Here is a 71,298-nt window from a genome sequence, read left to right as displayed (position 1 = left end):
CATGTTCAGCGCCTTGGGCTTCCTGACAGGGTTGCGGAAGGCGCTTTATAAATAAAGCTTTGATTTGATTTGATTGATTTGATCGCAGTTTAAAGCTGGATATTTGTGATCAGAAGGTAAATCGTGCCAAAGACCTAAAGTTACTCCTAACTAACCCCGACTACTAACCCCCCCTTGTGAGGTGACTGGTCAGCAGAAAACATGAAACGGAGTGAGGATTCCTGCTTAAACTCTAAGTTTTATTCTTTACTGTTGATTTTATTTATTGGAGCTCTTTGATCCTCTTCGGGCGTGCTCTAACAGGTCCTCTTGGTCTCCTGAAGGGGAAACGCCTCCACTGAGCTTGATGAGCAGGTAAACTTTCCCTGTTCCTGCTGCTGTTTGTGTGGAAAACAAAGTTCTATTTTCTGATTTGTGGTTATGTTTTGAAGGAGAGAAAACCCCGCGGTGCGTTTAGGATTATAATTACAACCCCTAGCAGCTGTAAAGACCTCAGCCGTGACTTCCTGCTAAAGGCTGCTTTAGGTGTAATAAACTGATCAGGCCTCTCATCCTGCTGCTGTAATGAAAGGGTGAACAGAAAGTGACTCTGCTCATTTCTGGCTGGACGCTGTCATTAATGTTCCTAATTCACAAAGTTTCAGAAGCTCATTAAAGCTCGGTTTATGGAGTTTAGACGTTTCCTGCATGCAGAAAATAAAGTCTGAGGGTCAGCAGATCGACTCGGGTTTTAGAGGTGCTAACTGTTCCAAGATCAAGACTAGAATCTTCTTTCAGTCCTCAAAACAGCTCAATCATTCACAACTATTTATTATTTATTTGATGTACTTGGAATGAATTTCTTGTCGAATAGCTGAGAACCAGACCGTCTGGTTTGATATCGCGTTTAAACGCAGCATGCCGGCTGACCAAAGCGCTGCACAGCCAACAGTCATAAAGAGTTTTTATTTTCTTCTTGCATGAGAAACAAAACAAAGTCGCATGAATCAGGTTTCACTTGACCTCAATCATTATGCAGATTTTAATCTTGTGTTTTTTGTTGAAGGGAAACGAAGTAAATCAAGCCTCTCCTGGATTTAACCAAGCAGACGGGTAGGAGCCTCCTATTGGATAATTACTGCAACAAGTTATTTAACCCAACAATGAGCTGCTTCTCATGTCTTAAACAACCAGGAGGAAAGGCACATCTGGTGGTCAGAGGACCGGTGGGATCTGCGTGTCCCAGGGCAGCTGTGGCTGCGATGTAGCTCATCACCACCAGCGTGAGTGGATGTGTTGTAAACGGGGTTGTAGAACTACTGGAAGGTACCAAATTACATATAGGACATTTACCTTTTGCGTTTATGTTTATGTATTTAGCAGACGCTTTTGTCCAAAGCGACTTACAAGTGATAATCGGCATGTTGCTCTTGAGGCTAACAACAACAATAACAACAACAACTTGACATCAATCATGGAGAGGAGGGAACAAGGAGTGGACAGTAGAGAAGGGGGGGACGGGTGCAGGGAGGGTGCTAGTTAAGAAGATGCTCTCTGAAGAGCAGGGTCTTCAAGAGTTTCTTGAAAATTGAAAAGGAAGCTCCTGTTCTGGTAGTGCTTGGAAGGTCATTCCACATTTGTGGAACGATGCATGAGAAGAGTCTGGATTGTCCTGAGCGTGGTGAAGGCACTGCTAGCCGACGATCCTGTGATGACCGGAGGGCCGGGCCGAGACGTAAGCCTTTGCAAGAGGATTCAGGTAGATGGGAGCCGTACCGTCTCGGACTTTGTATGCTAGTGTTAGCAATTTGAATTTGATGCGTGCAGCTAGCGGTAGCCAGTGGAGCTCAATGACCAGAGGGGTGACATGCTCTTTTTGGCTGATTGAGGACCAGACGCGCCGCTGCGTTCTGGACCATTTGAAGAAGTCTCACAGTACAGCCTGGAAGACCAGTTAGAAGGGCATTGCAGTAATCGAGGCGGGAGATGACAGTAGATTGCACCAGGAGCTGGGTGGCATGTTGTGTTAGGTATGGTCTGATCTTTCGTATGTTATACAGCGCAAAGCGGCATGAACGAGCAACAGAGGCAACATGATCTTTAAAGGTCAGGTGTTCATCAATCACAACACCCAGATTTCAAACTGCTTTTGAAGGAGCCAGAGATAGGAAGTCATATTGGATTGAGATATTGTGCTGTATGGATGGTTTTGCTGGGATGACAAGTAGATCAGGTTTAGAGAGGTTGAGTTGGAGATGGTGGGATTTTATCCATTTTGATATGTCAGAGAGACAGTTTGATATTCGTGCAGAGACAGCGTGGTCGTCCGGTGGAAATGACAGATAGAGCTGGGTGTCGTCTGCATAGCAGTGGTAGGAGAAGCCATGTGATCGAATGATCTCACCCAGTGAGGTGGTGTATATGGCAAAGAGAAGAGGTCCTAGAACAGAGCCCTGGGGAACTCCTGAATGCTCCTTGAATGCTTTTAACCCTTCATTGATTCACAACAAGAGATTGGTCCTGTTAACTTTAATATTTATAGTTTTTACATCCATGTGATGCAAAAAAATGTCTGTGTTGAAGTTTCAGCCTGACTTTTACAGCTCGTTTCTGACCAAACCCTCGTTTTGAACTTTCCAAAAAGTCTTTGAAGTTGATGGGTTTAAACTTCTCTGGGTTCTCCAGGAAACCTATTAGGCACCTTCTGACTCTTGTGATTGCTCTGATTAAATGAGCAATGGTCCCAATACGTCCTCCTGCATGAGGATTTGTGTTTTTCAACACAACAGCAGCTCCCAATTAAAGCAGAAATTAGAATCCGAGCTGCTGCCAAGTGCAGTAAGTCGAATCTGAGCTGCACCAGTAGAGGGAAGTGCAGGAAGCTGCAGATTAAAGCCAGCGGATAATGCATGCAATGCAGGAAAGATAATAAACATTCAAAGTTAGAAGGACATAAAAGATTCCTCCTGCAGCCGACTGATTCAGATGTAAAGCAGACACGATCCAGTGTCGGCCTCTTTAGAGGAAAAAATGAAGTTTTAAACAGTTAACATAAAAAGCTTTTGGGAAGTAAAATAATTCTCAGCTTTGAATGCAAGCTTGTGCCTTTGGACAAACCTTAGCTTTCAGAGCATCATTCAGCCAGTTTAGAGCCTGTTTTTGTGCGCCACTTAATCTCTAGTTTCAGGGCAGTTCACGGGGCTTTAAATAGATAAAACTTTTACACTCGTTAGCTTAGCGTTGATCTGTGGTTTCCCCAGAGGAAGGATTAAAACATTTCTGTAACTTTTAACTGCCTCAACGTTTAGAAGAGCAGAGCCCTTTTAAGCTTTGGTTTTGGCTGAGCTCAGACCAGCTGTTAGCATATCAGTCCTGAAGGATTCTCTGAACGTGTTTACAAGTAAGATGTTTATTATTATTGTTATTATTATATAAAGGCCTTTAAAGAGCAAGTCAACCCCTACCAGAGTCTAACTCCACTCCCACTTCATGTTTGAAAAATGCAACACATGCTGTTGCCTGGCAGACCGAGAGGGCGGAGCTGCTAACAAATACACACACACACAGGCTCAGGACAGCATTGTGACATCATAATGTACCAGATGACATCATAGCATACCTCTTAGCCAATAGCGGTGGCAGATTTAAATTAGAATACAGTGCAGAGTTTTTACCTGACAACGGCACAACTGCCAGTTTTAGGCAGAATATTTAAATTTTAACTAAGATGCACTGAAGTGCAAAATTATTGACGACACGTGTCTGCAGCACGATTAGAAACTCGTTTATTTAGTTTATCAGCAAAAAAAAAGTTTATTTGGGGGTGACTTGCTCTTTAAGGCGGGTTAGTCTCATGAATGCAACCTGAGCTCCATCTGGGTGTTCATTGGGTTTTAATTAAGTTTTACTCTAAAATAGATCATCTTAAAATATTTGGTCATTTTAACGTTCTGCTCTTCACAAGAAAAATAAATGTTATAAGTTTTGTTTCTTTTGTTTCAAATTAGCAAATTGCAAAAGTTAAAATTTGTAAATTTGAACAAGAATAAAACAATTTCCAGCTTTTTGGATCCATTGAAAAACATTTGGTGGCTCTTTTATTCTGTTTTCATGAAGAAACTCCTAGTTAAGTTCTGAATGAAAGTTTTCATGGATTATGTTTTTATTTACCTTACGTAATAAAGATCTGCCCTCTTTAGGACTCCCTCATTTAAAGCTGTTTTTAAATATTAGGCATGTTTCCTGTCAGATATTTAAAAGATAAACTTGTGTTCTTTGATTTATTTGTCTCATAAAAATTTATTCAACCAGGAGGATACCTAAATGAAGACTCAGGACACGCTGGAGGAACTATGTTTCTCAGCTGGCCAGGGAAATAATTGGGTGGGTGGATGGATGGATGGATGGATGGATTGGTGGATGGGTGGGTGGGTGGGTGGGAGAATGGTTGGATGGATGGGTGAATGGATGGATGGGTGATTGGACGGATGGATGGATGGATGGGTGATTGGACGGATGGATGGATGGATGGGTGGGTAGGAGAATGGTTGGATGGATGGGTGAATGGATGGATGGGTGATTGGATGGATGGGTGATTGGACGGATGGATGGATGGATGGATGGATGGATGGATGGATGGATGGATGGGTGAGTGAGTGGGAGAATGGTTGGATGGATGGGTGATTGGATGGATGGATGGATGATTGGATGGAAGAATGGATGGATGGATGGATGGATGGATGGGTGGGTGGGTGGGTGGGAGAATGGTTGGATGGATGGGTGATTGGAAGGATGGGTGATTGGACGGATGGATGGGTGATTGGATGGATGGATGGATCGTTGGGTGGGTGGGAGAATGGTTGTCTGGATGGGTGAATGGATGGATGGATGGATGGGTGATTGGATGGATGGATGGATGGATGGGTGATTGGATGGATGGATGGATGGGTGGGTGGGTGGGAGAATGGTTGGATGGATGGGTGAATGGATGGATGGATGGGTGAATGGATGGATGGATGGATGGATGGGTGAGTGGGAGAATGGTTGGATGGATGGGTGATTGGATGGATGGGTGATTGGACAGATGGATGGATGGATGGATGGGTGAGTGGGAGAATGGTTGGATGGATGGGTGATTGGATGGATGGATGGATGGATGATTGGATGGAAGAATGGATGGATGTATGGATGGATGGGTGAGTGGGTGGGTGGGTGGGAGAATGGTTGGATGGATGGGTGATTGGAAGGATGGGTGATTTGATGGATGGATGGATCGTTGGGTGGGTGGGAGAATGGTTGTCTGGATGGGTGAATGGATGGATGGATGGATGGGTGATTGGATGGATGGATGGATGGGTGATTGGATGGATGGATGGATGGGTGGGTGGGTGGGAGAATGGTTGGATGGATGGGTGAATGGATGGATGGATGGGTGAATGGATGGATGGATGGATGGATGGGTGAGTGGGAGAATGGTTGGATGGATGGGTGATTGGACGGATAGATGGATGGGTGATTGGATGGATGGATGGATGGATGGTTTGTTGGATTGAAATGAATGTGATATGATAAACAATCATTTGTCATATTTTTATTTACGATATGAAACCATGAATATTAGACTTTTAACACCAACAGATGAAGTGTTTTAAAAGTGGGAACAATATTTCATAATTAGTAAAACTGAACAAATCTATTTACAGAGGCTCAGGAATGCTGGAAGTTCCCGGCCTCCATCCGTCCTTGTCCCATTGTTCAGGTGAAATCAAGCCGTGGATCTTTTCATATGAGAAGTTTTTATTGTCTGGTTCTGATTCAGCAGCTGTCGGCCCGTTCTGTGTGGCAGCTTCTTTATCATGTGCTGCGATCATCTTGATTGCGCTCCTGCGATTAGAATCACAAAGCATGAAAAACAAGAACATAAGAGTCTGCGTTCCCGTCAGCTGGGCTGGCGTTGGTCTGTGAGATGAGGGATTATCCTCGCTCTGACTTGAAACACAGACGTTTGTACACAACAGTCAGGTAAACCTGGTGAAGAGACTTGGCCCACGTCTTCATTCTGACAGCACAGACAAATCTTTCATATTTGTTGACAAAAAGTAAGAAGAAATTTAGGCAGTTTTGAACTCTTTAAATGTAAAATATCCTAAATAATTCCAAATAAATGGATTTCATGTCCTTTGGAATTGAAGTGCTAACAGCCGGTTTGAGCACAGCCAAGAAGAGTGTTGTGCAGGTTTTTAAAGGTTAAGTCTCCTAAATTTCCCTTAAAGTTTTTTGGACTGCTTGGTGCAACGTTTTATTAAATTCTAATGTTTATGAAACTAAATTTCACTGTCAGCATAACAGGATGTTGCACGAACATTCAGTGTTGAATTTGAACAGGAATGTGAAATCCTAGACATCTCAAAATGGAAGCAAAATGTCACGACTGCTTTCCTCCTAGCCGTTAGCTCATCAACCCTGTAAGATTTAAAGAGCAAGTCACCCCTTACAAGAAGCGGACTTCACTCCCACTTCATGTTTGAAAAATGCAACAAATGCTGTTGCCTAGCAGATCGAGAGGGTGGAGCCACTAACAAATACACACACTCACGACATTGTGACATCATAATGTACCAGTTTACATCATAGCATACCTCTTAGCCAATAGCGGTGGCAGATTTAAATTCAAATGCAGTGCAGAGTTTTTACCTGACAACGGCACAACACTGACAGTTTCAGGCAGAAAATTTAAATTTTAACTAAAATGCACTAAAGTGCTAAACTATTGACTACACGTGTCTGCAGCACGATTAGACACGCATTTATATAGTTTATCAGAAAAAAATTGTTGATTTGGGGGTGACTTGCTCTTTAAACTCTATTTTTCCAAACAGAGGCTGTTTACTTTTCAATAAAGCCCAAAATTCCCCAAAGTGTGCTACTTCAACAACCCATCCATCCATCCATCCATCCGTTTTCGGCCGCTTATCCGAGGTCGGGTCGCGGGGGCAGCAGCTTAAGCAGGCCGGCCCACATTTCCCTCTCCCCGGCCACCTGGGCCAGATCCTCTGAGGGAATTCCAAGGCGTTCCCTGGCCAGCCGTGAGACATAGTGTCTCCAGCGTGTCCTGGGTCTTCCTTTAGGTCTCCTCTCGGTTGGACGTGCCCGGAAAACCTCACCAGGGAGGCGTCCAGGAAGCATCCTGACCAGATGCCCGAGCCACCTCTACTGGCTCCTCTCGATGTGGAGGAGCAGCGACTCCAACAACCTCACAGACCAAGATCACTGTGTTCTTAATGAGGTTTACTCTGAGTGTGACGGGTAGAAAACTCCTTATTCCTACACGATTTTAGCCTTGCACTGCAAGGTTTTCCAAACGACTCGACACGGGGCGGGGCCACACACAGAGATCTGGCTTTGTCCTGTCTGGTTCTGAAAACTGGTCCGGCTCCACCAGCCTTTGCAAACGGTGTCTAAAAGATGAAACCAAGCGCCGGACTCTCTGCTACGTAAACACACTCGGCCAAACATTTACTTTCAGTCCCTCAAAGTGGACGAGTCTCGGTTTTAGGTTCTCTACTGGAAAACGACTCAAACGGGAACATTTGGAACTGTTTTGGTAAATGAAGATCACATGTTGTGGCTGAATGACTCAGAACGAACCAGGCAAAGAAAAAAGTCAAATCTGTCAAAGGTTAGAAATTAAGGTGTGTGTGTGTGTGTGTGTGTGTGTGTGTGTGTGTGTGTGTGTGTGTGTGTGTGTGTGTGTGTGTGTGTGTGTGTGTGTTATTTACAGAAGTGGATTAAACACTCTTGCTGCTCCAGTGGGAATTCTGTGCAGCTGGAAGGAGAATAATGGCCGGTCGGGTGTCACCAGCGGGAACAAAATGGCTCTTTGAAGAGTTTCACACAGATTTATGATCATTAGGACCAAAGACGAGAGACGAAAGGTAATTTATTCCATCTGCTAATAAAACCAATCTGAACAAAATAATAAAACTTCTTATGATTCATGCCAACAGCTAAAAAGCTTAAACAGATTCTTCTCTTGCCTTGATAAGTTCATGTGAACGTTTTCCAGGCAGATTGTGGTAAAAGAACAGCTAAAACAGCACCCCCACCCCCGGACCGGACCCCTAAAGACGGGGCGCTGCCGTACTGTGATGCTTACTTATGTTGGAGTACCCCCGTTTTAAACCACCACCTCGTCCTGCCTGTTTAGAGTCTGGGCCAAAAGCACCCCGGCTAGGTTGCAGGGGATTTGCATTCTTTATTCCAGATTCAGGAGTCACCAGCCTGTGAATGGCTGAATGACTGATTGTGCTGTGAAGCGCCTTGGGGGGGGGGTGTAGAACCCTAAGAAGGAGCTATACAAATACAGCCTATTTACCATACCATGTTTATTTATATAGCTCATTTAAAAACAGCATGACAGCTGACCAAAGTGCTGTACAGTAAAAAGGACAAACGCCAAGATAAAAACAGATAAAAGTCATATAGGAGGTAAGAGGTAAAATCTGAAAAATTGTAAAACAAACAAACAACAATAAAATACAAAGTCACAATAAAACGTAAAAACACTAAAAACTAGATCATTGAATAAAAGCTAAATGATAGAAGAAGGTCTTCAGTACCAACTTTAGTCAACCCAGTTCTGGGGCCTGTTGAACACTAAGGGGGAGAGCGTTCCTGAGTTTAGGAGCAGCGAACGCAAAGGCCCGCTCTCCACGAGATTTATGCCTCATTTTCGGGATGCACAAAAGCAAATGATCTGCAGATCTCAGGTTTCTGGTTGGAGCATAAAGCTTTATCAGTTCTGAAAGATAAGCCGGGGCTTGACCATTCAGAATGTTGTAGACAAAGGTCAGAACCTTAAATTGGATGCGGTATTTAACAGGCAGCCAGTGCAAGCGTGCAAGGACGGGTGAAATGTGACAGCGTCTCGAGGTGTTTGTCGGGAGCCTAGCTGCCGCATTTTGCACTCTCTGTAGATGCTCGATTGCTGAGGCGCTGACACCAACAAGTAGTGAGTTGGCATAGTCTAAACGTGTAGTTACAAAGGCGTGAACAACAGACTCCAGCTGAGGTCGACTGACTATTGACTTTAAGCGCGAGATGCGACGTAGTTGAAAAAAACAGGACTGGAATGTAGAGTTAATTTGTGAACTCATTAACAGATCAGAGTCAGGTTTCACTCCCAGACTGGATACACAGGATGTAAGATTTAAAAACGGTAGAGAGTAATCACCAGGTGCATGCTTTGGATTTACATGGATAAAAAGAATGGCATCGGTCTTATTTTCGTTAAGGCAAAGGAAGTTCTCCGACAGCCAGCCTTTTACTGCAGTAATACAGTCGACAAGGAGGCGTGTTGAGTCAGGTTGACTTAACGCCAGATAAATCTGGCGATCGTCCGCGTAAAGGTGATAACTTATTCCAAGGTTAGACAGAATCATCCCCGATGGCAATAAGTAAATCGAGAATAGGAGTGGCCCTAGAATCGAACCCTGAGGCACACCCCAGCGAAGTGGAGTAGATGGAGAGGAAAAGCTGTCAATGTGACAAATATGATCTGAACCAATGAAGTGGGATCCCTGTTACCCCCAACCTCATCTCCAACCTCCTAAGTAGTTTGTCATGGTCCACTGTGTCGAAGGCAGCAGAGAGGTCCAGCATTAACAGAAGGACATGAGAACCAGAATCAGTTGCCACCAGGATATCGTTTAATACACGAAGATGTGCAGTTTCTGTGCTGTGGTGAGGTGAGGTCTAAAGCCAGACTGAAAGTGATCGAGGAGGCTATGATCTCCTAAGTAACTGGAAATTTGAGTGTGAACTACTTTCTCAATATTCTTGGATTTACCATTTTACTAACCACTGGGACCGCCTACAGCGGTACGTCTGGCTGAGAGCGTTTCAAACACGTCCACTTAGAAACGTAAAAGTTTTAACTAGGATCCTCGGTCTCCTGGTCTCCAAGTGAATCGTGAAATCTTCCCGTCACACTCATTAAATAGCTTTGCTGTAACTTTACCTGGCAGGGACTGAGGAAAACCCAGTGGGTGTGGGAGTAGACTAATGTCATGCCTGGGGGCATCTGGGACCATCTGTCGATATGAGATGACATTTTTCCCACTCGGTGGGCCACAACTGCTTACGTTTATTTTGCATAAATCCTTGGTTATACGAATCCTCAGGTATCTAACTTCCGCTGAGTCCCGACTGAAGCTGAACCTACTGAATAGATTGATCGTCATATACTTCAGCTCTGAGAAGCTCATTTATTTTGCTTTCAGGATCTCTCTGAAGCCATCCAGTGTTGGTTGGTGTCTCAGGGTGGTCAGTTTACAACATCAATTATCTGGTCATAAAAAAGGTCACAAGTTTGATCTCTGCTACAACTAACATGTCCATCAGCTGGCGTCTGTCCCGAGGTGAACACTGAGCCATTGTGAGTCTGAAGCTGTAGATCTCAGACGTGTGGTACAGATGTTAGAGTCAGATTATCTATCAAACATCTTGTTTGGCTGCTGAGATGCATTAAACTCCATATCTGTCATTTGAAATGAAAGGCAAAGCATTCGCTTCATGTTATCGTCAGAGTTTATCTGAAAAGCGCTGCCTCAGAAATCCTTTTTTCACTCAGGCTGGTCGGGGTCGTGCCAGTCGCACTTCCCAAAACAAAGTCCACATGTGTCCATTAATACAAACCAGACATGTGGATGGAAGCGTCCAGCCTCTTCTAGTTGGCTGCACGGAGAGCTATGAAAACTGGCCCTGGAGGGGGGTTATTAGCGGCTTCGAAGGCCTTAACCCACATTCCCTCGTGTCGGCGTGAACCCGGCTGACCCGTGACAGGCCTCGCCACAACAAAAGAGCTGCAGTGATGGCGGCAGAACGACAGGAGATAAAAACGCAACCAGGAAACGGAGCGGCCACCATTAGAGGGTGTGATGCTTCAGCATCTCCTGTCTTTGAGATTGGGTCATGTTACTGTCCTGGAGTTTCTGTAGGAAATGAAGTCAAACGTGAGTTACAGCAGATCATCAGTGAAAGAGCCAGGGGAAGTCCAGGTGATTGCTGAGAAGCTGTCTATTGTTAAAATATCATTTAAAGAGCAAGTCACCCCCAAATCAACCTTTTTTCTGATAAACTATATAAATGTGTGTCTAATCGTGCTGCAGACACGTGTGGTCAAGTTTAGCACTTTAGTGCATTTTAGCTAAAAATTTAATTTTCTGCCTAAAACCGTCAGTGATGTGCCGTTGTCAGGTAAAAACTGCACTGCATTTGAATTTAAATCTGCCATCGCTATTGGCTAAGAGGTACCCTAGAACGTAAGCTGGTACCATATGATGTCACAGTCACTGTTTTTATAGGACCATCCCGTTTTCTAAACGGGATTTGCCGCGGCTCCCCGGGGAGGGTTTTGGCATTTATAGTAGCAAAGCTGAAGCTAGAATAAACTGCCATCAGGCACCTCTCCAACCAAGACGGGATATAGGGAGGTCGCTGGGTGCACCCCCCTCCCCCGCATGTGACGTACAGGGTCGCGCATTCAGCATCAGATGGAAGACACGTCAGATTGATGAAATGTCTTTTTAAGGACCTTTAGCTTTGATGCAACCTGCTTTTTGTCCCGCTTGACGCCCCGCTCAGCCAGTGTTTTCACCACTCTGTCGAACAGCTGTCTGTCTCTCACCGTCCCCGTAAAAAGGCGACTAATCTGTTCGTCCGCTCGCACGGCCAAAAGCTCCATGGTCTCTGCGTCCGTCCAGCCGACTTTCCTTCCAGCTGGCACCCGGCGCGCAGTACACGTGACTAACGCGACCACCCTCTTTTGCGGGGGGGCCTCCCACAGTCGCTCCAAAAGGATTAGCGGGGCTGACACGCGTTTTGCCGTCAGAGGCGAGGGGCTGATGTGGCAATATTACCACCAAGCGAGGTGGAACGAATGCCGCAATATTTGCGCAACGCCATGCCGGCATGGCGCGTTTATAGACATACCATTGCGGTAATATTACGCCAATATGCCAGCATGGTGTGTCCTATAAAAGCACATGATGCCTTTGTGAACCTGCGTGTGTGTGTTAGCGGTTCCACCCTCTCGGTCTGCTAGGCAACAGCATTTGTTGCATTTTTCAAACAGGAAGTGGGAGTGGAGTAAGAATCTGGTAGGGGGTGACTTGCTCTTTAAATGCTTTTGGACATAATTTATTACTAAAAGCATTAAATACTTTTGAGAGTTTGCCCCCAAATTGAATCATTTTATGGAACGGAAGAACTCTAATTCCTGACGAATCTCTGAAAACTGCAAGTATCTTGCAACTAAACTACGAGTTTCTCACTGTAATTCATCACTAATATCAACACAATCTCTCAGGATTCCCCCGAGGTGGCCCAAGCAGCTGGGGAGAGGGAAGTCTGGCCTCTCGGCTTAGGCTGCTGCCCCAGCGAACCGACAGGGCTGAAAAAGGATGGATGGATGGATGGATGGATGGATATCAACATCCCATTTAAAAATATCCATACTTTCTGAAAAAAATGTTTTATCTCAATTTAGAAAACAATATTGTGTATTTTGTTGTCCATAAATCTGTAATAGTAAATATTTAGGAGGTGTTAGTTTATTCAAACACGTGCAGTCCAAAACAAGAAACCTATAAAATAGCAAATCCATATAAAATAGTGATCAAAAGGAAGTAGGATGATGCAATAGCTTTAGATCCCACACATTCTGTCCAGATCAAAAGTGCAAGTAAACAATTGACCCGTGTGTTTGCAGGTATCCTAACGCAGACAGCACAAGTCCACACAGGTGCAAATAGTTGGCATGAAGGTGCTTTCTCCATTAGTAAATATTTATGAAGAGAAAAAAGCCGTACTGACTCTGAAACAGGTCTAATCTTAGAGTTCTGAGTGATCCAGGCTGGGTTTTAATTCTCTCAGCGTTTCTTTAATGTGCTTTAGAAGGGTTCAGCTTTTATTTATCTGACGCAAGACAACCCCAGACCCTGGTCTGGGTTTTAGCACGAACCCGTCTAATTACTTTGAAACCTGCTTTTGACCAGCATGCTTTTAATGACTCGGATTTTGTGCTCCGTTTCATATCAGATTCCTCGTCACGACACAAAAATCCTCACCAGAACCATCACAAACACTTCCTTTAAACAGTTTTTTTTTCCTTAATGAAGTTTTGATCAAATCTTAATCTTTCTTTTTGTTCCCTTGGTAATATTAACATTAAGGAGAAGGAGGAGTAGAAAATGAAGAAACTGGATTTCTATAGTTAAAGGAGGTTCTTTGTAGAAACACTTTTGTTGCCATTAAAGAATTGGGAATGTGCGCCCTCCACTGGCACTAAACAGAACTGCACTCTGCTCTCCAACAGCGTTTAGAAACGACGGGACGACCTGGAGTTGCTGCCCTCTAGTGTCTAAAATCTGTTGCTACACATTTGTATTTTAGCCATTTAGACGAGAATATTTTAGCCTCCTTATCTTAATGAAGAAAATTGTAATCGTTCTCAGTGGCAGAATTTTTTGGGTGGAGACCGTTTCTCTTGTCGGTGTTTCTGAGCTCTGGGGATTTTGAAGTTAATAATAAAACAAGAAAGCTAAAAAACTGCCTTGTTTCTTGCCATAAAAACACCAAGCTGTACTAGCATACTTGTTTGTTATATGGTTATTTAGGTGTCAGGCAGGAAAAATGCCAACAACTGGTTGGAAACATAAAACTGATCCCTCGGGATCAAGCACTGCTGGTCTTTTGGAGGCATGGGGAAACTGAGTCTGAAGTTAGCTTCAGTCTCCACAGCTTTCTTAGGGTTTCATACCGGGCCATTTTCAACCCGATGGTTTCAACTGGTAAACTAACTTCTCTAATGTCGCATTTACAAAAACTAATTTTTCTGAATTCGAAAATTAAAGACCATCACAGATTGTCTTTACTTTTACCTAAAGCCGCCTTCTTAATAAACCCGCCCACGTATATTTATTTTTCAGGAAACAGACTCTCTATTTTAAATTGGAAAAAGCCAAAAGAAATGTATGTAGAGTAGACGTTGAAAGTTTGGACGTTTCCGGAGCAGTCCAAGAAGGCATCATAACTGTTATTTTGGTTTTCCCAGTTTGTTTCTTTTTCTGCAAATCGCAGTGGAAAGTAACTGGTGAACAAATATCAGCAAAAGTTCTAAAACTCCGAGAAAGCTCGCGACCATGGCAGATCAGCCCGGTTCTACACACAAAGATGAGAAGTCTTTGTATCTGGCACAGATTCAGTATTTAACGGAGCAGTTGGAAAGGTAAAACAGCCTTTTCAGTATTTAACGGAGCAGTTGGAAAGGTAAAACAGCCTTTTCTGTCAAAAACAACTCATAAAAGTATTAGAAGTTCTAGAAAAACAGTACTAGTTTAAATGTATTCAATATGGACGAATTGTTGATTTAAAAAATACTTTTGTGTGTTTTTACCTTTTATATTGTGATGCTAACCAAAGTAGCTTAGCAACTCAATTAGCATCATGGTTAATGTTAGCTGCAAATGGTACATAGATAGTCCCCCACCTTGTATCCTCCTTGCAAAATGTTGGCTACATTATATATATATATATATATATATATATATATATATATATATATATATATATATATATATATATATATATACTTACAGTGGGTACAGAAAGTATTCAGATCCCTGTGAATTTTCCACTCTGTTAAATTGCAGCCATTTGCTAAAACAATTCAATTGAATATTCCTCATTAATGTGCACACACCACGTCATTTTGACAGAAATTTAGAAATTTCTGCAGTTATTAAAAAGACAAACTGAAATGGTCCTAGTATTCAGACCCTTTGATCAGTAGAAGCACCTTGTGAGACAAAACAGCCACGAGTCTTCTTACGCCTGGATTTGGGTTCCTCCACCATTCCTCCTTGCAGATCCTCTCCAGTTCTGTCAGGCTGGATGGTGAACGTTGGTGGAGACATTTTTAGGTCTCCAGAGATGTTTGCTTGGGTTTAAATCAGGGCTCTGTTGTGGAGGTGTCAATAAAGTGTCATTATGAAATAAATCAGCCATGGGAAAAAACACTGTTATGAAATAAAAGCTGTCTTTGTTAAAAAAAAGACGTTATGTAATAAAAACTGAATGAATGAAATAAAAATGACTCAATATTAATTTGGATTATTATGAAAAAATGATTTTTGAAAAAAACGTTATATTAATAAAGGCATTTTAAAAGAAGAATGAAAAATATTTCATAATATTGAGCTTAGATTTTACATAACATTCTGTTATTTCATAATTTCGTTGTCAGATTACACGATTGTCTGGTATTTCTTCATATAGATATTTATTTCATAATGTCTTATTTATTTATTGAATTTTGAATACTTTTGAGTTCCATATCATCAGACCAGAGAATCTTATTTGTCACCACCTCGGGGCCCTTCAGGTGTCTTTTAGCAAACTCCACGCAGGCTTTCATGTGTCTTGCACTGAGGAGAGGCTTCTGATGGGCCACTCTGGCTTTAGCCCTGACTGGTGGAGGAGCTGCAGTGATGGTTGACTTTCCACAACCTTCTCCCATCTCCTGACTGCATCTCTGGAGCTCAGCCACAGTGATTTTGGGTTCTTCTTTACCTCTCACCAAGGTTCTTCTCTCCCGGTAGATCAGTTTGGCTGGATGGCCTGCTCTAGGAAGGGTTATATATATATATATATATATATATATATATATATATATATATATATATATATATATATATATATATTGTTCTGTGTTTTTCTTTCAATATGGGGTGCTGTGTGTACATTAATGAGGAAAAAATGTATTCTTTTAGCAAACGGCTGCAATAAAACATGAAACATTCACAGTGGTCTGAATACTTTCTGTACCCTCTGTGCATATATGCTCGTTAATGCAAATTACTAATCAGCCAATCACATGGTGGCAACTCAATGCTTTTTGGCATGTTTACATGGGCAAGACTATCTGCTGTAGTTCAAACCAAGCTTCAGAATGGGGAAGACAGACGATTTAAGTGACTTTGACCGTGGCGTGGTTGTTGGTGCCAGACGGGCTGAGTATTTCAGAAACTGCTGATCTTCTGGGATCGTCACGCACAACCATCTCTACAGAAAATGGTCCGAAAAAGGGAAAACATCCAGTGAGCGGCAGTTCTGTGGGCGAAAAGGCCTTGTTGATGCCAGAGGTTGGAGGAGAATGGCCAGACTGGTTCGAGCTGACAACTCGTTACAACCAAGGTGTGCAGAAGAGAATCTCTGAACACACAACATGTCAAAATGGCAGATGGGCGACAGCAGCAGAAGACCACACAGTTCACACGGGCTCACCACAAGTGGACAAAAAAAGATTGGAAAAATGTTGCCTGGTCTGATGAGTCTCCATTTCTGCTGCGACATTTGGATGGTAGGGTCAGAATTTGGCGTCAACAACATGAAAGCGTGGATCCATCCTGCCTTGTATCAACGGTTCAGGCTGGTGGTGGTAGTGTGATGGTGCGGGAGACATTTTCTTGGCACACTTTGGGCCCCTTAGTACTAATTGATCATCGCTGCAACACCACAGCCTACCTGAGTATTGTCGCTGACCGTGCCCATCCCATCTGATGGCTTCTGATGGCTACTTCCAGCAGGATAATGCTCCCTGTCATAAAGCTCGAATCATCTCAGACTGGTTTCTTGAACATGACAAAGAGTTCACTGTACTCATCCAACAGAGCACCTTTGGGATGTGGTGGAACGGGAGATTCGCATCATGGATGTGCATCTGACACATCTGCAGCAACTGCAGGATGATATCATGTCAATATGGACCAAAGTCTCTGAAGAAGGTTCCCAGTAGCTTGTTGAATCCATGCCATGAAGGATTAAGGCAGTTGTGAAGGCAAAAAGGGGTCCAGAGAGGCTAAAGCACCTGGTGTGTCTTATGATTGAACAGAACATCAACAGACAGGTGGATGTAATGTTTCAGTCATCACTAATGTTGCATTAGTAAAATTGAAACGTTTGCAGCCCACTTATGATCAGAAACTGACTACAACACACATGCCATGTCTGCTGCAGATTTCAGCTCACATTCGAAGAGCTGGAAGAGGAGAACGCTAGGCTTGTGTCTGAGCGCAACGCTTTTGAGAAAGAAAACAAAGGCAAGGTTGAAGAGCTGAGATGCCAAGTTGATGTAAAACGGGAAAAAGTGTGCCAGATGTTTGAACAGCTGGAGGGTCTGCGGCTCGACCAACTTGCGTCAGAAGAGCGTCGGCAGGAGCTGCATAAGCTGATAGATCAACTCCACTCACAGAAGGTCAAACTGGGTGAGACACTCTTCTTTTAGCTGCCTGGACTTTCATTCCTCATGAACTAGCTTTATATTTCTATTGTTCAGTGCTATTCTTTGACAACTTTAATGGTATTTTTGAGTAAGTTTTCACAAATTCATCTAAATGTAAACTCACGATTGGAGATGCTGGTTGTTAAGAGATGAAAACTAGATAAATGAGAAGCTAAATAGAATGTGAAGAGTCACATTTGTGGGTTTTAAATGTTTCTGTAAGACTTGACAGTTTTGGCACGTTGTAACACCCTCTAGCATCCATTTTAAACTTACAAGCACAGGAGGATGATTGTGAGGTCTGCATCCAGTTTCTGAGCCATCATCATTCAGAAAACTCCCGACCTGGACTCTTGTTTCCTATATTGGTCAGACATTCTTTGGCCCTGTCCACACGTAGCCGGGGATCTGCCAAAACGTAGATATTTTTCTACGTTTTGGCCTGTCATCCACACGAAAACAGAGTTTTTTCACACGAAAACGGATCTTTTTAAAAACTCCGGCCAAAGTGAAGATCTGCGTTTTCTCCGTTTTGGGTGTCTGCGTGTGGACGGACAAAACCGGAGTTTTAAGGTCCGCAACGTCACTTTCCGCGACAAAAAAAAATGCTGACATCAGGTGTGCGACCTGTGTTTACACTAGCCGACAGCATGGATGCCCTCAGAGCTGCACTCGCTTTATCAATTGTCCAAGCGCTTTCTGCTTGTTTGTTTTTGCAAGCGGAATTACTGCTCCTTGCGGAAGACCACAGACGAAGGACGAGGTTAAGAACGGGGGAAGTACTGCCGCCTACAGGTCTGGCATGTCCTTAACAACGTATTTATCCGGGTACGTGTGGACAGAGTTTGTTTTTAAACGAGGTGGAGTGGATGCAAGTTTTTGGAGGGGCGGATATTCGTTTTTGAAAAAACCTGGCTACGTGTGGACTAGGCCTTTATCTCTTTAGCTTCATCAGATGGAGGTTTTCTTTGTTTCTACAGAGGCTCCGACCATGATGAGCACGATACAATAAACACCAACTATCTCATGTTTGTCTGTCCTGAGGGGTAAACATGAATTACCATTAGCGATGTTTCAATCATGGTTTTTTTGCTCCCGATTTGAGTCCATATTTGCCACTACCAAGTTCCGATCCCACTCTTTAGAAACACGCTGAAGTAAGAAAAAAGGGGAACCCACCTGACTTGTCCTTTAATCATTTGTGTTTCTTTCTGCATTTATTTCATATCTTGACTGTTTTTGCATCTGTAGATGATTTCTCTGTGTTTTTATCCAAGTTGCTGCAGTGCTCTGAGTAGGGTTTGTTTTTAAACTGGCGTATTGGAGTCATAGTCCTGAACGCAGCTCTAGCTTTTCCACCACTTTAAATTCCCAGTCTGCACACATTACGAGTGGCTGTTACCCTGCCTTCACTGTCCGCTTAAAAAAATGTCCAAACCAGACATTTTCTTCCTCCTGAGGGCACACATTAGCTCATCTTTAGCCTGCAAGCTAACAGCTACGTGTTATGGTGTTTGAATCACAGACATCCTATACAGAGTTCAAATTACGGGGGAGCAAAGGGGAGCCCGGCTCCCCCGAAACAGTGACAGGCTCCCCTGGAAGCCCTTCACTTACACACCCGGGGGCAACTTGTATACGAGGCTGAAGTTATCTTCCGGGTCCAGCTTCTGATTGGGGATATGGCTAAAGGGCAATTACACCCAATTTTTTCTCTACTCTGACCATCTTTAAAGTGCTCTAGCTCGAAAACTACAACACCCACACTCTTCAAACCGGTACTAGTGTTGCAACCCCAAAAGTATAACAGACTATCGTTTATGTTTGGTTAATATCTTCTAGTGCTTCCTGTGTTTTATTTGTGCCTGATGTGCCCCCCCCCCCCCCCCGACCACACACGGTCCCCGTCTCACTGGGCTCCCCGGAAGCCTCTATGTAATGCATACCCTGATCTGATCCTATTTAGGTGTCAATACCATATAATATCTACGGTCTAAATTCCCTGGCTGCCTTAAATTCTGGGATGTTACGTGTTGTTGTCTGCAGGGTTGTTTGTCAGCCGTTCACTGGCCGTCAGAGCAGGTGGGGTATTGATTGTTCAGTGTCAGAGATTGGAGGTGTGGCGATTTGAGAGCGTGTGAAGATGGTCGGATGTGTGAGAGTTGGCAGCCCTGCGTCTGTGAAAAATTCAATTCAATTCAAGTTCATGTATAAAGCGCCAAATCACGACAAGAGTCGTCTCAAGGCACTTCACATAATAAACATTCCAATTCAGGTCAGTTCATTAAGCCAATCAGAAATAATGTTTCCTATATAAGGAACCCAGCAAATTGCATCAAGTCACTGACTAGTGTCAGTGACTATACAGCAATCCTCATACTAAGCAAGCATATAGCGACAGTGGGGAGGAAAACTCCCTTTTAACAGGAAGAAACCTCCAAAGAATCCTGGCTCCGTATAAGCAGCCATCCTCCACGATTCACTGGGGATCGAGAAGACAGAGGAGTCACGCACGCACGCACGCACACACACACACACACACACACACAACAAAGTCATGTGTCTATAGTTATATTGCGATTTCTTAGTAAATATTCTATTTGGTGAGAGATAAACTTTATTGTATTTAGTGGATCTATAATTAAACGGATAAACTAGTAGTAGCACATTCAACGTCAAGGAAAGCAAAAAGTTATTATCTTGGTGAAATAAATCCTGCTGTAGAGGAACTTGTTGAAATTAAAACTAACCATTGATATTTTGTTTGAATTTTGACTGGATGATTTTAAAAAGTCATGTCTGTTGTTTCATAAGATTATAGCCGATCTTATTGATCCCATTCCAGATCCTCTGAAAATCCAGTGATCGTAGCGGAGCCTCCCTAAGTACAGCAAGGTGTTACTGCTGCTCATGAGACTTCAGGTCACCGGTCTGGAGAGTCTCAAGTTGTGAATGCGGTATTCTGCCTGCAAGGGGCAGAGGAGGCTGAGAGACTAACCGTTAAACCTTGTTCATCAGGGGTATACAATTTCGGGCTTGGCAGCATGTTTTAGTGGTTTCTCTGCTCCAACACACCTGATTCAGTTGTTGAACCCCCTGTGCAGCAGCTCATCAGGCTCTGCAGAAGCCTGTTAATCACCTGCTGATTTGAAATCAGGTGTGTTGAAGCAGGTAAAAATTAAAACGTGCTGGATGCCGGCCCTCGCAGACAAGAATTGAATACCCCTGCTATAAAGGGTCGTTTTAGCGCCTACTGGCTACTTAAAAATATGAAAAAGTAACTTGTATGCCTTTTAATTTAAAAGTGTTTTAGTGTTCACAGAGAGCTGGAACAAAGCCATTTTCAGTTCCATCTTGAGATGTTTCATCAGGCTCTAGTCTGTTCTGGCTGGATCTAGCTTCTGTTATCTTGGTGTGAGGAACAGACCTCACACACGACACTAGGGGGCAGCATAAAGTCTCAAATCCATTCTTACGAGAAATTTTTGTTGTGTACCTGCAGGTGACATGAAGCATTAGCTGTCCCTGCCGGTGTCGGTACAAGATCTGCTCGGGTGCAAGATCGGCTCGGGTCCGTCGACTGCCGATGACGTCTAAGTATTTGATTGGCTGAACATGAACCTTACGGAATTACGTAATCACGTAACGTTGTTATCACGTGACGTTGGTCCAGGCAAATTTTTTCTATTGGAAAGATGGACAACTTTTACAAAGAAATCCATCATTACCTCTTTGAAAATACACTTTTAGCATAGAGCTGCATGTATATTAGGGCTGAACGATTAACTGCATGTGCAATTAAATTGCGATGTGACAAAAGGAGATTTTCTAATGGCAAAGGCTGCAATTTGGCAGCGAGTGGTTAGCGCAACGCTAATATACATGGAAAAACCCATAGGAATGCTAATGCTAATATCGCCGATTACATTATTACAAATTATGAATTAGAAACGTGCCAAATGATTACATTTGGAGTCTAATAGAAAGTAAAACTACCGTCAATCAAATAAGTACAGACAGGTATTTTAGTAAAGCCAGAAAACTTTTAACTCCAGAGCTTTGGCTAGCAGCTATGAGCGTAACTGAACTACGCATGGTCAAGACGTCAAAAACTCAACACAAATACTTCAATAAACGGGACACACTTCTTTCCTGCAAATACAATTTCACAGGTGTTGCTAATACCTATGATCCTTCAAGGGATGTGCTCAAAGAGGAGTTCAACATGAATCAAATATAGTGTTTTATTTTACAAATACTATTATAAACACAAACTTACGTCTTAAGAAACATTATTTTAATAACAAAACTGCTAAATTCTTTCCAACAGTATAGATGTGTAGTGTATTTTGTCCGAGTGGGTTTGCCGTACTTTGACGTCATCGGCAGTCGAAGGACCCCGAGCCGATCTTGCACCCGAGCAGATCCTGTACCGACACCGGCCCTACATTTTTGGCTTCAAAGCAGCGTTATTTTTTATTCAGCACAGTTTTGCTAGCAAACCCATCAGGAGTTGGAGTTAGCTTTCCCTTGAGAGGGGATTGGACCTCAGTGTGTCGCGTCAGGCTTTACTCATGAAATAAATAATAGTGAAATAATAATGGTCCATAACCCTCACTGGGGTCAGCAGGTCACCGCTGCCTGTGAAAACTCTATAAATGTGTTTTTGTAAATCAGATATTTCAAATCAAATCAAACTTTATTTATAAAGTACTTGTCATACAAAAAATGTAACTCAAAGTGCTTAACAGATTAATAAACCCCCATATCCCACAAATATCATTGACAAGTAACCCCCCCCCCAACCCAGTGACAGACACACACACACACGCGCGCACACACACATACCCACACGCGCACACATGCACACACACATACCCACATGCACACACACACACACACATAAACACACACACACACACACACATGCACATACATGCACGCACACACACACATGCGCACACATGCACACACACATACCCACATGCACACACACACACACATAAACACACACCCACATGCGCACACACACACCCACACATACACACATGCGTGCACACACACACACACACACACACACACACACACATACCCACATGCACACACATACACACACACATACACACACACATACACACACACATGCACACACACATGCACACACACATACCCACATGCACACACATACACACACACATGCACACACACATACACACACATGCAAACACACATACCCACATGCACACACACATACCCACATGCACACACACACACACACACACACACATGCACACACACGCGCACACATGCACACACCCATACCCACATGCACACACATACACATACACACACACATGCACACACATGCACACACACATACCCACATGTACACACACATACCCACATGCACACACACACATGCACACACACACACACACACACACACACACACACACTTGAGATTATAAGTTAACACCGGATTGAGCTCAGATGAGTCGGGTACATAAGATATGTAATATTGGAAGGATGCCTCACCCTGGGTGTGCATCCTGACTTTAAGGATCACAAGCAGACGCTGCCAGAGGAGCACAGAGGCCACGAGGGTTTGCGTGTTAAAAGCAGTTCTGAGCGGTAGGAAGGGCCAAGACCATTAAGACGCTTAAAAAACATGAAACCCTTTGGATTCTCTTTCCCTTCCCTTAGACACAGATTTGGAAGCTATGAACAAGGAGCTGGCTCTCTTGTGCCAGCAGCAGTCTGAACAGAAGTGCGTGGAGGAGCTGGACACCCCGTCTGCAGAGGGTGGACCTGCCACAGGTGTCACCAGGTAAAGATTATTGTTATTAAACATACTTTTACTGGAGAAATGTGTCGATTTAAAGTTTTCATCCTACAATATGAACCTCACGTTCTGCACACACAGTCCGGATGAGGATCTGCTGCAGGTTTACGAGCGTTTAGTAGAATTATTGAAAACGACGGCTGAGGCTGAGGCCAAAGTAGAGCATCTGAGGAACTTGGACCTGATTGTTAAAGATGGAAAAGAGCTCAATTATCTGCTGGGAAAAAAAGAGATCCTGCAACAAGAAACAACTGCTCTGAATGACCACATCAGTGATTTAAACGCCACCCAGAAAGACATGGAGGACGAGATGAAGAAGATGAAACAGGAGATGCGGTTCCTCGACAAGGTAAAAGAACATCATCAGATCCAGAACCAGGGACTAGATCACGTCAGATACTTTAGTGCATATCTTTACTGGTTAAATGTAAGAAAAAAGCAGTCAGTGCTTTTTGAGTCAGAGTTCTTTATAAAGAAATCCGTCTTAAGGGAAAACAACAGTCCATAACTTATCCAAACCAAATCAGCTGTATGGGATTGTTTTGGGGGAGAACACCTGAACAGAAAGGTCTGGGCTGCTTTTACGTTCTCTCTCTATCTGAAGGAGTTGGGCACAATCAACCAGGTGTTTCGAAGGCTTCAAACACAGAGAGACGAATATTCCGACAAGCTGCAGAGTGCGAAGAATGACTCTGACGCTCTCAGGTAGATATTTAATCTCTTTACTGATCAAACATGAGTGACAGAGGCAGCTTTTATCATAAGCACAACCCCATGTGTGTGTGTGTGTGTGTGTTTGTGTGTGTGTGTGTGTGTGTGTGTGTGTTAGAAAAATATCTCATGACGTGTTGGACGGACAGCAGTAGCTCAGGGTGTAGAGTGGTTTGTCCATCCATCCATTTAGAGACATGAAACCAGACGTGGTTTTGAGTTTGATGGGTAACAATGCATGTTGGTCACGGTACAAATGCAATTACCCAAATACCTAACCTCCCTAAACATCACCAGCTACCGATCAACAATGATGGGAATAAAGAAAAGAAAAAAAAACAATAAGTAAATAAACAAAGTGCCCATTAAGATCGTCAAGACTTCTGAATATGAGAGTTCTGAGTAATACTGGAGGAAAGGCCCCACAACCTGTAGAACGTTATTTACAGAGTGATGCGTCTTTTTGAGATTTAGACGTGACATGGGGGTCCCTCATCCGTTGCACATGTGTAGGTGGGGTTGGAAAATGCTAACGCAGGGATCAGATGGGAGCCTATTTTTCCCAGTGGTGCCACCACAAACACAACAGCAGCCCCAGCTCTGCAGCAGACATGGAACAGATATTTAATGTGGTATAACTGGAAAGTCCTCGTAACACACATAACATAAGGGCGACAGTGACAGAGGAGTCAAAGGCCTGCTCTGTAACTGGAGGGTTGCAGGTTCAAGACCCACTCAGTCTGTGGAAGTAGTGTGTCCACTTCCCTCCTTGCCTGATGGAGGTGGTTGGCGGTACCGGTGGTGCCTGTGTGCTCCAGGGCAGCTGTGGCTAGGATGTAGCCCTAGTACTGATGTACACCTGTACCATTACAGCCCCAATAGTTGTACAAATCAAGAAAAGTTCTTTACTTATCAAATAGTCTACTTGGCCCAGTGGAGTTGAGTACTGGTGCAGTGACTTTTCTCTGCTGTGGTTCAGGCAGGAGTTTGACAAGGTCTCTGAAGTTTATCATCAAAGAGTGGCTAAGAGGCAACGCCTGCAGGTGGAGCTTCAGGAGGAGATGGCCAGGAGAAGGCAGCTGGAAGGGTTGAAGCAGGAGGCAGCTGTCGTCCTCAGACAGATCATAACGGTAAAAACAGCCCAGATAGTCAGAGACCAGGAGTTCACATCATACTGAACTCATGGACGCATTTATTTGCGTCAGTTATGCTTCCAGTTCTGTAAGAAACGAGGAATCTTTGTGATGATTCAATTCAATTCAATTCAAGTTTATTTATATAGCGCCAAATCACGACAAGAGTCGTCTCAAGGCACTTCACATAATAAACATTCCAATTCAGGCTGTCGCGTGCCCGTCCCATTTGTCGGTTCCGTTAAAACCCAGTTCCGTTAGAACTTATGAGACGGTGCATCTATCAGGGTTCGGGGGGATATCGGCGAGTTTAATCGTACTAGACCCGGGTTTGGACTATCTAATTAGAATCTTGTCTTTTATTTTAAAGGTGAAATGACTTGCACGAATAGCCAGCCCCAGAGTGCTACACTTCTTTTAAACTCGTTACCTTTTGGTTAAGATACTAGAGAGAAGTCTGGAGGCAAGCCAAGCCTCTCAGCAATTGTTTGGGTTACCCGGAATTAATTGCACCTCTAACAGCTTATGTGGGAGGTTGGTAACTATAAAATGATTTATGCTAGTTGATCAGGCTATCATAAGTTTATCAATTTATTTATTAATCCATCCTTCCAGCTGTTAGAGACTTTTTCAACCTGCAATCAGAGCCAAAATAACCTCTAATATCCAGTTTTTATCGCCCTTAAGACAACTCGTTACTCGCAAGGAGGGGGAAGTTAAAACTTCCCTTATCTTAAGGTTTCTTTATATTATTCTATTATAAACTGTAAAGTAAGTCCTGATAATTCAGAGACCTGTGATCGACATGCTTACCTCTGTGCAATTATGGCCAGGGCTCCAAACGTGAAGCTTTAGAGAAAACCTGAAAGAATCAGGATTATGTTTCTTTTTCAAAAAAGATTTATTACAAAATCAAAATACAAAAATGGGTAAATAAAAAACAACTGCTATCCCCCAAGGAGGAATTAGTTCAAAATGATTAAATAAGAGTTAGTTTACACCAGCTCTTGTCTTCTCAGAATCTCCCCAAAACAGCTCCCTCTCTCTTCTTCCAAGAGTCCTCTCGCCCGATCTGAGCTGCATCCTTTTATATCATTCCTGAGACTGCTCTAAACAATGAAAGAGTCACAAGTCATCCTCTCCTGACAGTTTAGGTCAAGGGGTCATTTACCAAATACACTTTTTTAGCTCTACATAAGACATTTGGTATCATTTTCACTACATGCAGTATTCACATGAGGGCACAAAAGTTCATGTTGCACTCCTGGAAAGGGAGCACAGGCCATAAATCTTCTTGTTGGTAGCAAATTGTAGATCTCCCTTCAGCATTCCTGAGAACTTCTGGGTCCAGATGGACTGTCCTCACTCCATTCCAGTCCTTCTTTTCCCGCCAGAGGTGGAGTTAGGGGCAGGATCATGGGTGTGTCCATGGGTGGATCCACAGAAGCCAGCCTGTCTTTTGACCCTTTGCCTAGTTCTGTCCTCACCAGCAAGTCCTGAACTATTGTCCTCTTGACCCTTGTGTGACCCTTGTCTCTGACCACTGTTTCTAAGCCTTGACCGGCTGCTGGGACTTGCAACAAGGTCAGGTCATTAAGCCAATCAGAAATAATGTTTCCTATATAAGGAACCCAGCAAATTGCATCAAGTCACTGACGAGTGTCCATCCTAATCAAAACAAAAACCTTATATCTGTAGATCTGGACTTTCAGCGGCACCGTCTGCATTCTTGGAAAAAGCTGTTCAAGCAATCTACATAAAAAAAAACAAAGTCTAATTAAAAGGTCCTACCCCTTTATTAATCCTCCCGCTACAGCCACAGACCATTGTGGTTGCCCTGCTGAGCGGCTTAGGTCAGGGTTTCCAGAACAAACTCGGAAGCGTACCTCCTCCCACTCGCCCCCACCCCCGAGCATTCATAGTGTTTTTATGGTGAAAAAAGAGGACGTTCTTTTATTTCTTGTTTGTTTTTTTCTTAACTGCAAAATCACGAGAGCTCAGCGCCACGACAGTCTGGGGAAACCCCACCATGTGGTGACATGTCGTGCACGCACACACATTCATTCTCGCGTTGCATGAACAGCAGACTTTTCCTGGGAATGACTCCTTCACCTAAATGCTTTCCAACAACAGCAGAACCAGACTAAACAGAAGATGGAAAACCACTGCGTAAAGGTGTTGGCCAGACTCCGCATTAAAACAGTAGAAATGCTGTAGAACTTCACTTTACCACCTATATGAAATGAACTGGCTTCAGTTTTTCATTTTGTTAAAGAGCAAGTCACCCCCCAATCAACTTTTGTTCTGATAAACTATATAAATGCGTGTCTAATCGTGCTGCAGACACACGTAGTCAATAGTTCGGCACTTTATTGCATTTTAGTTAAAATGTAAATTTTCTACCTGAAACTGTCAGTGTTGTGCCGTTGTCAGGTAAAAACTCTGCACTGCATTAGAATTTAAATCTGCCATCGCTATTGGCTAAGATGTACCCTAGAATGTTAGCTGGTACCATATGATGTCACAATGTCGTTGTGAGCCTGTGTGTGTATGTGTATTTGTTAGCGGCTCCGCCCTCTCGGTCTGCTAGGCAACAGCATTTGTTGCATTTTTCAAACAGGAAGTGGGAGCGGAGTAATACTCTGCTTCCTCTTCAGCACATCCTGAGCTCCTTCAAAGGAATCTCCTACCATCTTTATGCAGATGACATCCAACTGTACATCTCCTTCAAGCCCCATGAGATGTCTAAGCTGCAGCTGTTACACACCTGCTTAGACTCTATCAAAACCTGGATGGTGGGAGCTTTCTTCAGCTGAATGAAGATAAGACTGAGATCCTCATCTGTGCCCCAGACAAGCTGGTTCCCAAAGTCAGAGACTCTCTTGGTCAGCTTGCTTCTCACACCAAACCTTCCATCGGGAATCTTGGTGTGACCTTTGACCCAGCTTTCACCCTGGATTCTCATGTCAGTTCTCTTGTTGGCTCTTCCTTCTTCCATCTCAGGAACGTTGCTAAGCTGAGTCCCATTCTGTCTCACTCTGAACCTGAGACAGTTCTCCACACCTTCATCTCCTCACGCTTAAGCCTGATTCATGCTTGTCCGTCTGCGTCAGTGCGGAGACACGCAATGTCCTTGTGGAGCTGCCGGAGAGCTCCGCAAGGACGGACGGAGTCGAGCTCTCTTTTCTAAACATCCGTTAGTCGAGACGGACAATGCAAGCTTGTGATTGGTCAGGACGCCGCTGTTGTCTACACCGCCGCCATTGCGCCTTCAAAAACATAAAGAGAGCCGAGGATAACTAGCGGCAGACACGGAGAAGCTTGAAGAATACCTCGCGAAAAAACTCTAAAAACATGAATGTTTAATTCTCCCGTGACTGGAGGAGTGAAAAGATGCGCAGCAAGCGTTTTATTTGCGGACGGAAATGACAGGAAACATGGGTTTAGAGGTGGGGAGCGCATGAAGAGGTGGAGGAGAATGAGAGATGAATTTGTCTGTGTTAAAAAGTCTCTTATATACAAAAAACACAATATAAACACACTATCTTGGACCGATACATGACAGGATACCACAGAACTGCGCTACGCCCTCTGTTGTCCTGCCGGGGAATTGCTTTGCAACACTCTCAAGGAGACGGAAAAGTATGAAAGCAAAACGCTTCCGTCAATCCGTGCGTGTCTGTCCCTTGCGGAGCTGACGGAGAAGCATGAACCAGGCTTAAGACTACTGCAACTCTCTTTTCACGTGTCTGAGCAGAACCTCCCTGAACCGTCTACAGGTGGTTCAGAACGCCTGTGCTGGGCTTCTGACCAAGTCCTCCAAACACATCCACATCACCCCGCTTCTCCTCCAGCTTCACTGGCTGCCAGTCAACTTCAGGGTTCATTTCAAGATCCTGGTTCTGGTCTATAGGGCCTTACATGGACAAGCACCATCTTACATTGGTGATCTTCTTAGTCCCTACACCCCCAGCAGGTCCCTGAGGTCCAGTGATCAAAGCCTACTGGTTGTGCAGCACCAGGCTAAAGGTCAAAGGTGACAGATCATTTGCTGCTGTGGCTCCCAGACTCTGGACCTCCCTCCCCCTGAGCCTGAGATCAGTGGACTCAGTGGTCTCCTTTAAAAAGCAGCTGAAGACTCACTTGTTCAACCTTTTGTATGACCTTCTTCACCTCTCTCTCTTTATTCTGCTCTCCCCACCTATTCCACCTTCCTCAGGGTCCACTGATTTCCCTCTTTCCTGTTCACTCTCTCTCTCTCTCTTTACGTTTTTAATCACAATTTTTTATTTTTTGCTCATTTTAAATATATTTTTAACCATTTTCTAAATTATTTTTGTTTTTACATTTTTTGTTTTTGTGAAGCGCCTCGTGATTTTTATCTTGAGAGGCGCTATAGAAATGATATTTTCTTCTTCTTCTTCTACTTCTACTACTACTACTACTACTACTACTACAGGGGGTGACTTGCTCTTTAAGGAATTTAAATCATAACAGAAAAAACAAATCCTCTCCTCCAGACACGTTTCCACTGTTGTACAATTTACATGGCTCCACCTAGTCTCCCCTGTTTTTTAATAGGGAGCCTGAGACTCCGCCCCTTCCAGTTGGCTCATGGGTCGCTGAACGGGCTAAAAGAGCTTTTTCTACGCCCTGAATCACACACGCTATACTTTATCAGTTTATAAAGTTTGTAATTAGCATGACTACAAATCAGACGTCGGTTTGTTGCATGTCCACAGAATCTCCTCCTCCCTAGCGTAGCTGCTGCTCACCACATGACCAGATTTATGGTGGTTCTTTCCTCCTGAAGGAATGATTTGGAGTTTGCCGAACTTACAGCCATTTTCCCCCTGTTTTTCTCCGTGTTTGGTCTGATACGCATTTGCAGTTCTGGACTTTTTTCACACAAAACCTAAAATAGCGTTTCCCTCCGTTCGAAAATAAATGCGTTCTTGGCATCAGAAGGTGTCTTTCAAATTCACGGACATCTAATGTGAAATCCATGGCTCACAACAAGTGGGATTAGAAAATAGTGTTTTCAGCCAGATTGACTTGCGTTCATTTTTTCATTCTTCCGGGGACTCGTGGTCCGGAAGTCGACGGGTGGGACTTAGACTGGCTTTTGCTTAGTTGTGTGTTGTGTTTACTCATCCCTGGGCGTTTTCTTCTACTGCAGGATCCACAGAAACCATCTAAGGCTCAGTGGAAGATGCAGAAGTTGGTGAAGGTCCTGGGAAGAGGAGCTGAAGCAGGTTTGACTAAAATGTGTCATTAAACCATTCAAATATGAATTCCACTAAACAGAGACGCAAACGTTAGGTTGTAGAACCCCCCTCAGGTTCTGACTGGTAGCCAAACACACACCAACACATGCAGTGGTGCTGCTGGGACCAGCGGGCTCTTCCTGTGGAAGGGAAGGAAGTGAGCAGCACCAGCTCTCATTTGCATCAACGACCCAGCCAAGAGGAGCAGCAAGGGTGGACTAAATAAAACCAATCATTCATAATACAGTTAAACAGCTTTAATGATGTCATGTCCCAAACCCCCCAAGGTGCTTTACAAGATCCCAGTCATTCACCCCTTCACACACTGATGGTGATGAGCTATGTCGTAGCCACAGCTGCCCTGGGGCACGCTGACAGAAGCAAGGCTGCACACAGGCTCCGCCGGTCCCTCTGACCACCACAAGCAGGCATGGTCTTGCTCAAGGACACAACGGCTGTCACAGACTGAGCAGGACGCAAACCTGCAGCCTTCTGGTCATGGGGTGGGCTCATAAGGACCGTCTGACTCTTTGGACATGTCTTTAGTCCATCACAGGACAGAGACAAACAATATGCTAACTCCATGCAGAAAGCTCACAGCCAAGACTCAAACCTGCAACCTTCTTGCTGTGATACAGCAGAGCTAGCGGCTGTACCACCGTGCAGCCCTCTTTGACTTGTAACTGTTTGAGCGTAATCCCACAGCCTTTGGATGCTTTTGTTTAGGGATGTGTATCGGTGAAATTCTGGCGATACGATACGTATCACGATACGATATATCACGATATATTGCGATCCATTCAGCCAGACGATATTAGCGATTGTTTTAGACTGAATTTATTGTAGGAAAATTCAATAAGCAGTCCAAAGTGATCCGTAACATGTTTAACACGAGGTATCTGAACCATAACAGAGGGATTAACATTTCAGTGGTGGAAACAAAACCCACTGCACACTGCTGCCAACTAGCTGTCGGCGTTTGTACTGCACCAAAAGAAAAGAAAATACACAAATGTTTGCTTGTAAGTTCTTCCAAAAAATTCGATACACAGCTTTTGAATATCGATATGATATCGCAGGAAAAAATATCATGATAAATTGCCTTATTGGTATTTTCTTACATCCCTACTTTTGTGTTTCATGTAATCCTTTTATGTTTTTTTCTGTTTGCGTTGCTCAGACGACTCGTGTGAGGATGCATCCGACCTCGTTGACCCGGCTGACCCGGCTCCTGAGCATGATGATCCTCAGGCAGGAGCCTCCTCTGCTCCACAGAACTGAACTGTTTCAGTTTGTAGGAACTAGTTTCTAACACAGGTGTTTATTCTTGATCCTGGTTAGATTTCATGGACTTACTCTTGCTGTTAAGTCTTATTCTAAGCATTCCTTTTGACATGAATAAAAAGCCTAATTTCAAAACCTAGAACGTTTCTGGAAGCTACAATGCAAATTGACAGCATAGCACTGCTCTTCAATGAGTATCTGTGTATTTTACAACCTCATATTGATTAATAACACACTGTCAGTGCTGCTTGGAGCCAGTAGGGAAATTAACAGCCTCCTCCAGTCGAGTCATTGGAGAAGCTAGCTACGCTAATCAGACAAACATGGCCAGAGAAAAGTGGTGGCTTTTCGAGACCGTCTCACAGACGTTGAAGGGTTTAATTGAAAAAGCACCATCTCCTATTCAGAAGCAAGCTGTGGAAAACGGTGACTTGTTGAAATCATTGGCAGACCTGCTTTTAAATGGATGGTTGGTTCTGTAAACTCGTTATGGAAAGATCAGCTGCTCACAGACAGGAGGCCCTTGAAGCAGATAAAACTGGATTATCACTGTTTACAAAATGTTATTGTAAGCCAAGGACAAAGGTTGGATTGGTCAACCCAAACGCTCTCATACTTTGAACTGTCGCCACCATTTAAAAATCAGTGAGTCTCACAGTGAGGAGAGGCAGGGCTTGTGCCGACAGTGGATAACAGACACGGTGGGGGACGACTGGACACACGGTGGAGGCGAACATCTGCAGCCTTCACACTCTCACACCATGGAGCTCTATCTGGACCTGATCTCTCCACCCTGTCGCTCTGTCTACCTGTTTGCCACAGCTGTTGGGATCCCCTTTGAGTTTAAGTTGGTGGAGCTCTTAGAAGGTAAGACTACAAAGAAAAGACAGAATAGGACACAACAGGATAGGACACGGCAGGACAGGACAGGAGAGGACAGGACATGACAGTACAGGTACATGACAGGACACAACAGTACAGTACGGGACACGACAGGACATGCCAGGACAGGAGAGGACACGACAGTACACGACACAGAAGGAGAGGACATGATGGGACAGGAGAGGATACAACAGGACAGGACAGTACAGGACACAGCAGGACACAACAGGACATGACAGTACAGGACACGGCAGGGCAGGACACGACAAGACAGTACAGGACACGACAGGACAGTACAGGACACGACAAGACAGTACAGGACAGGACACGACAAGACAGTACAGGACACAACAGGACAGTACAGGACACGACAAGACAGTACAGGACACAACAGGACAGGACAGGTCACGACAGTACAGGACAGGACACGACAGCACAGGACAGTACACGACAAGACAGTACAGGTCACAACAGGACAGGACACAACAGTACAGGATACGACAGGACATGACAGTACAGGACGTGACGGGACACGACAGGACAGGACACGACAGTACAGGACAGGACACGACAGTACAGGACGTGACGGGACACGACAGGACAGGACACGATAGGACAGGACACGACAGTACAGGACAGGACACGACAGTACAGGACATGACAGGACAGGACACCACAAACCAGGACAGTACAGGACATGACAGGACACGACAGTACAGGACACGGCAGGACAGGACAGCACAGGACACAACAGTAAAGGAAACAACAGGACAGGACATGACACAACAGTACAGGACATGACAGGACAGGACCTGACAACAGGACGGGAGAGGACACAACAGGACGGGACAGGACAGAACACGACAGGACAGGACAGTAGAGGACATGACAGTACAGGGCACGGCAGGACAGGACAGGAGAGGACAGTGAAGGAACATGACAGGACTCGACAGTACAGGAGACGACAGGACAGGACACAAAAGGACAGGACACGACAGTACAGGACACAACAGGACAGTACAGGGCACAACAGGACAGGACACGACAGGACAGTACAGGACACGACAAGACAGTACAGGACACGACAAGACAGTACAGGACACAACAGGACTGGACAGGTCATGACAGTACAGGACACGACAGGACAGGACACGACAAGACAGTACAGGACACAACAGTACAGGATACGACAGGACATGACAGTACAGGACGTGACGGGACAGGACAGGACACGAAAGGACAGGACACGACAGTACAGGACACGACAGGACAGGACACGACAGTACAGGACATGACAGGACAGGACACCACAAACCAGGACAGTACAGGACATGACAGGACACAACAGTACAGGACACGAAAGTACAGGACAGGACAGGACAGTACAGGACACGACAGTAAAGGAAACAACAGGACAGGACATGACACAACAGTACAGGACACGACAGGACAGGACCTGACACAACAGGACAGGACAGAACACGACAGGACAGTAGAGCACACAACAGGACAGGACATGACAGTACAGGGTACGGCAGGACAGGACAGGAGAGGACAGTACAGGAACATGACAGGACTCGACAGTACAGGAGACGACAGGACAGGACACAAAAGGACAGGACACGACAGTACAGGACACAACAGGACAATACAGGGCACAACAGGACAGACCACGACAGGACAGGACAGTACAGGACAAACCAGGACAGGACAGGAGGGGACATAACAGGACAGGACAGGAGAGGACAGGAGAGGACAGGACATGACAGTACACAACAGGACACAAGAGGACATTACAGGACATAACAGGACAGGACAGTACAGGACACAACTGGAGAGGACATGACAGCACAGGACAGGACATGATAGCACAGGAAAGGACACGACAGGACACGGCAGTACAGGACAGGACAGTCCAGGACACAACAGGACAGGAAACGACAGTACAGGTACATGACAGGACAGGAGAGGACACGACAGTACAGTACAGGAGAGGACAGTATAGGACACAGCAGGACAGGACACAACAGTACAGGACACAACAGGACAGCACGGGACACAACAGGACAGGACACAACAGGACAGGACACAACAGTACAGGGCACAACAGGACAGGACACTACAGGACACGACAGTTCAGGACATGATAGGACAGGACACGGCAGGACACAACAGGACATGACAGTACAGGACACGACAGGACAGGACACGACAAGACAGTACAGGACACGACAAGACAGTACAGGACACGACACGACAGCACAGGACAGGACACAACAAGACAGTACATGACACAACAGGACAGGACACAACAGTACAGGATACGACAGGACATGACAGTACAGGACACAACAGTACAGGACACGAAAGGACAGGACACGACAGGACAGGACACCACAAACCAGGACAGTACAGGACATGACAGGACACGACAGGACAGGACAGGACAGTACAGGACACAACAGTAAAGGAAACAACAGGACAGGACATGACACAACAGTACAGGACAGGACCTGACACAACAGGACAGGAGAGGACACAACAGGACAGGACACAACAGTACAGGACACAACAGGACAGCACGGGACACAACAGGACAGGACACAACAGGACAGGACACAACAGTACAGGGCACAACAGGACAGGACACTACAGGACACGACAGTTCAGGACATGATAGGACAGGACACGGCAGGACAGAACAGGACATGACAGTACAGGACACGACAGGACAGGACACGACAAGACAGTACAGGACACGACAAGACAGTACAGGACAGGACACGACAGCACAGGACAGGACACAACAAGACAGTACATGACACAACAGGACAGGACACAACAGTACAGGATACGACAGGACATGACAGTACAGGACACAACAGTACAGGACACGACAGGACACCACAAACCAGGACAGTACAGGACATGACAGGACACGACAGGACAGGACAGTACAGGACACGACAGTAAAGGAAACAACAGGACAGGACATGACACAACAGTACAGGACAGGACCTGACACAACAGGACAGGAGAGGACACAACAGGACAGGACAGTAGAGCACACAACAGGACAGGACATGACAGTACAGGGCACGGCAGGACAGGACAGGAGAGGAAAGTACAGGAACATGACAGGACTCGACAGTACAGGAGACGACAGGACAGGACACGTCAGGACAGGACACGACAGTACAGGACACAACAGGACAGGACACGTCAGGACAGTACAGGACACGACAAGACAGTACAGGACACGGCAGGACAGTACAGGACACGACAAGACAGTACAGGACACAACAGGACAGGACAGGTCACGACAGGACAGGACATGACAGGACAGGACACGACAGCACAGGACAGGACACGACAAGACAGTACAGGACACAACAGGACAGGACACAACAGGACAGGACACAGCAGTACAGGATACGACAGGACATGACAGTACAGGACACGACAGTACAGGACGTGACGGGACACGACAGGACAGGACAGGACACGAAAGGACAAGATACGACAGGACACGACAGGACAGGACACCACAAACCAGGACAGTACAGGACATGACAGGACACGACAGTTCAGGACACGACAGTACAGGACAGGACAAGACAGTACAGGACACGACAGTAAAGGAAACAACAGGACAGGACATGACACAACAGTACAGGACACGACATGACAGGACCTGACACAACAGGACAGGACAGAACACGACAGGACAGGACAGTAGAGGACACAACAGGACAGGACATGACAGTACAGGGCATGGCAGGACAGGACAGGAGAGGACAGTAAAGGAACATGACAGGACTCGACAGTACAGGAGACTACAGGACAGGACACAACAGGACAGTACAGGGCACAACAGGACAGGACACGACAGCACAGGAGAGGACAGGACATGACAGTACACGACATGACAGGACACAAGAGGACAGTACAGGACAAACCAGGACAGAACACGACAGGACAGGACAGGAGGGGACATAACAGGACAGGACACGACAGGACAGGAGAGGACAGGACATGACAGTACACGACATGACAGGACACAAGAGGACAGTACAGGACATAACAGGACAGGACAGTACAGGACACAACTGGAGAGGAATTGACAGCACAGGACAGGACATGATAGCACAGGAAAGGACACGACAACACTGGACACGGCAGGACATGGCAGTACAGGACAGGACAGTCCAGGACACAACAGGACAGGAAACGACAGTACAGGTACATGACAGGACACGACAGGACAAGACAGGAGAGGACACGACAGTACAGGACAGGAGAGGACAGTACAGGACACAGCAGGAAAGGACACAACAGGACAGTACAGGACAGCACGGGACACAACAGGACAGGACACGACAGTACAGGGCACAACAGGACAGGACACGACAGAACAGTACAGGACACAACAGTTCAGGACACGACAGGACAGGACACGACAGTACAGGACAGGACAGGACAGTACAGGACACAACAGGACAGGACACGACAGTACAGGACATGGCAAGACATGGCAGGACACGAGAGTACAGGACACGACACAACAGTACAGTGCAGGACAGGAGAGGACACGACAGTACAGGACAGAACAAGACTGGACAGGAGAGTACAGTACAGGACACGACAGTACAGGACACAACAGGACAGTACAGGACACAACAGGACAGGACAGTACAGGACACAACAGGACAGGAGACGACAGTACAGGGCACGACAGGACAGTACAGGACACGGCAGGACAGTACAGGACAAGACAGTACAGGACCCGACAGTACAGGACATGACAGGATAGGACAGGACACGACACGACAGTACAGGACATGACAGGACAGGACACCACACGACAGTACAGGACACGACAGGAGAGGACACAACAGTACAAGACACAACAGAACACGACACGACACAACAGTACAGGACACGACAGTACAGGGCACGACAGGACAGTACAGGACACGATAGGACACAACACTAAACGTAACAACATTTAAGGGCAAGTGGCATAAAAAACATTTACTCTTCTTATATGTCATCTTATTTTGTGACTCACACATAATCTGAATTGCACTAAACTCCACATAAATGATCTTTGTCAACCAATGAACAGCCCACTGGGATTAAATTATCTTTTAAAGGATCACTCCCTATGATTTTCCAACATTTCCCTGGTGGGCATCAGATCCACAACAACTTTTGTGGGCTTCGATCAATCAGCTTTATTTATACAGCACCTGCCACCACCTCATCGGAGGCCCAGGGTGCTGAACAGCACATAAAAACAAGGGTCAAATCAACATAGTAGATAAAAGAGTCAAATTGATCAAAATAAATAAATATAAAATTTCAAGTAAAAGTAATTAAAAACCATAAAGTACAAAAGGTGAAATTACAAAAGCCAGAGTTATCGATGTTGGGGGAAAGCTAGAAGATGAAAGCGAGTTTTCAGGCGAGACTTCAACTCCTGTAGAGAAGGAGCTTGCTTCACAGCCAGAGAGAGCTCATTCCAGAGAGTAGGACCCTTTACCGAGAAGGCCCGGTTCCCCTTCACCTTTTACAGCGGGGGACTTCCAGCAACTCCTGCTCAGCAGAGCGAAGGGCCCGAGTGGGGCCACGCCACTGCAGCAGTTCAGCAAGGTATGGGGGAGTTCTGCCCTGCAGCATCCTGAACACATGGAGGAGGGTCTTAAATCTTGCCTGATAAAACACCGGGAGCCAGTGCAGAGAAGGCAGCACTGGATGGCTGCTTATACTGAGCCAGGATCCTCTGGAGGTTTCTTCCTGTTAAAAGGGAGTTTTCCTCTCCACTGTCACTGCATGCTTGCTTAGTTTGAGGATTGCTGTAAAGTCATTGACACTGGTCAGTGACTTGATGCAATTTGCTGGGTTCCTTATATAGGAAACATTATTTCTGATTGGCTTAATGAACTGACCTGGATTGGAATGTTTATTATGTGAAGTGCCTTGAGACGACTCTCGTCGTGATTTGGCGCTATGTAAATAAAATTGAATTGAATTGAATTGAACTGGTGTGATGGTCTCTCCTTCTGGTCCCAGTCACAAATCTCACAGCAGTGGCTTACTCATGCATGAGGATGCCCCCTCTGTAGGGAGCTGAGCAGAGACATAGACTAAAGATGCTTACTTATTGTACCCTATACACGAAACCGAGTCTGGTTACTGAACCGAGCAGAATTCTGATGACGTCACACCGGTGCGCGAAGGGTGGGTTCCAACCCACAGGAGAGGAGGGAGAGAGGAGGTAAACGGCAAGTGGATCACAGGGACTGAACTGATGTTTTTCAGCAAAACGTTGGTAAAAATGGCTGTTTGTCCTCATTATCTAAAGTGTGCCCCCCCCAACCCCGGCCCAGACGCGGCACTCATGCAGGTGTCTCTTTCTGTTCCAATGCTGCTACATGTAATATTTTTTATTTATTAAGTCTACAATTTATTTTTACTCAGTAACGGATATGATGTAGCGAATTACAATTCTTTTTTTTAAAAGGTAGCCTACAAAAGTAAAAGTACAGATTTTAAAAACGACTTAAAAAGTATAAATATACAAAAAAGCTACTCAATAACAGTAACATGAGTAAATGTAATTTGTTACTTTCCACCTCTGCCTGTAGTGATGAAATGCAGAATTGATTGGTGGGCTTGGAGGATCCATGGAAGGCCGGAGCGGTGCTGAGCTGTGAGGGCCGAACGATCGATGCATCTTTAATTTATTTTGTTTTTAGGGAAGCAGTACAGCGAAGAATTTGGAAAACTCAACATTGTGAGGAAGATTCCTGTTCTGAAGGACGGCAGCTTCATCCTGACTGAAAGGTATGAAAACAGGGTATTTATTTATTTATTTATTTTAACTCATATGGGTCAGTCCATCTTTATCTGTGATGAGTGAAGCCTGATTTGGATTTCTCCATCAGCTCAGGTGTGGTGTCGATATTTCCCTTCAGACTTCTTTGTTGCCTCGGGAGTGTTGCAACACAATTCCCCGCTGAACAAACCAGCTTATGTTGTGTTTTGGTGCTGGTTTGGCTGGTGGACCAGCATCCCATTCTGGTCCAGGGTGCTGGTCCAGAATGGGATGCTGGTCGAGCGTGTCCCCCTACAACCCAGACTGTTAGGTTTGAATCCAGCCCATGTGTCGAGGGACATTTCCTGTTAGGTCTAACCACAAAAACCAGGAGGTGAATAAAGTTCAGAAGAAATTCCGTGAACCAGACAGCGAGAAGTCTTTCCACGAGGTTCATCCAATATATTTCTAAATAAATACATTTTAAAACGTCAAATTTCTAATAATTTGTGGGAGCACATCTCCAGATATTTCTGCACATAAGCTGCAGTCAGTGTGAAAGACTGTGAATCTGGAAGCCATACAGAAGCTGGACCGCCTCCTCCGTACCGCTTTGGTGTGAAACAGGCTTTCACATTCCCAGAGGAGCTGGGAGAGGGAAGTCTGGGCCTGTCGGCTGGGCTGCTGTCCCCATGATGGACGGCACCGTACCGTAGCATTCTACGTTTTTTATAGTTGAAACAGCAACGAATTATTAAAAACAAGCGAATAAAAGTTTATAAACAGGTTTTAAAAATGTAGAGTGAGGCAGCCAGTGACCTGTGTGCATGCGTGCCTGTGTGTGTGTGTGTGTGTGTGTCTGTCTGTGTGTGTATATCTGTGTGTGTGTGTGTGTGTGTGTGTGTGTGTGTGTGTGTGTGTGTGTGTGTGTGTGTGTGTGTGTGTGCCTGCCTGTGTGTGCGTGCCTGTCTGTGTATGAGTGAGTGTGTGTGTGTGTGTGTGTGTGCGTGAGTGTCTGTGTGTGTGTCTGTGCATGTCTGTGTGTGTGTGTGTGTGTGTGTGTGAGTGTCTGTGTGTGCGTGCGTGTGAGTGTCTGTGTGTGTGAGTGTGTGTGTGTGTGTGTGTGTGTGTGTGTGTGTGTGTGTGTGTGTGTGTGTGTGTGTGTGTGTGTGTGTGTTGATGTCTGTGTGTGTGTGAGTATCTGTGTGTGCATGTGTGTGTGTGTGTGAGTATCTGTGTGTGCATGTGTGTGTGTGTGTGAGTATCTGTGTGTGCATGTGTGTGTGTGTGTGTGTGTGTGTGAGTGTCTGTGCGTGTGCGTGTGTGTGTGTGTGCATGCGTGCATCTGTGTGTGTGTGCGTGCATGTGAGTGTCTGTGTGTGTGTGCGCGTGCGTCTGTGTGTGTGTGTGTGTGTGTGCGCGCGTGCGTCTGTCTGTGTGTGTGCGTGTGTGAGTGTCTGTGTGTGTGTGTGAGTATCTGTGTGTGCATGCGTGTGTGTGTGTGTGTGTGTGTGTGTGTGTGTCTGTGTGTGTGTGAGTGTCTGTGTGTGTGCGTGCGTGTGTGTGTGCATGCGTGCGTCTGTGTGTGTGTGCGTGCATGTGAGTGTCTGTGTGTGTGCGTGTGTGTGCGTGCATGTGAGTGTCTGTGTGTGTGTGCGCGTGCGTCTGTGTGTGTGTGTGTGTGTGTGTGCGCGCGTGCGTCTGTCTGTGTGCGTGCGTGCGTGTGTGTGTGTGTGTGTGTGTGTGATAAATGCTGGTATTGTTTGTCTCTGAAAGTCCAACCACAGCTTGTGTTAGCTGGCTTGGAAACCTCAGTTTTCATTTATTTATATGTTTTTACATCATTAATGTTACTTCATTTTTCCTGCTTATTCATCATTTAGATGTTTGGTTTTTGTTCAAGTTCTTTTCTGTCCTAGCGTTCATCATTCCTCTGTTTTCCCAACATGCTGATACAACCGATGTGATTGTTTTATGGTCGTAAGACTTATTTATTCATGTCGGACTGTTGATGGAAACAAGCTGCTTCAGTAAAAGCAATTAAAATAAAAAACGACCTTTTCGAAAAGTCACCGTTCTTTTAACGCTGAATACTTTGTTTAAAACTGAGTCTAGAGTTGAAGTAAAAAGCCTCTGAAAGCAGAAACAGAATCCAGTTTCTGTGTAAAATGACTTTTGGGCCGTGTGAACCCAAACGAACCTTCTCATGCTGATGCAGTCCTGATCTGGCTGTTGCAGCACAGCCATCCTGATGTACCTGGTGCAGAAATGTTCGTCAGCAGTGGCAGACCACTGGTTTCCAGCCAACCTGCAGCAGCGCGCTCGTGTCAACGAATACTTGTCCTGGCAGCACCTGAACCTCAGAACTCACTGTGCAAAGGTCTTCCTGCTCAAGGTTGGTGCCTGACAATGTCTGCTGACTCCCTCACTTTGTATCAGTTCATTTGTTTGTTTTGTTTCTTTTTGATGCTCTGAAATCACGTTATTTACAGTTCCAGCCTCATGAATGTCAGGAAATATATCAGTAAGAAGACGGTGGAGGGCACAGTAGATAAATCATTTAATAACTTTAAAATCTGTCATTAAATCGTTCAAATATGAAATACAAAAAGAACATATCACAAATGATCGAATGTGTCATAAATATTTCCTTTCTTGAAATCCTGATCTCGTTTATTTACCAGTCTGTGTTGCTGCACACGAGGGTTTTATTTCATCTGTCGTGCTTCAGGAAGCTTCGGTGAAATAAAGCACGACACGTCAAACGTCACATGACCAACATTTCCCAGGAATCATCAGTCGTTGTTCCTCAAAATGCACAATCTGGAAAAAGATGGAGATTATTTAATGTGCGTGCGTGTGTGTGTGTGTGTGTGTGGGAGCAGACTCTGTATCCATTCGCCATGGGCTCCGAGGTCCCGAAAGAGAAGATGGATGCCGCTCTGGACGATATGAAACAGTCTCTCGACCTGCTGGAGGAAAAGTTCCTCCTGGACAAACCTTTCATTCTTGGCGACAACATCTCTCTGGCTGATCTGGTAGCTGTGGTGGAGCTCATGCAGGTGAACTGGTTTGCTCCCAGTCAGCAAATTCAGGTTTGAATAAAGTCTGGGACAGTCTAAACCAGGGGTCGCCAACCTGGTGCCCCCAGGAACCATCTAAGTTGCCCACAGGTCTAAAATTAAACGAAATATAAATTATCATGCCATCTTTTAAAATCACAAATGCATTCATAATCTAGATTTTAAAACAGCAATTATCTTTAAAAACATTAAAATATGTTTATTATACCTTTAGATTATTGCTGATGTGTCCTTGGGCAAGACACTAAACCCGCCTTACCTGCTGGTGGTGGTCGGAGGGACCGGTGGTGCCTCTGTCAGTGCGCCCCAGGGCGGCTGTGGCTACATCGTAGCTCATCACCACCAGGGTGTGAATGGGTGAATGACTGACTGTGTTGTAAAGCGCCTTGGGGGGGTTCCAGGACTTCAGAAGGCGCTAAATCAAATACAGGCCATCTACCATTTTAGTACAAAGGTCACTAATCGTATCAACCTGGTAGCCCTTCATGTGACTCAGTGCCCATGAAGTAGCTCTCCGCTTCACAAAGGTCGGTGACCCCTGGACTAAACTGTCTCTGAAGTTCAGGTAAGTACTGGACTGAATCTGGTCTAAATTGAGAAATCTTATTTTATTGAAACGTGTTTTTTTCCAGCCTCTTGGATCGGGCGTGAACAGCCTCGAAAGTCGACCGAGGCTGATGGCCTGGAAAGAGCGAGTGAAGAAGAAGCTCGGAGAGGAGCTGTTTGATCAAGCTCACCAGAAGCTTCTGGAAGCTAAAGGTCTGCAGCAGGAGATACAGAACAGCCCGCATCTGCAGAAGCTTCAGCCAGTGTTTGTGAAGTTGTTCCGCTGAGGAGGTTTCTGGCTTCAAACATTAAAGAGTTGGGAAAACTGAGATGTTCTTTCTGTGTTCTGCTAATTTATGAAAGACGTTTGCATAAAAAAGGTTTTAACAAACCTGCACCATGTCGTTTTACACCCTCCAGAGCACAGACAGGCACAATATATGCTAAAATGTTACTCCTGGCCCTGTGGAGATGTCATTTTTTATGAAATATGTTATTTTTGTAAACCCAGAAATCTATATGTGATGACACACACACCCCTCCCCCATGAATTACACAATAGTACACAGCTGCAGACCCAGATAACGCAGATTCACGTCGACATGTCACTCTCAGCCCCACCACCCTCAGAAATCTAAGACAGAGAGCCAGACACACACACGGGTGGGGAAAAGGCAGCTGGCCTCTCCATTGAGTGGTTTTAACATTGAAACGGCGTGGGTTAGAAAAAGTAATTGGTGTGAAAACCCACTCCAGTACTGCCGGAGGTTGTGTGAAATCAGGGTCACATCAGGGCTGCCAAGATTTGGAGTTATCCATGTGTGAGAGCGGTGGGGTGGGGTGGGGGTGGGGGGGGTAACGTCTCCTCCAGCGTGAGTAATTGGAGGTGTGGCGTGAGAGCTTGGGAAGGGGCTTCAAACAAATTCCGGTATCTCTCATTGCCCAAAATCCCTTTTTGGGGTTTCAGGCATTTTTTAGCACATTTCGTACGCAGAGGCAATTCATTGTGCTTTCCAGTTAGCAAGAATAGCAATAACACTAAAATCAATGTGACAGGCAGCACAATTAAAATACTCACAAATCAAATTTAGATTTAAAATTTAAAAAGAAAAAGACAACGTTAAAGGGTAGCAGAAGGAGCAGCATAAGAACATTTATTCAAAGGCCGATGAATACATGAAGGTTTTCAATTTTAATGTAAACGTTGCGAGAGCTGGGCCACATTTGAGGTCATGAGGAAGCAGATTCCATCTGTGAGGAGCAAAGTAGCCAAAAGCAGCGTCACCCCGTTTGGTTCTGACCCGGTTCTACCAGCTGGCTGTTTCCTAAGGATCTCAGAGCCCTGCTGGGTGTACATACTGGAAGTAAATCCAACATGTATTCTGGCCCCATGCCATTGAGTCATTTATAAACCAGTAGAAGTACTTGGAATCCGGTTCTGTAGTTTACTGGTAACCAGTGTAGAGATTTAAGGACGGGCTCCAGTTGTGACGTTGTAATGAGAGGTTTTCTCTGGCATTTTTAAACTTTCTAATTTACATAAAAAGTAGGTCGCGCGTGGCTTTGGCTTTGGCCTTTTGACCACCCACGCTGTCTTATACAAGAAAATGTTGGTTTAGAGTCTTCAGACTTGGCACACCCCTTTATGGAGGGATGATGAGATAATAAATTCAAATAAATGATAAAATAAATACTAGTTGTTAAGAAATATACTTGGACATTGTATGTATGGTGTTTAATCGTTTAAATGTATTAAATTGTGTTTTAGTTCAGACTTTGCTGCCATCTAGTGGATTGACGTTGAAGCATTTTTTTTAAAGAACAAATTCTCTAATAATCCAAAAGTGTTCAAATGAAGGCAACCGACGACCCTTTGGATTACCGTGACCTGGATGACCGAGAACCTTCACCAGCAAATTCTCTTAATACGTCAATGAAAACTCAAAACTAAATAAAATTTGTTTTAAAAACATTTCACGTATTTTTATGCAACTATAAATCTGTCCAAACTAAAGTCCGTTATTTTTTTTATTATCATCATCAAAGCGCGTTAAACGGAAAGCAGAGGGTGCTGAAGGGGAGTCCCGCAGCTGTGCGTGGGATGCTGCAGCTGCCGCCGGAGCACGTGACCTCCCGCACAGGAAGAAGAGTCAGTTCCTCCCGTCCTGCGGTCCGAACCGAACAGAACAGAACAACATGCCGTCCTGCGACGTGCTCGGCCTGTGTCAGTACCAAACCAACAAACTGGTCCGGATCCAAAGCGTCCGGCTTGGATCTCTGAAATGGAGCCTGAACGGAACCATTCTGCTGATTATCTGGTGAGTGGAGGTCCGAGTTTCCGTTATATGAGGAAAGCCATTCCGCTAAAATATCAGTGGTCACAGAAAAAGCCCCCAAACTAAAACAGAACCAGGTCATCACCCATAAGGCTCTGGTTCAGAACCTTAAATCAGAACTTGTGCCACTGCCAAGAGAGGCGCGTCCACAGGGGGCGCTAGGGCGCAGCCCTCCCTGAAGTGAAGGGGAAAAACTGCATATATTTACTATAATGTGTCGAGGTTGCTTAATTGGGAGGGCCCACATGCAACTTGAATTGTTTACTCATCATTTTCGTCAGCGGTCTCTCACTAAACCAGTGGAGTTCACGCCCAGGCCTGGAGAGCCGGCGTCCAGCTCTGCTTCAACACACCTGATTTCAATCGGCAGGTGATTAACAGGCCCCTGAGGAACCTGATGAGCTGCTGCACAGGTGATTCAGCTGCTGATTGAGGTGTGCTGGAGTAGAGACACAAGGAAAACATGCAGCAGGACCAGGAGTGAGTACCACTGCACTAACAGTGAATTTCCTCCAAATGACTAAAATCTGGGAAAAGCATCCCATAGCTGCAGCTGGCCTGTCCTAGAACCCCCCGAGGTACTTTAGAATGCATCCACCCATTCACACCCTGGTGATGATGAGCTACGATGTAGCTACAGCGGCCCTGGGGCACACTGCTGGAGCCAGGGCTACTGAACACTACAGGTCCCTCCGACCACCACCAGCAGGCACGGTGGGTTGTGTCTTGCCCAAGGACACAACAGCAGCATTCTCTGGCAGGAGCCGGGATCGTTCCTACAACCCGCTCTACGTCCTGAGCTGCTGCCGTCCCAAAATATTGGACTGGGAAGGGAAATATGTCAATTTAATTCAGTTTATTTCTAACGCGCCAAATCAGGACCAGAGTCGTCTTGAGGACCTTCACATAGTAAACATTCCAACACAGGTCAGGTCAATAAGCCAGTCAGCAACAATTTTCCTATATAAGGAACCCAGCAGGTTGCATCGAGTCACTGACTAGTGTCAGAGTCTTTACAGCAATCCTCATACTAAGCAAGCATGCAGCGACAGTGGAGAGGAAAACTCCCTTTTAACAGGAAGAAACCTCCAGAGGGTCCTGGCTCAGTATGAGCAGCCATCCTCCACGACTCACTGGGGATGGAGAAGACAGAGCACACACACACACACACACACACACACACACACACACACACACACACACACACACACACACACACACACACACGCGTACGTGTTGCATTGTGATTTCTTAGTAAATATTCTATTTGGTGAGAGATAAACTTTATTGTATTTATCCTAGTGAATCTATAATTAAACGGGTAAACTAGTAGTAGCACATTCAATGTCAAAGAGAGTAAAAAGTTATTATCAGGAGAGGGAGAATGTTTAAGTGGTTAGCAGCAGTGTGGTATCCGATGGCCCCCTCCATGAGGCCACCACAGCTCAGCAGAACATCGTTGTAGCTTCTTCTGGGGAGAAAAACACTTAGAGAAAAAATAACGTTAACAGCTGAAATAGCAGGAAATAATACAGTTAAAGAGCAGATTGTAGAAGAAAGTAGTCGAGTGTGGAAAGTGGTCAGTGTGTCCTCCAGCAGTCTAAGCCTATAGCAGCATAACTACAGAGATAACTCTGGATAACCTAGCCTTTTAGATGGAGCCACTACTGACTTGTGCTCTTTTATTTTCATTGTCATGTCAGCATCATGATGCTGTGGAACAGGGAGTACCAGGAGTTTGATCTGGTGGTGAGCTCTGTCACCACCAAGCTGAAGGGTGTAGCTCAGACCAACCTGCCTGGGATCGGAGATGTGGTCTGGGATGTCCTGGACTTCAGTGGACTTCCACAGGTAGCAGCTCAGCTCCCGAGCTGTACCGGCTTCAGAGGGAACGCTGATGTATTTCTTTCTCTTTTTAGGACAAGAACTCCTTCTTTGTGGTGACGAACGTGATCATAACGAAGAATCAGATGAAAGGAAAATGCCCGGAGGTGCGTTCGTCAGTCTGAACTAGCTAGCAGCGAGGATCACGGGTTGTAATGTGAAGTTTAGAAGTTTTTCATCAGAGTTCTTTTTCCCTAACTGTTAGTAACAGGAGCAGTGCCAGGATTTCTGTAGGATGTTCCCATCGTTGTTTTGCTGTCTGACCACCTGAGTTAAAACTCTTCTTTTTCGGGCTCTTTGAGCATTCTCTGGTCGGAGCCGATATCGAACCTGCAACCTTCCGATTACTCTGCCTCGTTAGCTACTGCTGCTCCTCACCGGTCCAAGGTGTCCCCATCCCTCAGCTAATGGTTGCTGGGGTTAGACACCAGCTCCCGAGACCTTAGAGAGGAGTTAGCAGCTAGGGTAAAGAATGCATAGAAGAATAAATGCAGATGAAAGTGTTTCTATTCCAGGTTCCCTCTAAAGGCAGACTGTGTCGGACAGATAAGGACTGTGAGAAAGGTGCCTGGGACCAGCAGAGTCACGGTAACACCGACCGGATTGTTGTTCCACTGGTTCTAGAAGTCTTTAATTCGTTCAGACCAATGAAAAGTTCCTTTGCTGGATGAATTTCTCCCAGATTTAAAATAAAATATTTAAAAAAAATCTAGACTTTTTTAAACAAACCAGAGTTTTAGGTGTCTAAAATTCACTTTCAACATACTGGTGGATCTTGGTTCTGATCCTCACTAATGGTCATGAGCTTTTGGGGAACGACCAATGGCTGCATGGAGCATAACACAACACAATATTCAGTCATTTTAAATACTTGTAGTGGAATATAGTTGTATATTCCTACACTGTTATTAGGTCCAGATGTTATGATCAGAAGAGGTTGTTTTTATCTTCAGGGAGTTTTATTTAAACACTTTGTATTGACTTAGAGACAAGAAAAGAGAGAGTTGGGATCGTTTCAGAATCTTTAATTTCTATAATTATAAATTCAAACAATGTCCCAGGACTAACTCTCTATGATGGATGCGGATGGATTTGAATGATGAAGTGTTGGTGTGTGTGTGTGTGTGTGTGTGTGTGTGTGTGTGTGTGTGTGTGTGTGTGTGTTCAGAATCTCTAGGCTGAGGCAGGCGGATCTGGGTGTCTGGTGTTTAGACTAGCTACCACTAGGGCTTCAGAAGCTCTTGACATGAAACGCCATCTTGTGCTGTGACTACGTACCGTATGGAGTCTCCCGCGGTCAGATCAGGAATGTCAGGTCCTCGAACCCCCTTGGTACTGGACTGATGAAACAGTGTTGCAGCACGACAAAACCCGTCTACGGATAGCTCCGGCAGTAGCTGCAGGTCTCAGCGCGTTCAGCTTTTATTGTGAAGGAACCGTCGTCTTGTTGTTCAAACGACAGAAATTCCAGCTTGACAGTTCTCAGCTTAAAAGTAGAAAAACACAGCTGGCCAGACTGTATTCTCCTTTAGCGATGGTGATTTGAGAGCTGGTTGAAACTACGTTGAGTCTATGATGTAACTCCTTTGGAACTCAGATGGAACTGAAGTTAAAATGGCGTTGCTCTGTTTTTATTAACTTAGTTGTTTATAAATCTTAGCAAATCGGAGTGGACAATTTAAGTAAACAGCCCAGATTCTGCCCTGCAACAGACGAAAGCTCTGATTGGATGAGAACAATGTGTCATGCGTTCTTATGTTCTGTGGATCAGTATGTCTGGTGCACAGTCCTGTTTATTCATTAAACACATAAATCATGACATCTTGATTTTATAGATCAGTCACCTGATTATTATTGATCAACATATGTTTTGATTAGCTTTATTACCAATAAAGTACTTTGACTAATTAATGAAAAGCGTTCTTCTTCTTTCTTCTGTCTCCTTTCCTGGAATGTAAACATTTAGAAACAAGCACCCGAGCTTGGCGATTCATGCACGCTGTTACTGTGTGAAGGGGCAGCTGTTAAGGGCAGACAATAGGATCTTAATAACGCTACATACTGTAGCGCCAAACCACAACGAGTCATCTCAAGTCACCTCTCAAAGGAAACATTCCAGATGAACCCACCCATCGGTGCACTGGGTTCAGCCCAGTTAGTTAAGAAAATGCAGCAGATTGCATCGAGTCACAGACTTGTTGATGGATGAACCCTCTGCGCTGTCACCTGAAGCTTTCTGAAGAGCTCAGTGGGCGGGTCCCACCACCGCCGTCTTGGCCGTATTGTGAGTGTCATCACTCCCAGGAAAAAGCAAAAACAGTTGAGAGCGGGGCTGTGAGGGTGGGGGCAGATGATTGATGTAGCTACAAGTTAGCTGAGCTAACTGAAGCTAGTGGAGGTTGGTGGGCGCTTTCAGCCAGAAAACCGCGGTTGAACGGCTCAGCTACCCTCTGCCTTTGAGGTCGTAACTCATCTGTTGGCAGGCAGACCAAAAAGTGTTTCCTCCGTCAGCTGGTCGGGCTCGGCCTTAGCGAGAGGGGGAGGAGCTTGGAGTAGAGCCACGGAGGAGCCAGTTTAAGTGGTTCAGGCTTTAGAATGGGGGGAGTTTCAGGCATGTCCTGCTGGCTGGACCCAGGATAGAAGAACTGTGTCTCCTAAATTACTTGGGAACGCCGCGGGATCCCACTGGTGGAGCTGGTGATTGCTACTGATACTAGGAAAAGGGATTTTCTTGTGTCCATGTTGCAGTTTTAGTCAAGCCTCGGCTGTGACTGCCTGTTTTCTCCTGAAGGAATTCAGACTGGATCGTGTGTGAAGTTTGATGTGCTGAAGAAGACCTGTGAGGTTTCTGCGTGGTGTCCAACAGAGGCAACATCATCTCCTCCACGGTGAGTAGGCATTAATACCCGAAAATAAGAATTGGTAAACCGTAATGGTCTGTATTTGTATAGCTCCTTCTTAACTCATTCACTGCCAGTGTTTTTACGGTGTGGGCGTCGGACGAGCCCCCGCGCTGAGAGAACAAACATCTCAGCTCTGAAGCCGATCTTCATCCGCATACGTCACACGTCACGTGATCAGGAAGCAGAAATCCATGTGTTAGATCGTTTTGGGCCGCTGCTGTAAAAAAGTGAGGTGCGAACCGGAAAAGCTTCTGCCGATCACAGTTCAACAACGGATTATGAAAGAACGGATAACGATCGAAACGCGCGGGTTCTTCCTGATGTAAGAGGTGAGTCTCCTCCTTTGGCGTAGACATCATCCTAGCGCGCAACGTTCTGTCACTTCTCAAAAAAACTGTTAAAACGGGGAGAAACGCTGGCAGGGAATTACTGAAAGAGCAAGTCACCCCCACCAGAGTATTGCCCCACTCCCACTTCCTGTTGAAAAATGCAACAAATGCTGTTGCCTAGCAGACCGAGAGGGCGGAGCCACTAACAAATACACAGGCTCACAACGACATTGTGACATCACATGGTACCAGCTAACGTTCTAGGGTACCTCTTAGTAGAGCTGAGGAAAATAATCAAATATCGATGCATCGGGATGCGGACATGAACGATTCTGCGTCGTAGAAGAGTACGCCATAATTGATTATAGTGGAATGTAGTTTTGTTTTTTAACGGCGGCACCAGCGCAACATCCAAATCTGTCAGAGTGAACGTCCTCCACATTTACCAAGTGGTTCCGCCTTAATGTGGTACTGCAGGGCGGAGCGCTAGAGTTGTAACCTGAGACCGAACCGAATCAGCCCGACCGGTGCCTGTAGTCAACCAAACCGACCGTTGTGATGGCGGGAGATCCGGTCTTGGGGAGGGGGCGGGGTCAGTGGCGGCGGCTGCAGCGTGATCGTCTGTCTCTTATTAAGGGACACGGAGAAGTTAAAAGGATTCAGCTTAAAGAGAAACTGGGAGGAAGCTTTGGTTCATTTGAAGTTACAGGAGATCTTGTCTCCTATCTGCTCCTCCAGAGACAGCATGGGCATGAGGGTGACTCAGGACAGGTTAGTGGAAAGGTTTGTAGTTAGCTGGTTAGTGAAGGAGATCCATCAGCTGGGTAATTTAATCCTAATCCAGCCCGCAGCCTTCTGCTGGTGTTATTATCAGAAAGAATAAAACACACATCTTAAATATTATTGGAAGTGTAGAATTTGTTTTATGTTTTATTGTTTTCTGCATCTTGATTCATTCTCCAACATTTCAGAAATGAACCACTGGGTTCAAATAAAATAACAAACTAAGTCAAACATTTCATTTGGTGTTATTTCTGACACCCATTAACAGCGGCATAAATATTGGACTCTAGAGCTGCTCAGAGACATTAAACACTCATATATGAACCCATTATGTATTTTATTATTACATTATGTGTCCTGTAGGTTTTCAGTACTTTTTGTGAGTTTTTGCAAAGCGTGTTTTTCTCAGCCTGAGGCGTGGTGTTGAACGAGGAAACGGATTGTTTTACTTTGTTAAATCTTCTTAAATGTTTAAAATGTTTTGTCCTAACCTGTTGTGAATGGAGAGCTTTTTAGGGATGGCAGGTTGTGTCAATTACCTTTTTGATTTAAAAAAATAAGTAAATAAAAAGCAATTATCTGACATCTTTTATTTATCGATGAAAACAAATCAATATGAAATAACCGTGATGCATCGGGATATCGAATCGAATCGTTGACCCAATAATCGTAATCGAATCGGGAGACAAGTGAAGATTCACACCTCTACCTCTTAGCCAATAGCGGTGGCAGATTTCAATTCAAACGCAGTGCAGAGTTTTTACCTGACGAACAAAACTGACAGTTTTAGGCAGAAAATTTAAATTTGAACAAAAATGCACTTAAGTGCTAAACTATTGACTTCACGTGTCTGCAGCACGATTAGACACCCACTTATATAGTTTATCAGAAAAAATTGTTGATTTGGGGGGCGACTTGCTCTTTAAGGTTCTACAGCCCCCCAAGGTGCTTCACAACACAATCAGTCATTCACTCATTCAAACGCTGGTGGTGATGAGCTACGATGTAGCCACAGCTGCCTTGGGGTGGACAGACAGAGGCGAGGCTGCTGAGCACAGGCGCCACTGGTCCCTCCGACCAGCAGCAGCAGGCAAGGTGGGTTGAGTCTTGCCCAAGGACACAACAGCAGCATTCTCTGGTCAGAGCTGGGACTCCGCTCTTCCTCCTGAGCTGCTGCTGTCGGTACTCACCACTGTGACCACCTCCCTTTCCAGCTCAGAGGTGACATCCTTACATGAACCACACAGAGATGGGGAAAGGGCTTTTGGGCCTGTGTTGAAAGTGTCCATCACTCCTACCACACCACTGTCTGGTCCCACTGGCAGCTGCAGTGCAGACACAGATTCTGGTTGTTACCCCTTGGTACTTGTGATGCAGGCACTCTGCACCTCTAAGATTAGATTTCCTTTGTGATGCAGACCAGCTCTTCTGGCAGCAGCTGAGAACTTCACCGTCCTCATCAAGAACAACATCAGATTTCCCGCCTTCAGCTTCATCCGGTCAGACATTAAAGCCTCAGCAGCACTCACCTGCAGAGAGAAAAGAGCAGCTCAGACAAGGAGCTTATTAAAGCAACGCTCCCGTTTTCCGTCTGTGGAAGAGAAATCCTGACTGTCGGATGTGTTCTACAGACGGAACATCCTGCCTCAGATGAACGTCGCCTACCTGAGAAGCTGCGACAGAGGAAACGACTCGCTGTGTCCCATCTTCCGACTCGGAGACATCGTTCGAGGCGCCGGGGAGACGTTCTCAGACATGGCGGTGGAGGCAAGGGCGTCTGGTTCTGCTGACTTTCTCTTACAGCTTTCGTCTTTTTTACAAGGTTGTTTTGGAAAATTGTTGCTTCATCACTAAATGTGGGTGGTCTGAGTGTCCACTTCCTTTTTGAGTAATTTGCTGTCCTCAGCGGACAGAAACTGAGCTCAAAGGGAAACTTGGGAAATAACTTTCATGGCTTTTGGACACAGAATCATCACCAAACATGTTCTGCTTTTCCTCTTAAGAACAATTTGCTTATTGCTTCCTGTCTCAGTAAAACGCTTCAGCGCGGTCTTGTGTTTCCACTGTCGGCCACAGGGGGGTGTTATCGGCATTCAGATCAAATGGGACTGCAACCTGGACCGCTTCATGCAGAGCTGCCTCCCCCGGTACTCCTTCAGGCGTCTGGATGAGAAGGAGAGCAACAGGTCTCTTTACCCAGGCCTGAACTACAGGTGAGGAGGGTCAAAGGTCAACTCCAGCTTCTGCATGTGCTTCACTCACCTCTGCTCAGTTTTCACTTCAGAAACCTGCTGTTCTCTGATCAGATTTGTAAAGTACCACATGGTGAACGGCGTGGAGGAGCGGACGCTGTACAAAGCATTTGGGATCAGATTTGATGTGCTGGTGTTTGGGCGGGTAGGTTCTGCTCCTCAGACATCATCTGCTCGGTTGCTAAGCAGGAACTATGGGGTGCCATTTGTAAAGTCAAACAGTCATAATCTAACAGCAATATTTTTGGTTATTTAGCATGTCATAAGAGAAAAAATTGGGAGTTCACTTTTTCGAAGTCATATTTTCATCATGTTATTCATACATTTATAAATGTTAAAGTTTCCAAATAAATATTTAGTTAGCAAGCTAAATATTTAATTTGTAGTTAAATATTTATTTTGCAAACTAAATATTTAGGTCTGATCTAAATATTTAGTTTGTAAAATAAAAAAATAATTCACTAACTAAATATTTAATTTACTAATTAAATATTTATTTTGGAACTAAATATTTAATTTGTAAATTAAATATTTATTTTCCGAAAAAATATTTAGATCCCCGCTAAATATTTATTTTGGAGCTAAACATTTAGTTTGCAAAATCAGTATTTGGTTCTATTCATCTGAACATGTCCGACGTGTTGACTGAAGAAGAATAGAACCGGAGACAAGTTCTGGTTCGGAGCAAGAGTTTATAAAGAGGTTAGCGAGATACAGCTTTTATTTTGGTAACCAACTTCCGCTTATTGGAAAGCGAATTTGCATATTAGCTAAATGTTTAAGTACCAGCTAAATATTTATTTTCCACGATGTTATTTTGCTCCACACTATATTTTATATTAAATATTTTTTTCCCAAATACTGATTTAGCAAACTAAATGTTTAGCTCCAAAATAAATATTTAGCTGGGATCTAAATATTTTTTTGGAAAATAAATATTTAATTTACGAATTAAATATTTTATTTACAAATTAAATATTTAGTTCCAAAATAAATATTTAATTAGCAAATTAAATATTTAGTTAGTGAATTAAATATTTATTTTATAAACTAAATATTTAGATCAGACCTAAATATTTAGTTTCCAAAATAAATATTTAACTACAAATGAAATATTTAGCTTGCTAACTAAATATTTATTTGGAAATTTTAACATTTATAAATGTATGAATAACATGGTGAAAATATGACTTCGAAAAAGTGAACTCCCAATTTTTTCTCTTATGATATGCTAAATAACCAAAAATACCGTAAATCCTCTAATACAGGCCGGTATTCAATTAAAGGCCGGGTCTCCAATTTTGGCCGGTGTCAGAGTCAGCGGAGGTAAATAATGGCCGGTCTCTTATTGTGGCCGGATGGAATGTGGTAACAAGCAAGTACAAGCGTCCCAGCGGCAGGGTTATAGTCCCTAAATCAACCAGCAGGGGGCAGTAGGGGTTCACGCAGACATTTATTAGGCTTTTTCTTCAAGCTTTATAACGCTTCAGACACGATCCTCTATCACGCTCCTACCACACAGAGTCACGGTGTCAGTTAACCATGCTAATTCAACCCGCTCCACAGAACACACATCACCTTCCCTGTGGCTTACATAACACTCACACAACACGCAAATCAGCACATAGGAACTAGCAGAACGATAGGAAACACATATAACACAATACCCAGAATGCACCTGGCTTGCAACCCCAGCCAGGTCATTACACTATCAAGTTCAAAGAGAACGTGCTGATTATGCTGCAGAACACTATGGGGAGCAGCAGTAGGGGGTGTATGAACTACAGTAATCCCTCGTTTATCGCGGTAGATGCGTTCCAGACCTGGCCGCGATAGGTGAAAATCCGCGAAGTAGGGACTCCCAGCATGCCCCTCGCGGGGATTCCCTCCACGTCGCATCTACGTCACAAACCGCGGCTATAAACGGAAGTCGCCTTTACAGCTCAGTCATCGTTTCTTCAGATTCATGATCAGAGTTTCCAACCTACCGATCAATCCAACGAACTATCAGCTCATAGTAAGTTATCTTACTTACTTCTGGAAAGCCCGGCATTTCTGTGTCACTTCGTTGACGCTCGAACGCTCGGGGGTTTCCTAGAGCAGCCGGCGTTTCACCGACGCTCTCACTTCCGCGTCTGTGAAACCACGCTCCCTATTGAATTATCGTATGATCACATTCTCTGTGATCAGCAATGCGCTGTGCCAGACCGTAGGTACTGACAAGCGATCGTTCATGTCGGTTCAATTCCTTTAATGTTTTCTGTCTTTTATTTGCGCCTGATGCATTTCGCTGCATGCTGTGGAGCGGGGCGGTGCGCGCATCAACTTGTCCTCCAACGCACTGATCACTGATATGGCCGCCAAACAGCGAGCGCTCCGCTGTTTTTGCGGTCGGTAGATATTTTAGAACTGCTGTTCAAAGGTAACTCATAAGGTGAATATATATGAACCCAGGCAGCAGTTTTTCTTTAGGATTGAGAGGAGATGCAGGAAGATAATAAACAGACAGGACAGAAAAATAGTCAAATAAAAACAAGTTAGATTTTGTACCTGCTGTTGCAACAAACAGACACCACTGAAGGTCATCAGAAGTGAGGAACAGAAAATGAAATAATTATTTTAATGTTTAGAGCAGCAGGAACTCCGAGAGGCTGCAGGCACATCAGTGAGTTTGCGGCTGCTGCGCAGGGGGAGGGGGGAGAGGGCTGAAGCAGAAACTACCGTTGTTAAAAGAAATGTGTTTAACTTTGAAAATGTGGGCACAATTTTAATTGTCAAAAACTCCAGCAAACCATTAGTTCATTTTGCTCAAATAGAAATAGAGGCCTGCCTCTAATACTGGCCCTCCTTCCAATAAAGGCCTGGAGCTTGATGAGCTTGAGTCAAATACAGGCCCGGGCCTGTATTAGAGGATTTACGGTATTGCTGTTAGATTATGACTGTTTAATTTTACAAATGGCACCCCATAAGGAACATCCTTATAATCTGGAAAATGGGATTTATTTAAAACAATAAGGGGATCATCTGTCTGGCTGCACAAAGGAGCCACGTGTGACTGAAACATTTTCCACTTTATCTCTTTTGAGTTTTTTTTATCGTGCTTGTGAAGCTCCTTGTGATTTTTATCTGGAACAGCAACGTTCTCTTTTACATTAAAAGCGTTGGCTTTAGCCCGAGAGGAACTTCTGTGTTTCTGAATCTGCTTCCGCTGAAAAGGAGAAAGTTCTGGTTTTCTTTTTCAGGCTGGGAGGTTCAGCTTGGTTCAGCTCATCGTTTACATCGGGTCGACGCTGTCGTACTTCGCTCTGGTGAGAAAAGCCGTCCGCCATCGCCCTGAACACAAACTGAAGTGTAGTGTTTTAATCCAGACCTGAAAAGGTTATTTCATGTGCAGATGAACTGGAACATTTCATCGAAGAAGAGCCATGTTTGATCTTTATGCCTCCTCTGTTGTGTGATTTTAACGGATTCCAGATGAATCGATTTACAGAAACGATCCATGATTCGTTTGTGTTTGAGTTTAAAGTTGCTGCATGTATTTATTCTTTTATCTGATGGCCCAAGATGAACTAAACAAAGTTTAGAGGTTTCACTTTAGCTTTGTTGACAGAGAGAGTAAAATGCTCTTCCAGGGAGTGCAGAACTATTAGGCAAATGAGTATTTTGTCCACGTCATCCTCTTCATGCATGTTGTCTTACTCCAAGCTGTATAGGCTCGAAAGCCTACTACCAATTAAGCATATTAGGTGATGTGCATCTCTGTAATGAGAAGGGGTGTGGTCTAATGACATCAACACCCTATATCAGGTGTGCATAATTATTAGGCAACTTCCTTTTCTTTGGCAAAATGGGTCGAAAGAAGGACTTGACAGGCTCGGAAAAGTCATAAATAGTGAGATATCTTGCAGAGGGATGCAGCAGTCTTAAAATAGCAAAGCTTCTGAAGCGTGATCATCGAACAATCAAGCGTTTCATTCAAAATAGTCAACAGGGTCGCAAGAAGCGTGTGGACAAACCAAGGTGCAAAATAACTGCCCATGAAGTGAGAAAAGTCAAGCGTGCAGCTGCCAAGATGCCACTTGCCACCAGTTTGGCCATATTTCAGAGCTGCAACATCACTGGAGTGCCCAAAAGCACAAGGTGTGCAATACTCAGAGACATGGCCAAGGTAAGAAAGGCTGAAAGACGACCACCACTGAACAAGACACACAAGCTGAAACGTCAAGACTGGGCCAAGAAATATCTCAAGACTGATTTTTCTAAGGTTTTATGGACTGATGAAATGAGAGTGAGTCTTGATGGGCCAGATGGATGGGCCCGTGGCTGGATTGGTAAAGGGCAGAGAGCTCCAGTCCGACTCAGACGCCAGCAAGGTGGAGGTGGAGTACTGGTTTGGGCTGGTATCATCAAAGATGAGCTTGTGGGGCCTTTTCGGGTTGAGGATGGAGTCAAGCTCAACTCCCAGTCCTACTGCCAGTTTCTGGAAGACACCTTCTTCAAGCAGTGGTACAGGAAGAAGTCTGCATCCTTCAAGAAAAACATGATTTTCATGCGGGACAATGCTCCATCACACGCGTCCAAGTACTCCACAGCGTGGCTGGCAAGAAAGGGTATAAAAGAAGGAAAACTAATGACATGGCCTCCTTGTTCACCTGATCTGAACCCCATTGAGAACCTGTGGTCCATCATCAAATGTGAGATTTACAAGGAGGGAAAACGGTACACCTCTCTGAACCGTGTCTGGGAGGCTGTGGTTGCTGCTGCACGCGATGTTGATGGTAAACAGATCAAAACGCTGACAGAATCCATGGATGGCAGGCTTTTGAGTGTCCTTGCAAAGAAAGGTGGCTATATTGGTCGCTGATTTGTTTTTGTATTGTTTTTGAATGTCAGAAACGTGTATTTGGGAATGTAAAGATGTTATATTGGTTTCACTGGTAAAAATAAATAATTGAAATGGGTATATAATTGTTTTGTTAAGTTGTCTAATAATTATGCACAGTAATAGTCACCTGTACACACAGATATCCCCCTAAAATAACTAGAACTAAAAACAAACTAAACTACTTCCAAAAACATTCAGCTTTGATATTAGTGAGGTTTTTGGGTTCATTGAGAACATGGTTGTTGTTCAATAATAAAATTATTCCTCAAAAATACAACTTGCCTAATAATTCTGCACTCCCCTGTATTTTGTTGAACAGATCAAATGTGTAGTTCATGCTTTGCCAGCAGGGGGCGACCATTGCCTTCCTTGTTCATGTTAAAGCCATACCATGCAGCTTTTTCATATTTTAAATTATTTTCTTGAGCCAGTATGTGCTAAAATGACCCCCTGCAGGCTTAACAAAAGGCCACTCACAACCCACCGCCTCCTGTGGCCAGAATATAGCACTTGCAACTTCAGAGTAGCAGCTAACTCCTGTTGGACTTCGTTAAAGTGGAGCTGACATACCTGGCGCTGTGGTCTGCTTCCATCATATTTCCTGCATGTTTTAGATCATGAACACAGCTGATTTGTTTGATTTAGTGATGAGTCATTCCTGTAGACACTAATGAAGGCTGGGGAGACACTTCAGCTGTTAGATTAAGGTGGTAAAACGACCAACGCCCAAGGAGGAGATAAGTTTCACTTTCGGTTTCACAACAGTGAGTTAAAACGGGCTGTAGGAGGTGCTAAAAGCAAGCTTAAACTCCCTAGTTTCCCCAAGGCAGTGGTACTCAACAGGCGGCTTACGGGACACGTCCGGCCTGCGAGCCCTCTCTTTGTGGCCCCCGAACCCGGCGCGCACCCCCCACCCCCACCCCTTACGGCAGACCGGGGGGTGTAGGATAGAGCTGAGGAAAATAATCAAATAATCGATGCATCAAGACGTGGGCATAAACGATTCTGCATCATAGAAGAGCGCCATAATCAATTATAGTGGAATGTTTTTACGACGGCTCCAGCGTAGCATCCTGATGTGTCAGAGTGGGTGTTCTCCACACTTACCGGGTAGGAAACTTTGGTCCTTTATGTGGTACTGCAGGGCTGAGCACTGGAGTTCTTGGAGAGGGGGCGGGGTCGAGATCCGGTCTTGGCGAGGGGGCGGGGTCAGTGACGGCGGCTACAGCTTGATCGTCTGTCTCTTTTATTTAGGGACACGGAGAAGTTAAAAGTGGAGAGAAATAGAAGATAGAAGTTCTTGTTCCACTTTATTTTTTGTTTCATGATGATAAACTGATGTTAAATTCTATGGCGCGGTATGGGGGCCAAAATTAAGACTACTGCCCAGCAGCAGGAGGCTATATAAGTTCCGAAGCAAACCACCGATCTGATTAATGATAAGCTGGCGCCGGTAACGGAGAGGCTAGCGCTGCTTACTGAGAAATAGCACCTTTACCTGTGTTACTACTAGATATGCTAGGGACTAGCAGCCCTCGGCTGGTCATTGACTGGATCACACACTCCCTCTGCTGTCTATTAGCATGGATAGGCTAGCGTTAGCCTGGACGGGCTGGTGTTAGCATTGAAGAGTCTAGCCATTAGCATGCCTAGCCTGGCCACTAGCTGGATTTCCTACCCCCTCGACGGACCTTTAGCATGGATAGGCTGGCGTTTTAGGAAGATTTAGGGGTTCTAACCCCTAAACCAGCCGGTTAGCCCCTCCCACATGCCCAGGACATGAATATGCTAATGAGCTGCTTGCTGATTGGTTGGTTTAAACCAGAAGGCCTCAGACTCTGGAGACTGCAGACTGGAGGAGGAAGGGCTCCACATTGTGACGTTTTAATAAGAGGTTTCTCAGAAAAGAAGTTTATCTGGTATTTTAAAACTTTCTAATTGACATGAAACGTAGGTCACACACGGCTTTGGCTTTTGACCACGCAAGCTGTCTTTATTCACAAACAACAATAAAATGTTAGTTTAGATTCTTTGTCCCCTTTAAACATATCAAGTGTGCCTCAGTGCTTACTCTTAACAACGTTCTAACATAGTGTAGATATAAATATACTATGGATATTTAAAAAAAAATGAATAGATTGGTTCTCGCATTTGCCTAAAAACCTTATAACACGGCTCGGACCGAAGCAACTATTGGACCATCTGGTTTTTGGTCTCGCTGCTCTTCTGCACCTCCCTGGGTCCTCCACTCATCACACACTCGCGTATTCAGCACCAGAACACCACTGGTGTGAGAGGTTCTCCGCTCAGTAACGTCAGAGGAGGAGAAACAGCCGGCTGCTGCCGCTTCAGCTTAAGGACAAACTACCAGAGTTCAAAAAAGAAAATCACCGCCGGAAGTCAGACAACAAAAGACGTTTGGACCTGGAAAATGGCGACTGGTGTTTAGCGCCATCTTGTTTCCTGCGGCATCGCGGGTTTCCAGTTACGACAGAAGATGCACGACGGGAGGGGTGAGGGTTCCGTGACCCCGTTTAAAACCTAGCTTGTTTCGTAGATTTGATTTAACAGCTTTAAGACGTCATTGGGTAATATCCCTTCCTTTCAACCAATCACTGAAGAACATTAATACACGCCTGCCTACTGGGCGGGCCTAGTAGGCGGTCTGGTGTAGGTCCAGTATGAGAGGGAGACTGGACCAGGAATCTGCTCCCATTTTCTCCAAGTAACTGATTCACTAAGAGCTGAAGAGTAAAGGTGTTCCACCTATGCTTCTGCTCGTTTCTCTGTTTGAAACATCTGAATCCAGCAGGTCTTCCGCAGGAGGAATCTCCTTCAGACCAAAGTAATCGTCAGAAGTTTAGCCACGCCCTCTAAGTTTGATTAACAGGACTGATGGAAACATAAGTGGAAATGAGTTTAGTGATTAAACGGATAAACTTGTGTTCTGTCTGCCTCCAGACAACGTTGGTCATCGACTGGCTGATCCAAACCAGATGTTACTCTGCAGAAGTCGGACAAAACTACTCGGAGAGGAAAGTGGAATCCGTCCAGGACAAGCAGCAGGTGATGAAGCGCTCATGGAGAAAGGGTCCGGGTCCGTACAGGAGGTCTATCAGCATTTAACAAAAAGCTGTGTTACAGTGCATCCTCTGTGTGTCCTACGTTGACGAGAAAAGGCTTCGGCTGGTGAAGAAATCGCACAAGAAAAGTCTTCAAGATCTCAAAGCGATGTCTGAGTGGCACAAGGTGACCCTGGCAGCAGACGCCAACACACACACACACACACACACGCGCTTAATGGTGATCATTCTGCACTAAAGTCAAGAACTCCTTTTTTACGTTCCACTCATCATAAACCCGAGTACAGATCTGTTGGCTTGTTTTAGCCACATGCTAATCGGATATAATGAATGACGTTTTCCCCAAAAGGAAAAGAAACCACTGAAAAGGTCTCGTGTTTAATTTGGTGTTTATGTTGAACTCTTATCTTTGTAGGAAGATAAAAATAGACATGCTGGTTTCTTCTTTCACTGGTTACGTTCTGAATCTGTTTGGCCAAATCCAGACCGTTCCCTTTAAACCATGACGTCATCAGCAAAACAAAGATATCTGATAAAAGGGGACCAATCTGCGCTGTCAGAGTCTAGATTCAATAAAGTTTTGTTTTCCGTCATTAACTGGATACTTTGCTGTGACAGCACTGAATTTGTCAACCTGCAGATTTACTGAACGGGTGTTTTTGTCCCATCAGGACAACACGGTCCACCTGAGGGCCGTGCTCTGTCTCCTACAGCAGGATGTCGGTGACTCTCAGGCTCCGCCCACTCAGAAGTCAGACCTGACTGTGAAACATAGGCGTCCAGCCTGGTGTAAATGTGACCGCTGCGCCGCCTCCTCCTCCCTCCCTCAGGAGGAGCTGTGCTGCAGGCGGAGTGATGGCGCCTGCATCACCTCCTCTCCTCTGTTCCAGCAGCTGGTGTTGCGTCGTTCGCTGCTGGAGGCTGTCCTCCTGCACCAGGACCCTTTGTCTCCTCCAGTTGGTGAGGTCCAGACCGCCGCGCTGCGTCACTGTGCCTACAGGCTCTACATCAGCTGGAGGTTTGGAATTCCTCCTCCTGACACACATCCGGCCATTCCCAGCTGCAGCGTTTGGAGAATCAGGAATGAGTATCCAAGCTCAGATGGACAGTACAGCGGCTTCACACCCAGCAGAACGACCCCCACCTCCTAGAGCTTTGAGAAGACCTTTCCACATTACAGAGAGGCACTCTCCCTGGCTGACCTACTAACAAGCGCTGTTAATGCTGCATAACCAGTCCAGAGCAGCTTCACTCCACATGGCCAAGGAAGTGCAAGCATCAGCTGGTGCTTGGTTAAAGGCAACGAGAGGATGAAGAAAGGAACCTCATCTGTGGTGAAACCGGGCTGCTCCTCTGCAGGTCGGCTCTCTCAGCCTTTATAGGGAAGGAAAAGGGATTTTTCTGTAATCCAGTCATCTTGCATCTGCTGGGTTTCCTTACGTAGGGAGCTTTGAACTAATTGGCCTAATTTACTGAACTCAGTTGGAATGTTTACTTTGCGAAAGTCCTTGAGACAAATCTTGTGATTTGGCGCTATATAAATAAAATGGATAAAATGTTTTTGTTCCACGTGCTTTTATGTAAATAAGCATCTGATGAAGAGCAAAACTGCAACACAAGCTTGAATGTTGAAAACGGATAAGAACAATGGTACCCAATAGGTGGCTCGTGGGCCCCTTTCTGGCCCAGGGAGTGGCCTGGGGTAGCACATGCCACCCTTGGAATCTGATTGGCCACCCCAGGTGCCACCACACTAATTTACCTTTAAATGGGCTTTTCATTGTCCACAAAAGGCTTGGGGGTAAAACAAAAAAGCATAACCATTGGTGCCACCCATGCACAAAGTTGTGCCTCACCTGGGCCACCCCATTTTACAAGATCTGGACACGCCACTGCTTTCCCTCTGTTACAACCGGAGGACTGCCATAGGGAACCTAAGTCCCGCCCATCTACTTCTGGACCACGAGTCCCCAGAAGAACGAACAAATGAATGCAAGTCACTGGGGCTAAACAAGGAATTTTCTGATCCCACTTGCTATGTGCCGTGGATTTCACATATGATGTCCGTGAACTTCAAAAACACATTCTGATGCCAAGAACACGCTTATTTTGGAATGGGGGCAAATGTTATTTTAGATTTAGTATGAAAATAAGTTCAGGACTACAAATATGCATCACTAAAGTGACGTCATCGAACCAGACATGGAGAAAATGGCTGTGAGTTCAACCAACTTCAAATCCTCCCTTCGGCAGCAAAGAACCACCATGAATCTGGTCATGTGGTGAGTAGCAGCTACGCTAGGGGGAGGAGGTTATGTGGTGACGTCTGATTTGTAGACATGCTAATTACAAACTTTTACAAGCTGATAAATCTCAGTACGTGACTGGCGTGGTGAAACACCCATCATTTGTTTTCATTTAACTGGAAGAACAACATATGTGATCCAGGGCGTGAGGCAGAGCGGGTTAGAAATGAGCTCTTTTAGCTCCGTTGACTTGCTGTCACGTTTTTGTTCTTCAGGGGACCCGAGAGCCGACCGGAAAGGGAGGAGACTTGGGCTCCCTATCGTGTCAGCTCCACTTACGACCACTTGTATTTGTGCATCCCACGAAGATGTGAGATACCTGGACAAGGAACTGTGAAATGATACGACTAAAAGCAGCATCAGAACAGGCTAAAGCGATTCACCGAGAGCGGCATTAAAGACCTGGCTCAACAAACTGTCCTGATTATGAGATTGCAACAAAGCATTACTATGAGAATCTACTGTAGAACCTTAAAGACAATATTAAGGGTATTTGGGAAGTGCGTAATGGTTTGGTGAAAGATTGCAGTACTACTAGTTTCTCAGCACGCATTAAAAATTCATCCCTACACCTTTTTCCCTCGAGGTTTGATTACAGCACACCCTAGTGGCCAGTGGTGACTTCTGCAAAAATGATTAAAATTGAATTGATGCAAGGCAATCCCTAATGAGTTTATTATGTGTGCAGCAAACCAATCATTTTACTGTGAAATCAACAAACAAATGAAATAAGGCCGGTCCCTGGCCCCCAGGGACCAGGATTGGGCCCTCCTCATGTCAGAAAACAACCAAGCTGTTTCAACCAACCCTTTGTATGTTAAACTTTTAGTTTGTTTATTCTTTTGTTTTTATTCTTTCGCATGTTTCTTGCTGGTGATGCACAGTATGTGACTTCTGATTTCAATATATATTTATATTTTTGTTTTTTCAACCTTTATCTTACCAGGAAAAATGTTTGAGAACATGTTCTCATTTACAAGCATGACCTGGCCAAGAGGTCTTGGAAGGAAGTGCAAGTAGTAGTAGTAGTAGTAGTAGTAGTAGTAGTAATAATAATAAATAAATAAATAAGTACAACAAAAACAAACAGATAAGCACATAACAGATCAGACATAAAAGGTTATCTATGTCTTAACGCCAATGATCGTACCATGTTTTGTTTTCTACGGCCCTTTGTGACGTATTTATCTGTAAAAGACTACAAATGCATTTTACTGATTATCAGTCACGCTGCAGTGTTTATGGCGCACTTTAGAGGTCGCTGTTGTACCACGGGTAGTTGCATCCACCGCAGCGTACCACGTGTCCAATCAGCTGTTAGATAAGGTTTGATTCATAAATTCCTGTTATTGATTTGTGTAGGCCACGAGCCAGAGCTGGACTCTTTAGGTGACGTCGTAGCCTGAGCAGATACGCGCGTTCCCGTTTCATGCGCTACTTATCAGAACACAAACATTAATGAGCTTATTTAACACGAGGGCAGATTGTTTTATAGACACAATCCAAAAGCACAGTGACACAAACACACAAACACCGTTATTGTAACCCTGCAAAAATACAAAATTAACACTTTCGATTTTTCAGGGTTTGTTTACTTGCTCCATTTCAACCACGTGCCTGCAATGCGGCCACGCATGCGCATATCAGTGTTGTGTTTTTGGCACGCGACACGATTGGTGGCGCGCACAACCAAAACAACAGTCGACCTCGTGGGCGCGCAAATAAGTCTAGCCTCCGACTGATTGGCTAAACAAATTTAGCACCGCCCTCTCTGCCAACCGATTGGCAGATGGGATTTTTTTCTTCTTTCTGATTGGACTCTATTTGTGGATCGGACTGTGTAGCTAGGCTACCGCTGCTGCCTTCACGGACCGCCTCACTGATCTAATTTCACAGACTCCCGAGAAGGATCCGTTGTTTTGGCAGGAAGAGCAGCAGTTGAACGGCTCACCTGTTAACAGTGTTCAGGTGATTTAAGGCTGGACGCTAAAACAGGAGTTCCTCAGGTGCACTGAGCGCTTTTGCAGGTTGTGGAATGGGTGAACATATTTATTTCATCCTTAAGAAGTAAATAAATACATTTACATAAGAAACTGTCTTTTTAGCTTTCATCTCTGTTTTTAGGTATTTTTGTGGCAGTAGGAATCAGAAAAGATCAATTCTGTGGTTTTATTGGTGCCTTTTTGTTGTTTGTTGTTGTTAGAAGAAGTCTTGTGTCCTACTGAACGTGAATGCAGCATCAGATGGTGACATAAACCGATGCTTTTCTGCACCTTTCACAACTTTCACGCCGCAGAGAACCTTCAACTCACACCTACTCCGACCAGAATTTGGGTCTTTGATACGCAGATTAAATCAGATTAGATCCGTGCTCGTGCGCGTGTCAGTGCTTAGCTGCGCGTCTGATCTTCAGGATTTGGATATAAATAAGGCCTGAGACGGGACACAACCGCTTGTCCTGCTGCAGGAGTCCGGGATCTGAAGCCCCAGAAGGAGCTGCACCACCATGGTCCCCCTCTAACGGATGGTTCTCCACTCCAGCCGGACTCCCGTGGACATATCCACGCAGAGACGACCCGCAGAGGACGCAGATGACTTTTTGGTCTAAGCAGACTTATGGAAGCGTGAAGATCCTGCAGTGTTTTTTACAAACTCCTGCAGCTGCAGCGGAGAAACAGATTTTCTCAGCGGGTTGTTTTGGTGTCCGTGGGGGGAGAAGGCCAAGTGTCTTTGGGTGAGTGTCAAAACCTGCTGGAGGACACGAGAGTTTCATACAAATACAAACAGTCAGGGTTAGAAGTTTAAATCCCGTTAGATGCACGACACGTTTTTCATTTTAATGATCTTTATGTATTCTAAATGCATCAGAGTTTTAAAGTAGCCCCTCATCCTTGTCACCGTTTGGATTTAATCATGTAGCAGCTTCGTTTGTAGACACCTGAGCTGCGTTCAAGAACAACAAGACAACCATTCTCAGCTGAAGCCTCGCTTCCTCCTGAAACCATCTATGGGATCTCAGATTGTTTATTTCATTTCGTAGAGTGTGTGTTGGGGGGTGGGGGTGGGGGGTGGTAATATGTCACGTGAGCAGGCGACAAAAACACAGAATCGTCGGATTTCACAACGCTCACGCGCACACGGCGTGCACCCGTGGAGGAAGAGGCTGCAGTGAGCAGATGTTTTGTTTACATGATCCTCCAAGCGGCGACAGGATGGAAGCTAACAGAACACAGATTTAATAAAACAAGATGCGGTTACAACAAAAAATAACAAAAGCCACCCGTAGACTGTTGTGGCTGGCGCGTGCCGTCACATCAGAGCTGCAGGAGGCAATAGGACGAGGACAGGCTTCAAAGGTAACAGATTCATTTGAAGGTGTTCTTAAATGTGTGTGTGCGTGTGAGTGCACGCGCGCGCGTGTGAGCGTGGTGTATTAAAATAGGTCTGGATGGGATGATGCAGCGCTGACATGTAAACAGTGCAGGAGCGGAGGGGGGTGCAGGCAGCTGGTTGTGGTTGCGGCTGAAGAAAATAACACTTTTGTGTCTGAATCGACAGTTTTTGTGTTCTGAATTTGCACGAGGACAGAATTATTCAGGTAAATTATGTTCTTAACGAACAATAAACCAGAATCGGTGGATTTTATCATCATTTTCTGAAATTAAACAGACCTTTCTTGTGTATTTTTAGTTTTTAATGATCCAAAGACGACAGTAAATCCCTGTTTTTGACATTTTTACGTAAATCCTAATAAACTATGACCAAAAACAACTTCCATCGGTTTTCAGAATTTTTAATCAGGAAATAAATGATTTAGGTTAAAAATCCATATAAATAACTGTGCCTCCCAGTTTTTACTTTGGTGCTGCAGATTAAATAAAAATCTCTGACAGATTTTTTTCACAAATCACCTCACAAAGAACTAGATTGATATTCTCAGCTTGTATTTATTTACACATCCTGGTATCTGCTCGTCACCGCCTACCAGCAGTGGCGCATTCAGGTAGCGTAGGAAATTATGGCTTTTACAATAACTTTATCACCTTTTTCCATTTTTTTTCTTGTTTTTGACACCGAACCTGGTGAACGGTACTGTTGTTGTTATTTTTTCTTGTCCTACTGTTTTATTTACTAAATTCGAGGTGTTTTTTATGATCTAAAATAGTTGTAAAATCTTTTGGCGATTCTACTACTCACATACCCCCCCCCCTCCATTTATTGGGGAAGATCGAGTAGAAAAAAAATATATATATATGTGTGTATATATATTTTTTTTTTACTTGATAAATATATATTTATACGTTGCGACCTGAATGTTTTGCTCAGTGTAGCTACCCTCTGTCCCACTGACTCCTGAAGGCAGCACAGCCGCCTATTGGTTAAATACAGCTGTCAATCGGCGCTTTCGCCCCGCCCAGGTGGTGACGTCTCCTCTCCAAAGTAACCAGCCAGTCCGTCACGCGCACACAAAAGACACAACAAAAGCCAGTGTTGGAAAAATGAGACCCGTCAGCACCAAACGGACCCAAGAATAAGTTCCCATCTGGCGGCAGCGCACGTGGACCTGAACCGGGCCGACGACAGTCACTTCTCTAGCTCCAAACAAAACAAAAGCAAACAAACAAATCTCCATCTGGTTCGTTCCTCAGCAGACAGGCTCACATCCTGACCCAGGTGGTGAGTAGCTCCAGAACCAGCAGAACTCTTTTATCTGGGATTGCAAACACGCTAGAACCCGATTCTGGTGTCGTGTTGAGTTCACAGTCCGCTCCAGGCTCGGAAAGTACAAAGCAGCAGAAACACTGTTGCGTCGTCTCTTTGTTGGAGAAAAAAAACAATAAAAACAACAAAAAGAGGAACTAAGCGGACGTTGAGCGGCTGTGATGCGCTGGTGAACGTGTTCAGAGGAGGAGCAGTTCCGTGCAAACGCCTGTTATGTCTTTGTTTTTATAAAAATGTTTATTTGTTGGTTTCACTGAGGAGCAGAAAGTCTTTTGTTTGGACTCTTCTTCCTGTTTGCGGTTACCAGAGACGCACGCAGCTCTTTGTTTTGAATATCAGCTGTTTCTGCTCTGCTCAAATCTCACCTTGTTTCTTTGGTTTACAATAAAACAACCTTCCTATAAATAAATAAACACGTTCTGGGATGTGTTTAAGGCGGCTCAGACTTGAGTGCAACTAAGCAGTTAACTGGATTCAAGTCAGAATTAAAATGTGTTGTTGTATTTATGAGTGCTTGTTGTTAAAAACACAGTAGTTTGTGAACAAAAGTATAATTTTGTTGTTTTATTGTCTAAACTGAAGAATTTGAGACAAGAAACCAACATCAACTGACTTTGTTTTCTTGTCCATATTCGGTATAAATGAATAAATAGTTGAGTGTGTGCGTCATATCAAAGTGTGTGTGTGAGAGAGAGAGAGAGAGAGAGAGAGAGAGAGAGAGAGAGAGAGAGAGAGAGAGAGAGAGAGAGAGAGAGAGAGAGAGAGAGAGAGAGAGAGAGAGAGAGAGAGAGAGAGAGAGAGAGAGAGAGAGAGAGAGAGAGAGAGAGAGAGAGAGAGAGAGGCTTTCATTTCTTAGGATGCATAGAACAAAGCTCATTTAATGACTGATGATGAGGCTGAGGTGTGACATTTACAAAGCTCTTGTTTGTTTGTGTGCGCGGGAACCTATTCGTACACGTGCCACTGGGTTTAAACTGGGCTAATTCAGAGGAGATTTAGTCCTTTTCATGCAGGGATTATTCCTGAAGCACCTGTATGAAGAGGTGTGTGTGTGTGTGTGTGTGTGTGTGTGTGTGTGTGTGTGTGTGTGTGTGTGTGTGCAGAGCAGCCCTGCTCCACGTCACGGTTGCTTCCTGTTGAGTTGCGGAAGCGTCTTTGTTTTCTCCTCCGGCTGCAGCTTCTGTCTCGACGCTGCTCTTCCTGCTGCAGCACACTCGGTCCGACTGGAAACTTCCAGCTCTCGTTTTCACTCATTGTTTTGGACAGAGCTTCAACCTTTGTCCTCCACACACAACACGTTTTTGTGCTAAGCTACGTTTAACAACAGCAGATGATCCCTGCTGGTTTCAGCACTGGGATGGTGAAACTCAAACTTTTTAAGTTTTTAAACTTATTTTAAGTTGAAAGTGTTCTCTTTGGGCTTGCGTGAAACAATCAGACCCATAAGACATTAAACAAGTATTGCGTGGGAATTACAAGTGAGAGCCGCTGTGGTTTTGCAGAGAAATGCATGAACCAACACCGTCTTGTCTCCCAGACCAAAGCCAGACGGCCGTACTGGTCAGGAGTGTGGTGTTTCCACATGAACCGAGCACCGTCATGAGCATTATCTCAGCCATCTGACTGTAATACTTACTTCTGAAGGTTTAAATAATGTCTTAACATCTGTGTGAATAAAAACAAACCCTATAATATCGTAACTTCTTAATAACTGAACCGTCTGCACACATGTCAGATTAAATGTCCTAAAGCCTGTTTCCTGTCTGGTATGTAGTAGGGCACTGTTGATGGTCCTCACGGCCTCCCTCGATGATTTATTTGTATTTAGAGTGAGGAAGTGACATCTGATCACAAGCGGTCACTTGAGGCAAAAGAGGAGCAGCAGATGGAAACTGATGCTCAGAGCGTGTGATCACATAGGATCGCCCAGGATGCAAATTCACCGCTGATCGAGTCTTAAAGGTGCAAATGCAGCTACAAAATACTAATAGTTTGGTTTAATAAGCAAAAAGTCAGAATCTCTCTGGGTTGCTAGTGTGAGCTCCATGGGTTGCATGGTGGAACAGTGGTTAGCACTGTTGCCTCGCAGCACGAAGGTCGCAGGTTCTAAAGTCGGCTGCGGCCTTTCTGCGTGGAGTTGCGTGTTCTCCCCACCATGGACGTAATTTTCACTTTAGAAGGGGGGGGGGGGGTATCTTTACAGTATGCTCTAATGGGAAACAGGCTTCAAAACAAACGGTTGTTTTCCGCTTGGTCCTGGAGCTCAACCAGCATCAATTTAATATAGCGTAATATTGTTTTTGGATGGTAAAAAGCGCAGGGGTCAAGACTTGACTTTGGAAAAAGTGGGGCCTGCCCCCCCCAAATTACGTCCATGCTCCCCATGCATGCGTGGGTTTCCTCCGGGTACTCCGGTTTCCCCCACAGATCACAACATGCCCTATAGGTTATAAATTGTAAGTCGCTTTGGATAAAAGCGTCTGCCAAATAAATAAATATAATAAACATGGCGTGAGCAACGAGGTTTGCTCCGTAGGTTCCAGGAAGCCTTCAAACTTTAGTGGGAACACCCTCGTCCAAGTCTGGTTTTTGTAATTTGTTTGTGTTTTGAAAAATTAGGTAAATCATTTCTGTCAACGTCATTCTGGAGCCAGCCTCCGTTTAGTTTTGAGGGCCAAAAGGTGCTCAAAATAAAACCGAGACAACTTTGGGAGGACTTTGTGAACAAAGTGCAAATTGAAACTAAATTGTGAACACTTTGAGATGTAATCGCAACAAAAAGTAGAAGTCTAGTCGGACAGTTGTCGCATAAAGCTTTTGCTCTGCATGTCGGTCTAGCCACAGCCCATGGGGCCTCAGCAGGTCTACCATTATGTGGGTGGGATGATGTGTTTGTAACAGCGTTAGCATCAACTTGGGCTATTGTT

At 44.8% G+C, this 71,298-nt stretch overlaps 4 protein-coding genes across 7 annotated transcripts in view; all 4 read left to right on the top strand.

Moving 5' to 3' along the window:
• The first annotated feature begins 14,058 nt into the window (after positions 1–14,058).
• Positions 14,059–31,692, top strand: LOC107386084 (cilia- and flagella-associated protein 157). The gene is made up of 8 exons (XM_015960265.3): positions 14,059–14,266; positions 17,056–17,303; positions 23,024–23,147; positions 23,244–23,511; positions 23,767–23,867; positions 24,853–25,003; positions 30,186–30,261; positions 31,454–31,692. The coding sequence occupies exons 1-8, from the start codon at positions 14,181–14,183 to the stop codon at positions 31,552–31,554; spliced, it is 1,155 nt and encodes a 384-aa protein (XP_015815751.3). The 5' UTR covers positions 14,059–14,180; the 3' UTR covers positions 31,555–31,692.
• Positions 31,693–32,187: 495 nt separating this feature from the next.
• Positions 32,188–43,217, top strand: gstt1a (glutathione S-transferase theta 1a). The gene is made up of 5 exons (XM_015960267.3): positions 32,188–32,424; positions 39,201–39,288; positions 41,498–41,654; positions 42,145–42,321; positions 42,975–43,217. The coding sequence occupies exons 1-5, from the start codon at positions 32,319–32,321 to the stop codon at positions 43,173–43,175; spliced, it is 729 nt and encodes a 242-aa protein (XP_015815753.3). The 5' UTR covers positions 32,188–32,318; the 3' UTR covers positions 43,176–43,217.
• A 1,770-nt stretch (positions 43,218–44,987) lies between these two features.
• On the top strand, positions 44,988–62,721 carry p2rx7 (purinergic receptor P2X, ligand-gated ion channel, 7). Of its 2 annotated transcripts, XM_054731055.2 has the most exons (13): positions 44,988–45,206; positions 46,928–47,075; positions 47,144–47,215; positions 47,624–47,696; positions 49,900–49,996; positions 52,542–52,622; positions 52,755–52,890; positions 53,200–53,336; positions 53,430–53,520; positions 56,618–56,683; positions 61,222–61,326; positions 61,405–61,509; positions 62,015–62,721. In XM_054731055.2, the coding sequence occupies exons 1-13, from the start codon at positions 45,085–45,087 to the stop codon at positions 62,492–62,494; spliced, it is 1,713 nt and encodes a 570-aa protein (XP_054587030.2). In that variant the 5' UTR covers positions 44,988–45,084; the 3' UTR covers positions 62,495–62,721. The 2 variants fall into 2 exon arrangements, with proteins under 2 accessions (XP_054587030.2, XP_054587031.2); XM_054731056.2 differs by lacking the exon at positions 52,542–52,622 and having other exon boundaries at positions 45,001–45,206.
• Positions 62,722–66,018: 3,297 nt separating this feature from the next.
• Positions 66,019–71,298, top strand: part of ypel1 (yippee-like 1) — a 22,391-nt gene continuing 17,111 nt past the window's right edge. For 2 of the 3 annotated variants that reach the window (XM_054731067.2, XM_054731068.2), the window contains exon 1: positions 66,019–66,383. In XM_054731067.2, the coding sequence (XP_054587042.1) occupies positions 66,241–66,383 (143 nt within the window). In that variant the 5' untranslated portion in view covers positions 66,019–66,240. Of the gene's footprint in view, positions 66,384–68,192; positions 68,327–71,298 lie in introns of those variants that run through there. The other variant, XM_054731069.2, reaches the window with a different exon arrangement.

This window comes from Nothobranchius furzeri, chromosome 10, assembly GCF_043380555.1.
Source record: "Nothobranchius furzeri strain GRZ-AD chromosome 10, NfurGRZ-RIMD1, whole genome shotgun sequence".
NCBI classification, from domain to species: Eukaryota; Metazoa; Chordata; class Actinopteri; order Cyprinodontiformes; family Nothobranchiidae; genus Nothobranchius; species Nothobranchius furzeri.
The sequence above is the reverse complement of the archived record's forward strand: the minus strand, read 5'-3'. Positions and strand labels throughout refer to the sequence as shown.

What these genes read in the sequence shown, in the direction of transcription:
- LOC107386084 (XM_015960265.3), top strand. Translation starts at nt 14,181, where the DNA reads ATGGCAGATCAGCCCGGTTCTACACACAAAGATGAGAAGTCTTTGTAT. An exon ending in CCTGCCACAGGTGTCACCAG is followed by an intron (nt 23,148 to 23,243) that starts GTAAAGATTATT and finishes CTGCACACACAG; the next exon opens with TCCGGATGAGGATCTGCTGC. An exon ending in GGGAAGAGGAGCTGAAGCAG is followed by an intron (nt 30,262 to 31,453) that starts GTTTGACTAAAA and finishes TGCGTTGCTCAG; the next exon opens with ACGACTCGTGTGAGGATGCA.
- gstt1a (XM_015960267.3), top strand. Translation starts at nt 32,319, where the DNA reads ATGGAGCTCTATCTGGACCTGATCTCTCCACCCTGTCGCTCTGTCTAC. An exon ending in GTTGGTGGAGCTCTTAGAAG is followed by an intron (nt 32,425 to 39,200) that starts GTAAGACTACAA and finishes TTTTGTTTTTAG; the next exon opens with GGAAGCAGTACAGCGAAGAA. An exon ending in CAAAGGTCTTCCTGCTCAAG is followed by an intron (nt 41,655 to 42,144) that starts GTTGGTGCCTGA and finishes GTGTGGGAGCAG; the next exon opens with ACTCTGTATCCATTCGCCAT.
- p2rx7 (XM_054731055.2), top strand. Translation starts at nt 45,085, where the DNA reads ATGCCGTCCTGCGACGTGCTCGGCCTGTGTCAGTACCAAACCAACAAA. An exon ending in ACCATTCTGCTGATTATCTG is followed by an intron (nt 45,207 to 46,927) that starts GTGAGTGGAGGT and finishes TTGTCATGTCAG; the next exon opens with CATCATGATGCTGTGGAACA. An exon ending in TACCCAGGCCTGAACTACAG is followed by an intron (nt 53,337 to 53,429) that starts GTGAGGAGGGTC and finishes TTCTCTGATCAG; the next exon opens with ATTTGTAAAGTACCACATGG.